General features: G+C 40.3%; 1 long non-coding RNA gene across 2 annotated transcripts; it reads left to right on the top strand.

Moving 5' to 3' along the window:
• The first annotated feature begins 17,094 nt into the window (after window positions 1-17,094).
• LOC134350671 (uncharacterized) lies at window positions 17,095-59,555 on the top strand. Of its 2 annotated transcripts, none has more exons than XR_010018959.1 (4): window positions 17,095-17,255; window positions 38,729-38,801; window positions 49,422-49,483; window positions 55,402-59,555. It is a non-coding gene; the product is annotated as an uncharacterized LOC134350671 (long non-coding RNA). The 2 variants fall into 2 exon arrangements; XR_010018960.1 differs by having other exon boundaries at window positions 17,095-17,271.
• The last annotated feature ends 12,534 nt before the right edge of the window (window positions 59,556-72,089 follow it).

Raw genomic sequence — 72,089 nt, 5'->3', positions numbered from 1 at the left:
GGCTGAATGGCAGGAGGCAAAGAGTGTGAATGAAAGGAACTTTTCTGGTTGGCTGCCGGTGACTAGTGGTGTTCTGTAATGGGTCCGATTCTTTTTCGATTATATGTTATTGATTTGGATGATGGAGTTGATGGCTTTGTTGCATCATTTGAAGACAATACAAAGATAGGTGGAGGGTCTGGTAGTTTTGAGGAAGTAGAGAGGCTACAGAAGGAGTTAGACAGATTAGGAGAATGGGCAAAGAAGTAGCAGATGGAATATAGTGTCAGGAAGTGTATGGTCATGCAAGAAATGAAAGGGTTGACTTTTTTTCAAATGGAAAGAAAATACAAAAAAACTGAGGCACAAAGGGATTTGGGAGTGCTTGTGCAGGATTCCCTAAAGGTTAATTTGCAGGTCGAGTCTATGGTATGCAAGGTAAATGTGATTTAGCATTCATTTCAAGAGGACTAGAATATAAAAGCAAAATGCTGAGTCTTTAACAAGCACTGGTGAGGCCTCAGTTGGAGGATTGTGTGCAGTTTTGGGCTTCTTATCCTAAAAAGGATGTGCTGAAACTGGAGAGGGTTCAAAGGAGGTTCATGAAAATGATTCCAGGATTAAAAAGCTTGTCATTTGAAGAGCGTTTGATGGCTCTGGGCCTATAATCACTGGAATTTAGAGGAATGAAGGGTGACCTAGTTGCAAACTACTGAATGGTGAAGACCCTGATAGAATGGGTGTCTAGAGGATGTTTCTTATGGTGGGAGAGTCTAAGACCAGAGGACACATCCTCAGAATAGAGAGTGTCCTTTTAGAACAGAAATGAGAAGGAATTTCTTTAATCAGTGGGAGGTGAATCAGTGGAAGTTGTTGCCACAGGCAGCTGTAGAGGCCAAATCTATATGTATATTTAAGGCAAAGGATGATACAGTGGATTCTTGTTTGGTCAGGGCATGATGCAATACGGGGAAAAGGCAGGAGACTGGGGCTGAGAGGAAAATTGGATCAGCAATGATGAAATGGCAGAGCAGACTCAATGGGCCAAAAGGCCTAATTCTGCTGCTATATCTTATGGTCTTATGGAAATGTAACATCATGTAGTATGAATCTTCAAGAAATATTTAATCCATCTCATAAATACAATAAACAAATGTATTTGATTTTCTTATAAATGTTCATAGTGGTTACACTTAGAAGATAATAATATTTAAAATGATTCTGAATTGTAAAAAAACACCACAAATCTGTGTATAACGCAAATTTGAGTTTGGATGAATATAATATGAAAAGAGTTTATATAACCATATAACCATATAATAATTATGGTTTGGTCCAAAGGAATTTGAAACAAGGTCTCCAACATTATTGGAGCACAATCCATGCATAGAATCATAAAGATAAACAGCACAGAAACAAGCCCTCCAGACAACTCATCCATGCTGACCGGAGGTAATCGTATTTACCTATACTTGGTCCATATCCCTCTAAAAATTCCTAACCATGATCCTGTCCAAATTATCCTTTTAATTATTGTAATGGTGCCTGTTATGTTTTGTAATTTCAAAATGTTGAGGAAGAGCCAGGAGTCATAGAAACATAGAAACAGAAAACATACAGCACAATACAGGCCCTTTGGCACTCAAAGCTGCACCGAACAAGTCCCTACCTGAGAACTACCTAGGCTTTACCCATAGCCCTCTATTTCTCTAAGCTCTATGTACCCATCCAGGAGTCTCTTAAAAGACCCTGTCATTTCCGCCTCCACCACCGCTGCCGGCAGCCCATTCCACGCACTCACCACTCCCTGCGTAAAAAACTTACCCCTGACATCTCCTCTGTACCTAAAATCTGCATCCAACTGTGGGTTTACTTTAAGTGAAGCACGCAAGTATCACATGGTAACGTGATGACATATGCAATTCATGTATTTATACAAGTAATGAATTATTTAAACAAACAAGAATGCTTAATCAAACAATTTATACAAAGATTACTCAAATATTCCTTAAATATTAAATACACAACTCTCCTCCCTGCTTAGCTATAAACTCCAACTCAACAGAGAATGCATCAACTATATACACAGAATACTACATAATGCAACTACTATATACAGACATCCAATGCATAGTAAATGTTTAAATTGTCCCATTCAGGCCTAAATATTTAATTGCTGTGGAGGATTTCTTTCTCTTGTGGGATAATGTCTTTCCTGACAAGGAAAATTATACTGCTTGGCAATGAAACTTCTGGCTGTGAAGTAATCTCAGGTTCTGGGGCCTCCTCCTTGGTGATTGCAGAAGTTGACTCTGATACTGCAAGAAGTGGTTCTGAAAGCGACTGCCAACTTTCTTCTCTAACAATTGACTGCTCTCCTCAACTGATCGATGTGTCACCTCCAGATGATATCAGACATTAACTCCACTGTGTAGGAGAATGGTCCAGTTCTGTTCTTAATATTTCCAAATACACACTTTTGACCACCTCTGTAGTCCCTTGCTAGGATTGCTAATCCAGCAATGAAACATCGAACCGCCTTCTTTGAGGGGCCTTCAATTTGTCTCAGCTATTGTCCTGCATATTCCTTCTGAGGCTGGGTTTGAGGGGATCCAGGCGTGAGCGCAGGGGACAGCCCAGGAACAGCATGGCTGTTGAGTTGTTGCTTGTGGAATGTGTTATGTTTTGATATGCAGGGAGGAAATTGGTCAACTTCTGCTTCAGCGTTACTGTAGTGTATTCTGTTAGCATTGATCACAGTGCTTTCTTTACAAAGTACAACCTAAAATGTATTATTAGAGTACATTCTTGTCATCACATACAACCCTGAAATTCTTCGTCTGTGGGCATAAAGGCAAATCTATAGAACAGTAACTGTAAACAGGATCAATGAACAACAAACTGTGCAAATGCAAATATAATTAAAAAGCAATAAAGAACGAGCAAGAGAAAGAGCCTTAAAGTGAGACCATCAGTTGTGGAAACACCAGAAGTAGAATGAGTGTAGTTATCCCCTTTTGTTCAAGAGCCTGATGGTTGAGGGGTAGTAAATGTTCTTGAACCTGGTGGTGCATGTCCTGAGGCACTTGTATCTTCTACCTGATGGCAGCAGTGAGAAAAGAGCATGGCCTGGGTGGTGAGGATCTTTGATAATGGATGCTGCTTTTCTACGCCAACGTTTCATGTAGATGCACTCAATGGTTGGGAGGGTTTTACCCGTGATGTACTGGGCCGAATCCACTATCTTTTGTAGGATTTTCCACTCAACGGCATTGCCGTTCCCATACCAGACCATAATGCAGCCAGTCAGCACACTTTCCACCTCACATCTACAGAAGTTTGACTCTGGAGAAAACTTTCCGCCAAGTCATTTGTAGCTGGGTGGTACAGTGCAGATGTAATATGTCTTATTCTGTCCATTCTTAGGAAAGACAGAAACTGTTCCCCCACAAACTGTGGTACATTGTCACTGGTGAAGCGTTCTGGAACACCAGTCCTTGCAAAGAGGCTTCTTAATACATCAACAGTGCGTGAAGTTGTAGTGGAGGCTATTGAGAAAACTTCTGGCCACTTAGTAGCTGCATCCACTACTACCAAGAAATTTGTGCCATGAACAATGTGACAAAATCCATATGAATCCTCTGCCAGGTTTTGAGAGGGGCTCCTCTTGGCATCTTCTGGGCATGTTGGCATCCTGTACTGTGCTTGGCAAGCTGCTCAATCTGCTGATCTATCTCAGGCCACTAGACAAAGCTTCGAGCCAACACCTAGATGACTGGCATGAAGTTTTTCCAGCACTGGCTCTCAGCTTGGATTGTCCAACAACTCTCAATCCCCCCATAAAGCAAGCTCTGGTAAAAATAGGGGAACTGGACTTTCTGCTGCACATACCAGCCATTTTGGGTGGCCACGTAGACCTGAGGCAGTGTGGCATTTTTTTTGTTTTCCGTTTGCTATAATATAGAGATATTCGACTTGCATTAGGTAGAATAGGTCAAGAGGATGTCCAATTTTTGTAAATGTTTCTGGTACTTCCTCCTTCAATGGTAAAGGGACATTCCATCAGCAATTCCATGATTTGCCAACCTCTTAACTTCAATCTTGTAATTGTGTCCTCCAAGAAACAGAGCCCATCTCTGCATTTATGCTGCTGCTATTAGTGGAACTCCCTCTGTGGATTGGAAGTTGACACTAGTCATTGATGATCAGTAATGAGGATAAACTTGCTCCCATACATTTTACACCCCAAACCAGACGCAAGGCCTCCCTGTCAATCTATGTGTAATTTTTATTTGCAGGTAAGGGAACATGATGTAGAGGCTGTAAGGTGTTCACTTCTATCACTCATAACATGTGACATGACATGTATGTGCCACATGATGTGTCAGTACAGTGTCTGACGTCACCACTTCCTTTACCTTTTTGAAAGCTACCTTTCAGTACTTTGTCCATTGCTATTTTTTCCCAATCTGTAGTAATGAGTTCAAGGGGTAGAGCACAGTAGCCAAGTTTGCCGGGAACCTGTTAGAGTAGTTAACAAATCCTAACAAGGACTGCAACTTTGACACATTCTTAGGGCATCTACCACTGCTTGAATTTTCTCAGCACACTTGTGTAAATCTTGTGAGTCAACAGTGTGACCACAATAAGAGATACTTGGTTTAAAGAATTTACACTTGTCACATCATGCTCTGAGCCCATAATCTCCTAATCTTTTTTAACACTGTGTTGAGGTTTTGGAGATGTTCCTTGTCATCCTTACTGGTAACAATGATGTCATCCAGGTAACACTGACTGCCCGGGCAGTCTTGTAGCACCTGGTTCATAGCTTTCTGCAAGGGTGCAGGTGTAGATGAAACCCCAAAAATAAGTGTATTATACAAATAAAGTCATTTGTGAGGAGTGTTTATGGTGAGAAACAATTTAGATTCTTCTTCCATTTCCATCTGCAAGTAGACTTCAGCTGTCCAATTTGCTGAAGTATTTTCCTCCAGAAAGGTTTGCAAATATATTGTCTATCCTGGGCAGAGGGTATTGATCTACTTCAGCACTGGTTTGATGGTGAACTTAAAATCACCACAGATCCTGACAGACTCACCCCGCATGGCTACTGGGACCACTGGCAACCTTGGAAAGAATTCCTTCAGCTTCCATGCGATCCAGCTCTCTGGCTACTTTATCATGGATAGTATAAGGAACCGGATAGATTTTGCAAAACTTAGGTGTGGCATTTTCATTTAACACTATATAAAATCTAGCTGTCAGTTGCGTAATCAAACGTGTTAATTTTTCCATCATAGCCAGCCATTTCAGCTTTTTTTATGGTTATAATCCAATATGGGTTGTTTGAGAACCCGTGAACTCTTCCATTTACTGCCTTTTCTTAACTCGACAGTTTCTGCACATGTTAGGCTGTGTTTTTTACTCGCAATCCTTGCTGCATTGTTTTTATTTAGTTCGAACGTCTTGCTGCACTTCGGCAAGTCAGTAGCCGCCTCAGGTTCATTTTAAAAATACCTCATCGTCAATGATATGCTTTGCAACTTCTAAATATTAAACTAATTTAAAGGAAGACAGAGCAGTCCAAAATGTGCATCTAATTTCGGGTTCACTTTAAGTGAGGTGCAAATATCACGTGGTAATGTGATGATATATGTAATTCATGTATTTATACATGTAACCTGTAAATTATTTATTTAAATGAGCAAGAATGCTTAATCAAACAATATATGTACAAGATTACTGAAATATTAAATACACAACAATCCCCACCTCTATCATTTCCTCTGGTAGCTGATTCCATATACCCACCTGCCACTGTGTGCAAAGACTTACCCCTCAGCTCCCCTTTGAGTCTTTCCCTTTAAACTTTAAACTTTGCTACTCTGGGAAAAGCCTGTGATCATCTACCTTTTCCATGTGTCTGATGATGTAAACCTCTATAAGCTCTCCTCTCAGCCTTCTTCACTCCAGGGAAAACAGTTCTAGCCTGTTCAGTCTCTCCTTATAATTTGAGCCCTCTGGTCTCAGCAATAATTTTGTGAAGCTTTTCTGCACCCTCTCTAGCTTAATCACTCTTTTTCCTATAGTGTGGCAACAGGAACTGCAGACAATACTTTGGGCGCGGTCCCACAAATGTCTTGTGCAGGTGTAATACGGTATCTCAACTCTTGCTCTGAATCTCCTGTCCAATGAATACAAGTATGATATACTGTATGTTTTCTTCACCATCTTGTCTACCTGTGTTGGCTGTGGGTGGGAAGGTGATTGTGATCAGAATGACCAGAGTTTTATTGATGTTTTGAAAAACAACTTGAGGAATATAAGAAATGCAAGTGAACATTAGAGAGGGAAGTCAGGCGGGCTAAAAATAGGTGTGAGGTTCCTCTGGCAAACAAATTGAAGGAGAATCTCAAGGGCTTCTCCTTAGAAATACTAAAAGCAAAAGGATAGCAAGGGACAGAATTGTTTCACTTGAAGATCAGTGTAGTCATTTATGTATGGAGCTGAAAGAGATCTTCAAAAGATCTTTTGCATCTTTATTTACTCTGGAGAAGGATAAAGAATCTGTAGAATGGAGGCAAAACAGCAGTGAGGTCATGGACCATATACAGATTATAGAGTAGGAAGCGTTTGTTGTCTTGAGGAAAACTAGTGTGGACAAATCTCCAGTGCCTGACAAGGTATTCCCTCGGCCTTGTGGGAGGTTAGTGCAGAAATTGCAGGGGCTCTAACAGAAGTATTTAAAACATCCGTAGCCACAGGTAAGGTGCCATGGGATTAGAAGATAGCTAATGTCGCCATTGTTTAAGAAAAGTTCTAAGAAGAAGCCAGGAAATTAAAATCTGGTGAGCCTGATGTCAGTGGTGGGTAAGTTATTGAAAGGTATTCTAAAGGACCAGATATAGACAGGGTCAGGTTAAAGATAGTTAGCATGACTTTGTATGTGGTAGATCATGTTTAGTCAATTTTTGAGGAGTTTACCAGGAAGGCTGATGAATGAAAGATAGTGAAGGTAATCAACATAGACTTCAGCAAGGCCTTTGAAGGTCCCACATTGGAGGTTTGTCATGAAGGTTCAGTCTCTTGGCATTCAGGACAAGGTAGGAAATTGGACTTGACATTGGCTTTGCGGAAGAAGCCAGAGGGTTGTAGTAGATGGTTGCCTCTTTGACTGGAAGTCTGTGACTAGTGTTGTGCTCCAAGGATTGGTGCTGGCTCTATTGTTGTTTGTCATCTGTATCAAGGATCTGGATAATAATATGGTAAACTGGATCTGCAAATTTGAAGATGACACTAAGATTGGGACCACAGTGGTCAGCGAGAGAAGCTATCAAGGCTTGCTGAGAGAGCTGGACCAGCTGTAAAAATGGGCTGATAAATGGTAGATGGGATACAATGCAGACAAGTGGGAAGTTTTGCACTGTGGGAGGATAAATGAGGGTAGTACTTAAATGCTGAGTGATAGGGCACTGAGAAGTGCAGAAGAACAGAGGAATCTGGGAGTACAAATCTATAATTGCTTGAAAATGGCATCACGGTTAAATAAGGTCATAAAAAGAGATTTTAGTACATTCGCCTTCATAAATCAATGTATTAAGTACAGGAGTTGGGATGTTATGTTGGAGTTGTATAAGTCACTGGTGAGGCTTAACTTGGAGTATTGTGTGCAGTTCTAGTCATCTACCCATCCACCCAGTTCTGTTCAACACCATCCGCCCTGCTCTGCTAGGGGAGAAGCTGACAGCGATGCAGGTGGATGCTTCTCTGGTATCATGGATTCTTGATTACCTGACTGGCAGACCACAGTACGTGTGCTTGCAACACTGTGTGTCCGACAGGGTGATCAGCAGCACTGGGGCTCCACAAGGGACTGTCTTGTCTCCCTTTCTCTTCACTATTTACACCTCGGACTTCAACTACTGCACAGAGTCTTGTCATCTTCAGAAGTTTTCGGATGACTCTGCAATAGTTGGATGCATCGGCAAGGGAGATGAGGTTGAGTACAGGGCTACGGTAGGAAACTTTGTCACGTGGTGTCAGCAGAATTATCTGCAGCTTAATGTGAAAAAGACTAAGGAGCTGGTGGTAGACCTGAGGAGAGCTAAGGTACTGGTGACCTCTGTTTCCATCCAGGGGGTCAGTGTGGACATGGTGGAGGATTACAAATACCTGGGGATACGAATTGACAATAAACTGGACTGGTCAAAGAGCACTGAGGCTGTCTACAAGAAGGGTCAGAGCCGTCTCTATTTCCTGAGGAGACTGAGGTCCTTTAACATCTGCCGGACGATGCTGAGGATGTTCTACGAGTCTGTGGTGGCCAGTGCTATCATGTTTGCTGTTGTGTGCTGGGGCAGCAGGCTGAGGGTAGCAGACACCAACAGAATCAACAAACTCATTCGTAAGGCCAGTGATGTTGTAGGGATGGAACCGGACTCTCTCACGGTGGTGTCTGAAAAGAGGATGCTGTCTAAGTTGCATACCATCTTGATCAATGTCTCCCATCCACTACATAGTGTATTGGGTGGGCACAGGAGTACATTCAGACAGAGACTCATTCCTCCAAGATGCAGCACAGAGCGTCATAGGAAGTCATTCCTGCCTGTGGCCATCAAACTTTACAACTCCTCCCTTGGAGGGTCAGACACCCTGAGCCAATAGGCTGGTCCTGGATTTATTTCATAATTTACTGGCATAATTTACATATTACTATTTAACTATTTATGGTTCTATTACTATTTATTATTTATGGTGCAACTGTAACGAAAACCAATTTCTCCCGAGATCAATAAAGTATGACTATGACTATGACTATGACCATGACTATGACCATCTACCTACAGGAGAGATATCAATAAGATTGAAAAACTACTGAGAAAATTTACAAGGATGTTGCTGAAACTTCAGGACCTGAGTTACATGGAAAAGTGGATCGGTTAGGACTTAGTGCAAGATAATGAGGGGAGATTTGATAGAGTTATATAAAGTTACGAGTGGTATAGGCAAGATAAGTACAAGGAGGCTTTTTCTAGTGAGGTTGAGTTCAACTAGAAGTTGGGTCATGGGTTAAGAGTGAAGGGTGAAATGTTTAAGGACAATATGAGAGGGAGCTTCTTCACTCAGTTGTGGTGAGCCTGTGGAATGAGCTGCCAGCAGAAGTGGTTGATGCGGGTTCAATTTAAACACTTAAGAGAAATTTGGACAAGAACATGAATGAAAGGGCTATGGTCCCGCTGCATGTCAATGAGTCTAGGGAGAATAGTAGTTCAGCATGGATTAGATGGGCCTGCTTCTCTGCTGTAGTACACTATGACTCAAGATCTTTTCAGTCAAATGATGTTGAACCAATGACTCTAAAACACAGAGCACTGCGGGGTCTAGATTAACTAACATATTTAAAAATAGAAACATCAATTGTGAATCACCAAGGGCAAAATAGAAGAATGGGAAGACCAGTGGAATATGACATTAAAATCAAATTTATTAAGTTTAAGGTCATTGTCACAGGTGTACATGCCCAAGGTATAAATGTAATTAAAACGAGCAGCAGCACAGAACATTAAAAACATGACAAACATAGATTAACATAAAGCAAAATTAATATAAATTATATATTCCTTATATGAAAAATAAATAAAATAAACATAATGACATTAATGCAAGTTGAGAGAGAAAAAAAGAATTAATGAATAAAGAATTCTATTAGCCATGATTGTGTTGTATAATAAGAAGACTCAAAAGGCCAAGTGGTCAAATTCTGCTCCTATGTTCCAACATATCTATTTCTCTATCTTTATGACAAGCTGATACTTTTTTGCCACTAATGTTAGGTTCTCATCTTCTTAAAATGCCAACTTAATTTGGTTCCTTGGCAAAAAAATTTTGTTGTCTTTTATTAAGCAATATCAATACAAACAATTAAAAGGAGAGCAGTTTTAATTATCCCCTCATCACAAGCTGTGCCTCTCAAATTCATCCTTGTGTGCTGGAGGTCACGATGTTATTTGGTGTTAGTGGCTCTTGTACATTATATAAAGAAGAAATTTTGGATGACAGATACTGCAGTAGAAGCTATTCAATGCCAAATATCTTCCTGAACTCTGAAGTGGATTATGATTATAAATTCTTCTGACATTGCTTAAGTGTCTAAAAGGATGTTGTCAGAGTGAAAAGTTAACACCAATTAATTCTGTTTGAGGCATTGGAGTCTGTCTGAAGCAGTACACTGTATTTTTGTTGCCTTTTTGGTGTCACCTGGTGGATTAGAAATCAAAGGATGTGCATTGGGGTGGTATTTTTGCATCTTGAGAAGAAACAGGAATTCATGCTTCTAAAAGGCATTGTCACAAGGGCAACGTCTCTGAAAATATAAAAAAAGATTTCCAACTACTTAGCCTCCGACTGTCACATCAGAGCAGTATTTGGTGTAATTATCTCCATGGAAGTTAGATAACACAGTGTAGGTTTTCAGATTGCAGCTCATGGACAGCAACCTCTTACTCAATGTCAGCAACACCAAGGAGCTGATTATTGACCTCAGGAGAAGAAAACCAGAGGCTCGTGAGTCAGGCCTCATCAGAAGATCAGAGGTGAGGAGGGTCAGCAACTTTAAATTCCTCTGTGTTATAATTTCGGAATTAGAATCAGGTTTATTATCACCAGCATGTGATGTGAAATTTGCTAACTTAGCATTTTGGAGGAACTGTCCTGGGCACAGCACATATGTGCAATTAGAAAGGATGCATGGCAGTGCCTCTGCTTCCTTATGAGTTTGTGGAGATTTGGCATCTAAAACATTGACAAAACTTCTATAGGTGTGTGGTGGAGAGTATATTGACTGGCTGCATTATAGCCTGTTATGGAGACTGCATTACACTTGAATGGAAAATCCTACAGTAAGCAGTGGATACGGCCCAATGCATCACAGGTAAAGCCCTCTCACCATTGAGCACTGTCGCAGGAAAGTATCATCCATCATCAGAGTACCCACCACCCAGGTTATGCTCTTTTCCCACTACTGCTAACAGGAAGGTGGTACAGAAGCCTCAGGACTCACACCACCAGGTTCAGAAACAGTTATTACCCCACAACCATCAGGCTCTTGAACCAAAGGGGATAACTTCACTCAAATTCACTTGCCCCATTACTGAAATGTTTCCACAACTTATGGATTCACTTTGAAGGAGTCTTCATTTCATGTTCTCAATAGTTATTGTTTATTTATTTATTTATATTATTTCTTTCTTTTTGTCTTTGCACAGATTGTTGCATTTTGCACATTACTTGAATGCCCAAGTTGGTGCAGTCGCTCATTGATTCTATTATGGTTATTATTCTATTATGGATTTATTGATTATGCCTGCAAGAAAATGAATCTCAGGATTGTATATGGCAACATATATGTACTTCAGAATAAATTTATTTTGAACTTTGAAGTTTGAAATTTACTTTGGAAAGTTGTGGGGAATATGTGGTGTCTGGTGATTGGAGGAGATATGGTACACTCAGGAATTCAGTCAGCACTCATATCATAAACATGTATTGCAGAATTGCTTACTATTAACCAATAAGTTCGAATCCATTTGGAGAGCCAGAACTAATCGTCCAATGTGCACTCTCAGTACCTGTTTCTGACAGACTGAACCAAAACATTTACTCCTTCCAGTCCATTTCTCTTGCTCCTTCATTTGCATCAATGAGTTCTGACTGTAAAGGGCTTTGGGACATCTCATATATGATATTATTAGAGAATTGTAATTCTCTTTTATAATTCCATTCGAAATAATATGAAAGAAATAAGTTTGAAAAGGTACTTGGACAGGTATGTGGATAGGAAAGGATTAGAGGGATATGGGGCAAATACAGACAATTGAAGAGTCTCAGGCCAAAACGCTGACTGTTTACTCTTTCTATAAGTACTGCCTGGCCTGCTGAGTTCCCCCAGCATTTTCTGTGTGTTGCTTGGACTTCCAGCATCCGCAGATTTTCTCTTGTTTGCAAATGAAATTAGATTAGATGGAATTTTAGTCAGTATGTTTCAGTTGGGCTAAAGGGCCCGTTTCTTTTCTGTGTGATGCTATAGCTCTGTGGTTCTAAGACTTGTTGATGAAGCTCATTTACCAGCTTCTACTATTTTCCCATGGAGCTGTAATAAGTGAGAGCTAATGCCTTTCAAATGATTTTTACTAAACAGGTAAATGTTGTTCTAAAAAAGAATGTGTTAAACTTACGTGAAGTTGGTTAATTGGATAGGATATTCTGTTGTGTTTTTTTCAGTGTTATAATCAAAATCTCTGACCACTGTTGTAATTTTATGGTTCACGCTTCAGAGAGGAACTACTTAAATAAAGAGTAAATATGATATGTAACAATGTATATCAAATGCTGTTTGGTCCATGAAGCTTATCTCATTCAGTCATTTTCTAATCCAGGGCTGCCCAGACTTTCAAGTATAGAAGTTAGTTTTTTGGGCAGGTTCAAAAACAGTGTGTCAAAAACGTGGCTAAGACATCCTTGTGGTAGGAGCGTTGGCACGGCAACATGAAATACCGCACAATGTCATATGCAATATTGAATGTCCTCATCAGCTCGTGCAGCAGGTCTTAATCAGAGAGCTGAGGAATAGTTTGACATTAGTTACTGGGCCTAATATTCACCAGGTTGCTGCTGGAGGGTCCAAAGTATCCATCTTCCTCCTGAGGAGTCTCCTTCAACATTCCTCCCCTGATTATTTCTCACAATTTCGCATTCCCTTCAGTGAAAGGACCCAGAAACCCCCATCCCCACAATCATGACCATCTTGCCAATTCATCTGCTTTCCCTCCCCTCACTCCATCATCTGTCCAATAGCCTCCCCATGTCCCAGTCCTTCTCCAATTCTCTCCCTAATTTTCAAATTCTTTTCCAAAAACAACTTCTGCTCACATAAATTCTCCATCCTTTCTCTGACTACCGTGATTTCCTTTTGCAACACCTCCTCCATAATCTTTGATCATTGGACAGTGAAAGGCATGAGGAAATGCTATTATAATAAATATGTATTATCGTCTGCACAGTTTGTAAAACCTGAAGATCTTTTCAATTCACTCTTTTTGTTCTTTTATTGCTTGGAAACAGTGCTCCTTGTAGAAGAGCACATATTATCTGATAATACAAGATTTCTAAATTTAACTGAGATGGCACTTACTCCTGAAGTTGATTCGAGTCAACCTTAACTATTACAGTAAATGGTGAAATCCAGCTCAACCCATTTATTTCATTCCTTTGTTTTTCATGTGCTGTATTTTAATGGCCTATTGCATGGTTAATGTGTAATTCCAAAAAAACTTTGGACTGGTTAGTCCGAGTATGGAACTGACGGATACTGCTGATGCAAACTATATTTATTAACTTCCTATAGTATATAAATTGGATATATAAAGAAGCCACACTGCCTGCTTTTGTTGTCATCAGCAGCATTTTCTTTAGAGGTAATATTTGTTGTGTAAAATAAGTCACAATGACCACTGGTTTTGTTTTATAACCTCCTAATGAAATTACAAGAGAACATGGTTCTAAACATATGCTTCCTGGGAACGTGGGTTTTGTTACCAATTAAAGAAGCCAATCAGTGACTGCCTGCCGTAAATTTGCCTTGATACTTATTAAAACACTGAATTAATGTTGTTAAAGAAGTTGTGGAAAAATTAGAGCTGCAGATTACCACAGATTACCCAGAACCACAGCATGAGTTGCAGCAGTAGGCTGGTCAATGAATCTGTTAACTACGTAATATTAGCATCAATGTATCACTGGAGGAGTGAAGCCTCTGCCGACTATTCAGTGGTTCCCTCTAACAGAGACCAAAGAAATGATGAATCTTAAAGCACACAGGTAAGGAACACAGGTGGTGTTGTAAAGACCTTGATATCATGGATTTATGCAGATTCACTATTCACAGAGAGAAATGTTTGCAGAAAAATAACCAAGTTACTGAAAATGGTGGGGTGAAAGTGAAACTGTGGCCAGCAGAAATCTCAATTAGTGAAATCAATTCATCCTTATCCTCACTAACTTTATGTGAAAGGCAAAATTAATGCACAACAAGAGGGAAGAGACTCCAACAGCCATTGTGCTCTATGGACAAAAATAATTCAATAAGGAAACAATGTCAGCTTCTAACAGAAATCCAGTTGGCATGAGAGGAGAAGACAGAGCGGATGCAAGTTGTACTCTTAATTGCGTTATGCAGAGAATCTCGGAATGATTCCATAGCTGAATGTACAACGCATACAGTATTTTTCGAGAATGAGTCCCTTCCAGATTCCAGTCCCCAGTGGGAGGAAGTAATTGCATAATGTCCAGGGCATGTTAAACACATACATCAGTGTATGGAGGGTGATTAGTTCTGTACTTAGGGCACCGGCAGCAGATATCATGAGACTGCCTTTCTTAAACTCATGACTTTTCTTGTACGATGGTCCAGTATATTGACCCTGCTATCTGTGCTGGAAAACATACAAGTTTCAGGAAGACCAAGTTGAAAGATCAGGTTGATGATCTTTCAGCAGCAGTGGATGTTTGTGTCAGTGTATTACCATGGAAGAGCCCATAGCGCAGGCAGAGGGTCATAGGATAATACAGCATGGAAATAGACTCTTTAGCCCAACTTGTCCATGCTGACCATGCTGCCTGCCAAGTTAGTCCTATTTACCCATGTATGGCCCATATCTGTCCGTCTCTCCTATCTGTGTACATATCCAAATGAGTGTATGTAATAAACCACCTCAACCACCTCTTCTAGCAGTTTATTCCACACACTCGCCAAGGTCTGCATGCAGAGGTTGCCCCTAAGGTCTCTTTTAAATCTTTTACCTTTCACTTTTAACCTATGCCCTTTAGGTTTTGGTCCCCCTTCCCTGAGAAGAACACTATATGCATTCACAGTCTCGATATCCTCCCCCCCCACCATGATTTTATACACCTCCCTAAGGTTAACCTTCAGACAACTGTGTTCAAAGCAATAAAGTGTTTGCTCACCCACCTCTCCCTCTAACTCATGCCTGTGAGTCCTGGCAGCTTCCTTGTTAATTTTCTGTACACTCTTTCCAGTTTAATTATGTCTTTCTTGTAAGAAATCCCAGTAGAGAGTCAAGGCTGACTTCTCTTCTCAAATGGTTAATTTTTTTCCTGAATAAAGAATCATAGGTTGATAGTGAGCGTGGAAGAGATGGTGTTGCCAATCCATACTAATTGAGGTGTGCTAGTGAGGAAACTGAAGATCCAGCTGTACAGGGAGATACCAAAGCCTAGGTCTTGGAACTTAGTGATGAGTTTTGAGGGGATGATTGTGTTGAATGCTGAACTATAGTCAATGAAGAACATCCTGATATGTGAGCTTCAATGTCCAGGTGTTCTACAGCTGAATGAAAAGCCAATGAAATGGTATCTGCTGTTGACTTGTTATGTCGGTAGGCAAATCGAAGTGGATCCAGGTCATGCCTCAGGTTGTAGTTGATGTTCAATGACCAACCTCTCAAAGCACTTTATCACAGTGGATGTAAGTGCTGCCGGATGATAATCTTTGAAGGAGGTTACCATATTCTTATTGAGTACCAATATGATTGTTGGCTGCTTGAAGCAGGTAGGTACCTCGGACATCTGAAGCGAGAGGTGGGAGATGTTCATAAACACTCAAGTCAGTTGATTAGCACAAGTTTTCAGTACTTGGCCAGCTACGTCATCTAAGCCAGTCACCTTCCATGGATTCACCCTCCTAAAGGACGTTCCTCACCTCGGCTTCAGAGACTGAGACCACGGGGTCAATGGGGGCTGTGGGTGTTTGTGAAGGTGCCTCCATATTCTGTCGGTCGAACTGAGCACAAAAGGCATTGAGCTCATCTAGAGCAAAATCACGAGTTAGTTTTTGAATGGATACTGACAGGAACACAAGAGATTGCACATGCCGGAATCTGGAGCAATACACAAAGCCTGAGAAACTCAATGGGTTAGTCAGCATCTGTGGAGGAAATGGACAATTGCATTTTGTGTTAAGGCCATTCATCTGCAGTTAGAATCCAGATGAAGGAACACTGATCAGTAGTGATTAATAATGTGATAATATTTCAGGTGTAATTGCAACACTTTTTCCATTGTTTATTTTCTTCAACAAAAGGAGTGAAGGTATAAACCATGGAACTATATAACCAGTCTATACTGTGCAGCCAGCCACCTTTGATTTTTGTTAGAGTGCTTGGATAAAGTGGAAAAAAATGCCATTTTCTTTGTAAAAAGATGTGAAAACAGCACAAAGTAAAACAGCTGTTCTGCTGAGCTGACATAGCTGTGGGAACTTTAATAGAAAGCAGAGAACATTGCGAGATCCCGCACTCTGCTGCAGGCCTGATCAGGGGCATTCAAGTCTGATGACCAAGTAAGTTACAAGAGGTCCAGGTACAATCTCCAGAAAGCCATCTCACAGGCAAAGTGGCAAATATGGACTAAACTTGAATCGACGAAGGATGCTCAACAGTTGTGGCAGGGCTTGAGTGCTATCACCTCTCATGAAGTTAAATCAAGCACCATAGGCTTCGCTTCCAGATGAACTCAGAGCCTTCTCTGCTCACTTTGACAGTCATTTTGGCTGCGGTATTTTGTTGTGTAGCAAGATATTTACTTGTATACTGGGGTCTGTGTTCTGCAGCTCTGTCATATTTTCCATGAAAGCAGCAGAGCCGTGGTTTTGTCCATGAGTGAGCAGTCAAAGACACAGAATCTAAACTGGTGGGCACCTCAGCCAGTTGTCCACAACTCCCCTGTGACTGTAGAAACAATTCTAAAAATACACTGGAAAAAATTCATCTAGTTTGCCATTTTAGTCATCATGATCCTCCTAAAGAAAACAAATTATTTATTTAGTTATAAGCAGTTCTAATTAATAATAGTCCTGTTTACATTTACTTGCAGAATGTTCTAATTAATTATGGTCCTGTTTTCCTATTTTACACAACACTCCAATTAATTACAGCACTGTTTTTTTTAAAAAGAGCTCTTTGGAATCTTGGTATAATCATTTATAAGGGTCAGATCAAATTACGCCTTCTTGACTGAAAGTGATTATGTGACATTGGCGTGAAGAGACATCAGCCAGACTTTTGATCAGTGTTGTAAGTTTGTTGCCCACCGTTGATGCTGAGGAATGATAAAGCCAGCTCCCTGACTTGGATTTCTCTTTACCTGATGCAACCTGAAATCAGGAGCCTTCTGCAAGAGTTCCTGGTGCCCAGCAACACGAGGTAAAAAAAACAGGAGGTAAAACACACTCTGCTTTTATTTTACCTTTTTAAAAATATTTATAGAAGATAAAACAATGAGAGGGTCTTTCTTGTTGGACGAAGGCAGAAGTGGAATGTTATTAAGTAAAACTGGCAAGCTATATTATATTTCAAATCATAGCATTTGAAAATGTCACATTGAGGACCTCGACATTTGCTTGTATCAAGATAGTTTTTGTAGTTTTTGAGAGGGCATTCTGCAGTAACGTCTCGTTGCATTGTTGAATATTCAATGCAGCTCATTCTGAGAGGAATACCATTTTCAATTAGTTTAATAGTGAGAATAGTTTATAACATTCTGTTAGATCACTGATTCTCAGTGGAATGATCAACAAAGATTTCAGAGATGAACCTAGAGAAGAGCAGTCAGCAACTTCTTGGTTTCAGTGTTTAGCCACACCAGAAGTTACTGTTAGCTTAACTGCAAATGTTAACAATGTCACCTTCATTAAATAAATTTGTATCCATTATTAGCTCTGAAGAAATCCCTAATCAGGAATAGGGTTGGAATGAAGAGCTAGGCTGGGGATCAATCTGCATTTCCAGGGTCAAAGTCAGAGGTCAGCGATCAAGATTAGGATGTAGGTCTGGGCCAGGGCTGCTGTTCCAGAATTAACTTAAGGAGTTGGAATGGTGGTCAATGACCGGCTTGGAGGGATTGAAGGAGACTGGAAATCATGTCAATTTAAGTATGAAGAAGTTGTGGAAAGAGGTCAGACAGAATGAATAGGAAACTGGGCACAAAGGGGTGGGGGTCGGGGTTAAGAAGAGACAGTGGTTTGGAGTGGTGTTGATGAGTGAGTGGAGGATCAAATATTTGTAGAGGCATCTGTGAATCAGCCGTGAAGGTCAGGGTTTGGCATTGACAGTGATCAGTGGTGTGAGAAGATCTGAAGTGACCTATTATGTTAGTGAAACGTAGGGTTTACATTCAGACAAGTTAATTTCAAAATCACACTTTGCAGGATACAAGTCATCCTAAGATTTTGTATTTGTGAGTGATCGGTAGACCACTAAGCAGCAAACCTCTGAGAGCTACCCAGTGTTAGAGAAATAAGCAGAAATTAGGCTCCTTATCTGCTCATGTTAAGGGTCTAGTTAATAATACCTTCAAGAAAGAGAGAAAACAGCTTAGTTATTTTTCTCCCCACATAATAAGCGATGAACATCCAAGCAGGAATGTGCTGCCCAGAACTTTGAGGGCTCATCAGACTTGTTAGAGCCCAAAACCAACATTGCAACCATAGTGACAGCCCTGATGAAGGGTCGCCGCCCAAAATGTCAACTGCTGACTGCCATGCCCGCTGAGTTCCTACAGCATCATCTGTGTGTTGCAACCATACTTCTGGGGTGAAATAAATGTTAAGTTTATCGCCTCTGTCACTGTTACTTGAGAAGATGACGGCTAGAAGGATGAATTAGCCAGCTGTATCTCACAAGACATCAAAGACTGAGCAAAATTTACAAGTGATTTCAGCAAAAATATAACAAGTCATTAGCGTGAATATTCATTCTCAATCTATCTTAAGTTCCTGTCTTATATAAAAGTAGGAGACAATGTTAACTCATTACTTGTGCGCCATTTCTCCTTCAATGCCAACATCTCAATGTTATATTCTTGTCCCCACAACCTTCATAGTTTATCTGCCCTCCCCCTCCCATAGCTGGAAACATCAACCTTTTATCTACCCTATCAAACTTTGAAAGAGTTCTGAAAGCACCACTGTCAGGCTCTCTCTGCCCTCTCTTTTGTGGAAAAAAAAATCAGTTTTTTTTCTGATGGTTATAGATTTGGTATTAACTGGTATCTCTAGAAAAGTCATTGGTGAGTATGGTTTTCTAGCTTCGGGGGCAATAAGGAAATAAGTGTTAAACACAAGAAATTTGGCAAATACTGGAAATGCAGAGCAATGAAGACGAAATGAAGTGGGGATTCAGCAGGTCAGGCAAGGCCTATGGAACGGAATTGATGTTTCGGGCTGAAATCTTTCATTAGGCAATAAATGTTACCTGGTGGTAGATGTGGAACTGCAGATATACAGATAAATGGTTTAATTATCCTTTAGACAGTGCAGCATTCACTTTGTATCGTGAAGCAGTCTGGTTCCATAGGATGGTGCTTTTCGAATCTTTGCTTATTTTTCTCACTGCTAATACAGAACATTTCAATGTTCATAAAAGTATAATTATCATCTTAAAATATTAAATCATTAACCAGAAAAAAATCTTTAAAAGAAGTATTTATTGTAGTAGTGGTTGCACTTTTGAGCAGATTAGATATGGGAAATTAAACGTTTTTTTTCCAAACTAAAGCTATTTATAGCTTGTTATATTTAATCCAAACATGGAAAGTTGAATAAAATTACATGTTTTTATTTAGATTTAATGTGCTGCAAACTTTACTTGATTAAAGGTAACAAACAGATAAATAAAAACAGTGATTTCAATAAGAACAGGGTGCCACACAGTGATAACAAAAGCAGGGCAGTGTTAACTCAACACCGTTACTAAAAATGCTGGAAGAGCTTAGCAAGCCAAGCAGCATCATTGAAGGGAGCAAACAGTCGACATTTCAAGTTGAGACCCTTCATCAGAATGAGAAAGGAAAGGGTCAGAAGCCAGAAAGCTTTAATAATTCATTAAGAAGATTTTGGCTTCTGCCTCTTACTTTCCAGTCCTGATGAAGGGTCTCAGCCAGAAAATTCAGCTGTTTCTCCCCCTCCACAGATGTTAATTGACTTGATGAGTTCCCCAGCATTTTGTACATGTTGTTCAAAATTTCCAGCACCTGCAGAATCTCTCATGTATACCTTTACTAAAAGAATCACCAACTTCACAGAAAGTTGGTTGAGATGTGAACCGTGCAAAAGATGAATCTTTATTTATCAAGCCAAATAAATGTTTAATAACCTTCATTTATTAGGGATATCACATGAATGAATTACCTCTACAGCTTAATTAGCCTGTAGTTCTGTAAATATTAAACCAGGAAGAGGTGCCTGCTGGGGGTACACTGTATTGTTGCTATAAATGAAAATTGCAAGTGATGTCCATTATGTAACATTGCTACCACTTTTCCCTTAAAAGCATGAGATTTGAAAATTATTTTCCGGTTAATCAATAAAGCCCCTTCCACTTCAGATCTACATAGAGTCATGGAAACATATAGCATAGGAACAGGCCCTTTGGCCCATCAAGTCCATGCTGACCATCAACCATACATTTATCTTAATCATACATTAATTCCATTTCATTCATTCTCCCCACATTCTCATCACCCCATCCCACCCCCAGATTCTATTGTTTGCCTAGACACAAGCAGAAATTGCAGTGGCCAATTAGCCGATGAAACCACACGTCTTTGGGATGTGGGAAGAAACCCACACAGTCACAGGGAGAAGGTATGAATTCCACACAGACATCATCCAAGGTTTAGATTGAACCTGGGTTTCTGGTGCTGTGAGGCAGCCGTTCTACCTGCTAAATCACAGTAATGCCGATTTTGTCCGTTTTCATCAAAAATAATTACTTTTGGCTGAGTAATGTGATTGTCTGAAGCTGCTTGGTCTGGCAATGAAACAGACTTCTTGAGTCCATGAGGACTGAATTAGCCCAGTTCGCACAACGCTAAGGAACTGCTGTCAGATTTCCTTCTCTGGCGGGGTGGTGGAAAAAGAAATGTTCTGTTACCAGGAAGGAAAGGACTGCCCTTCTCAGTAGGCCCTTGCTGCCCATTATAGATGGCCGTCAAATCTATGAGTGGCAGATGTTCCACTCTTCTGACTGATCCTATTGGTTAGCTAAGGCACACAGCGGATATAGGGAAACTGGAGGAGCTAATATTCTGGATGGATCTTGCCCAATTTTCCAGCCATTAGACAATTCAAAACTGGATAGACGAATAGTTAACTTTCCTGGTGGAGTACACCCATTTCCTGCAATTAATGGATGGAAACTCATATAAACTCTGTTGGGAATGTATACTTCTTCCTCCCAGGCTTTCCTGTATTCGCTACTCTCAAATGATCCAACAAGCATCGGGAGCAGAAACAGGAAAAAACACCCTTTAACTGTTTCACGTATACTCAACTCAGCTAGTGAAGGTGTGTGAAATTTACACTAGAGTTTCTATGGGAAAGGGGGAGAAGGAGCTGGTTATGGCTGTAGATCTTCATAAAGATGAAAAGAAATCCTAATCAGCACGAAAAGCAATCACAGTTTGAGTTATCACAGGCAGTTTCCACCATCAATAAAAACACTCAAGACTACCCGAACGATAGATGTCTATTCACCCTGCTTCCTACTTTATGTGGTAATGTAGTACTCAGTTGACTTTACTATGTTACTTCATAAAGTAGACATTGGCATTATTGTGTGCATCAAAGCCAACTCTTAAATGTAATCAGCCTAGCATTAACTAACCTCACTCATGCAGATTATCTAGTATTGTGAAACTTGGGTGTCATCTATTCGGTCTGTGATTACTACATCACAACTGCAGCTGCATTTCAATAGGTTCTTCCCTGGACTGTAGAGCGCCTTGGAACACACTGAGCGTAAGGCACAGCGGAAGTTCAAGCACTATCAGGTTTTTGTTTATCTTTCATAAATTCTACAAGGGGTAACATTTGACAAGCATTAGCACAAGGACTCAATCGATAATCTTCTGAGAGCAGCATACATCAGAAAAGTGTGCATAACAGAGCATGTATAACTTGACAACATACAAAATTCCTTCCTCTGGGGCCAGAAAACCAGCTGCCTGGAGCTAACTTTTCCTTTCCAGTATTGTGGAGTTGTTCAATTAAAGACAAGCATGGGAAGTACAAGCATGACTGAAGGGAGATTTATCGGAGGTTCACTAGCGAATATGGAGCAAGAGGATATCAAGGCACTATTGAAAGCATGCAGCAGAGAAAGATTGGCATAACTAATGGCTTCCTCTGTCTCACCCCACTCTTCCACCCTTCCTTGAAGAGAGCTCCGGAAAGCAATAATGCCCAAATTAATCTCCCTGCTGACAGCACCTCAAATAGTAACACTTAGTGAATCTGAAGTGTGCTATTTCCTGCAGTAGGAATAAAAAGCTAAGAAAAATGTAAGCACTGCAATTCCAATTTACAGGAGCCCATGTCCCACACCACCAGCTTCAGAAACGATAATTACTCTTCAACTATCAGGTACCTGAACCAGCATGGATAACTTCACTCACCTCAGTACCAAAGTGGTCACTGAATACAACCAATGGACTGACTTTCAAGGACTCGACAAGTCATGCTCTCAGTATCATTTATTTATTTATTATTTGGTTTATTTTGTATTTGCAGAGTTTGTTTTCTTTTGCACATTGGTTGCTTGTTAGTCTTTATCTATGTGTAGTAATGTCTACAAGAAAATGAATCTCTGGTTACTATATTGTGACATATAAATACTTTGATAATAAATTAATTTTGAACTTTGAATTGATTTTTAATATTGTATACCTATCATAATTTTATATACCTCTATCAAATTTCCTCTCTATCTTCTACATCTTAGGAAATAAACTCCTGACTCATCCAACCTTTCCCTAGAACTCAGGTCCTCAAGTCCCAGCAATATCCTTGTAAATTTTCTCTGCACTCTTTCATTTTACTTCTTTCCTGTAGGTAGGTGACCAAAACTGCACATAATACTCCAAATTAGGCCTTCCCAACATCTTATACAACTTCAACATAACATCCCAACTCCTGCCATCATTACTATGAAGGCCAATGTGCCAAAAGTTTAAAAGCTTTCTTTATGACCCTATCTACCTGTGTTGCCACTTCAATAAATTACAGCTCTCTATTCCCAGATCCCTCTGTCCTACCGCAGTCCTCCGATCCCTACGGTTCAAGGTGTAAGACCTACCCTGGTTGGTCCTCCCAAAGTGCAACACCTCACACTTGTCTGCATTATATTCCATCTGCCATTTTTCAGCCCATTTTTCCAGCTGGTCCAGCTATCACTGAAAGCTTTGTTAGCCTTCCTCGCTGTCCACTACACCCCCAATTTTGGTGTCATCTGCTAATTTGCTGATCCAATTCACCACATGCACAAGGCAATGTTGACTATCCCTATACAGTCCCTATCTATCCAAATACTTATATATGCAGACCCTTAGAATATCTTCCAATAACTTTCACACAACTGACAACAGGCTCTCAGGCCTACAATTTCCTGGCTTATTCTTAGAGACTTTCTTAAACAATGGAACATGATTAGCTATCCTCCAATCTTCCTGGCACCTCACCCATGGTTAAGGATATTTTAATTATCTCTGCTACAGCCTCTGCAATTTCTGTACTTTCATCCCACAGGATCTGACGGAATACCTTGTTAGGCTCCAGGGATTTATCCACCCCAATTTGCCTCAACACAGCAAACATCCCTTCCTCTGTAATCTGTATAGGGCTGATAACCACGCTGCTGCTTTGCCTCATTTTTATAGACTCTGAGTCCGTCTCCTGAGTAAACACAGATGCAAAATTTTTTTTAAGAACTCCCTCATCTCTTTGGCTCCACTTATAGATTACCAGTCTGATCTTCCAATGTTGTTCCTTGCTATCTTTTTAATCTTAATATATCTGTAGAAGCCATGATGATTCTTCTTTGCCTTGACTGCTAGAGCATTCTCCTGCCTTCTTTCAGCACTCCTGACTTCTTTCTTAAGTGTTTTCTAGCATTTCTTACACTCCTCAAGTACCTCATTTCTTTGTATCTGCCTGCTGTTCACCTCCTTCTTTTTCTTAACCAGGGCCTCAGTATCTCTCAAAAACTAAGGTTCCCTAAGCCTGTTCTCCTTTTATTCCAACAGACTTATACAAGCTTTGTTCTCTCAAAATTTCACTTTTGAAGGCATCCAAATTACCAAATACATCCTTGCCAGAAAACAACTTGTCCCAGTCCATTCTGCCAGTCCTTTCGGATACCATCAAAATAGGCCTTTCTCCAGTTTAGAACCTCAACACAAGGAGCAGACCTATCCTTTTCCATAATTGCATTGAAACTAATGGCATTATGTTCACTAGATGCAAAGTGTCTTTATGACCCTACCTTCTGTTACCTGCCCTAATAGGAGACTTAGTATCAAATTCTCTCTAGTTGGAATTTCTATGTACTGATTAAGGATATTTTCCTTTATACATTTGATGAACTCTTTCCCATCCAGCCCTTTTATAGAATGGGATTCCCAGTCAATATGTGGGAAGTTAAAATCACCTATTATGACAACTTCATGTTTCTTGCAATAGTCTGCAATCTCTCTACAAATTTGCTTTTCTAATCCCACTGATTTTTGGGTGATCAATCATTTAATCCCAATACAAGATCTTACCTTTCTTATTCCTCAGTTCTACCCATGAAGCCTGATTAGGTGAGCTCTCCAGTCTGTCCTGTCTGTCCTGACTTGTAATGCCACCCTCCCCCTTTAATTACTCCCACTCTATCATGTCTAAAATAACAGAAAGTAAATGTTCTTGAATTCCAGACATATTAAGTTACATTTTCAGGATAATTGTTGATCAAACATGATTATAATTAGTGCCCTGTTAAAAACTTAGTTGTAGCTTATTCTGCACGAGGTAACATCTGTGCCTTTTAATGCAGGAATAGCTTGTGATTTTGTGCAATTTTGCAGGTGTGATCTACATGAACTTTGGAGGAGCAGGATATATCCGACAATAGCCTCATATTTATAGTGTATGTATGAACATTGAAAGTTGCTATTGCAAGCCACTTTAGGGTTATCTGTGGGAGGATAATGTTAGGGGAAAATTCCTTTGGGCAAATAGGGAAACTTTTAAAGTGTACTAAGATGCATGCAGGGAAGACTGTGTTGCTGCTGTGGGGTATCTTGCACCATTTATTCAACATAACATCACAAACACTCAAATTCCATCAAGTAAAAGGAAAGGGGTGTTGGTGCACAAAATACAGTGGCATGCAAAAGGCTGGGCACCCCTGGTCAAAATTTCTGTTACTGTGAATGGCTAAGCAAGTAAAAGATGAACTGATTTCCATAAGGCATAAAGTTAAAGATGACACATTTCTTTAATATTTTAAGCAAGAAAACTTTTTTATTTCCATCTTTTACAGTTTCAAAATAACAAAAAAGGGAAAGCGCCCAAAGCAGAAGTTTGGGCACCCTGTATGGTCAGTACTTAGTAACACTCCCTTTGGAAAGTATCACAGCTTGTAGGCGCTTTTTGTGGCCAGCTAAGAGTCTTTCAATTCTTGTTTGGAGGATTTTCGCCCATTCTTCCTTGCAAAAGGCTTCTAGTTCTGTGAGATTCTTGGGCCATCTTGCATGCACTGCTCTTTTGAGGTCTATCCACAGATTCTCGATGATGTTTAGGTCGGGGGACTGTGAGGGCCATGGCAAAACCTTCAGCTTGCGCCTCTGTGGATTTTGAGGTGTGTTTAGGATCATTATCCTGCTGTAGAAGCCATCCTCTTTTCATCTTCGGCTTTTTTACAGATGGTGTGATGCTTGCTTCCAGAATTTGCTGGTATTTAATTGAATTCATTCTTCCCTCTACCAGTAAATGTTCCCTGTACCACTGGCTGCAACACAAGCCCAAAGCATGATCGATCCACCCCCGTGCTTAACAGTTGGAGAGGTGTTCTTTTCATGAAATTCTGCACCTTTTTTTCTCCAAACATACCTTTGCTCATTGCGGCCAAAAAGTTCTATTCAAAAGGTTCAAAGGAACGTCTAAACAAGCTTGATGCATTTTGGAAATAAGACCTCTGGGCTGATGAAGTTAAAAATAGAACACACCATCTGTAAAAAAGCCAAAGATGAACAGAGGATTGCTTCTACAACAGGATAATGAACCTAAACACACCTCAAAATCCACAATGGACTACTTCAAGAGGTGCAAGATGAAGGTTTTGCCATGGCCCTCACAGTCTCCTGACCTAAACATCATCAAGAATTTGTGGATAGACCTCAAAAGAGCAGTGCATGCAAGACGGCCCAAGAATCTCGCAGAACTAGAAGCCTTTTGCAAGGAAGAATGGGCAAAAATCCTCCAAACAAGAATTGAAAGACTCTTAGCTGGCTACAAAAAGCATTTACAAGCTGTGATACTTGCCAAAGGGGGTGTTACTAAGTACTGCCATGCAGGGTGCCCAAACTTTTGCTTTAGGCCCCTTTCCTTTTTTGTTATTTTGAAACTGTAGAAGATGGAAATAAAAAAGTTTTCTTGCTTAAAGTATTAAAGAAATGTGTCACCTTTATGCCTTTTGGAAATCAGTACATCTTTTACTCGCTTAGCTATTCACAGTAACAGATATTTTGACCGGGGTGCCCAAACTTTTGTATCCCACTGTAGACCATAAGACCATAAGACAAAGGAGCAGAAGTAGGCCATTCGGCCCATCGAGTCTGCTCCGCCATTTTATCATGAGCTGATCCATTTTATCCTATTTAGTCCCACTGCCCCGCCTTCTCACCATAACCTTTGATGCCCTGGCTACTCAGATACCTATCAATCTCTGCTTTAAATACACCCAATGACTTGGCCTCCACTGCTGCCCGTGGCAAAAAATTCCATAGATTCACCACCCACTGACTAAAAAAATTTTTTCGCATTTCTGTTCTGAAAGGGCGCCCTTCAATCCTGAAGTCATACCCTCTCGTACTAGACTCCCCCATCATGGGAAACAACTTTGCCACATCCACTCTGTCCATGCCTTTCAACATTCGAAATGTTTCTATGAGGTCTCCCCTCATTCTTCTAAGCTCTAAGGAATACAGTCCAAGAGCAGACAAACGTTCCTCATATGTTAACCCTCTCATTCCCGGAATCATTCTAGTGAATCTTCTCTGTACCCTCTCCAACGTCAGCACATCCTTTCTTAAATAAGGAGACCAAAACTGCCCACAGTATTCCAAGTGAGGTCTCACCAGTGCCTTATAGAGCCTCAACATCACATCCCTGCTCCTATACACTATTCTTCTAGAAACGAATGCCAACATTGCATTCGCCTTCTTCACTACTGACTCAACCTGGAGGTTAACTTTAAGGGAATCCTGTACGAGGACTCCCAAGTCCCATTGCATCTCAGAACTTTGAATTCTTTCCCCATTTAAATAATAGTCTGCCCGTTTGTTTTTCTGCCAAAGTGCATAACCATACACTTTCCAACATTGTACTTCATTTGCCACTTCTCTGCCCATTCTTCCAATCTATCCAAGTCTCTCTGCAGACTCTCTGTTTCCGCAGCACTACCGGCCCCTCCACCTATCTTTGTATCATCAGCAAACTTAGCCACAAAGCCATCTATTCCATAATCCAAATTGTTGATGTACAATGTAAAAAGAAGCGGCCCCAACACTGATCCCTGTGGAACACCACTGGTAACTGGCAGCCAACCAGAATAGGATCCCTTTATTCCCACTCTCTGTTTCCTGCCAGTCAGCCAACGCTCTATCCACGTATGTAACTTTCCTGTAATTCCATGGGCTCTTATCTTGTTTAGCCTCATGTGTGGCACCGTGTCAAAGGCCTTCTGAAAATCCAAATATACAACATCCACTGCATCTCCCTTGTCTAGCCTACTGGTAATTTCCTCAAAAAATTGTAATAGGTTTGTCAGGCAGGATTTTCCTTTAAAGAATCCATGCTGAGTTCTGCCTATCTTGTCATATGCCTCCAGGTACTTTGTAACCTCATCCTTGACAATCGACTCCAACAACTTCCCAACCACCGACGTCAAGCTAGCAGGTCTATAATTTCCTTTTTGCTTCCTTGCCCCCTTCTTAAATAGCGGAGTAACATTTGCAATCTTCCAGTCTTCCGGAACCATGCCAGAATCTATCGACTTTTGAAAGATCATCGCTAATGCCTCCGCAATCTCCACAGCTACTTCCTTCAGAACACGAGGGTGCATTCCATCTGGTCCAGGAGATTTATCGACCTTTAGCCTATTCAGCTTCCTGAGTACTTTCTCTGTCGTAATTGTGACTGCGCACACTTCTCTTCCCTGCCACCCTTGAGTGTCAGGTATCCTGCTGTCTTCCTCAGTGAAGACTGATGCAAAATACTTGTTCAGTTCCTCTACCATCTCCTCATCTCCCATTACAATTTCTCCAGCATCATTTTCTATCGGTCCTATATCTACTCTCACCTGTCTTTTACTCTTTATATACACTGTACTTCTAAGTTTCCTTCCATCTCAAACAATATGCTGACCTAGAAATATGTCATTATTTCATGGCTTCTTGTTTTAAATTCTGGAATTCCCTTTCCAACCATGTTATTGAAAGCAACTGCAGTGGTTTATCAAACTGGCTCACCATCATAGCCTTCCCAAGGGAATTTAGGGAAATAAATGCAAATCTTAACAGCCATGGCAACATTCTTGGATAATATACAAGATGATGACCCTAAATGGATGGAGAAATAAATTACATACCATGCCAAGAAAAAAATAAAATACTGGAACAAAGACCAGGACATCTAAACATTACAAAACAGATAGAACTAAGGTGGCTGAAGTCAATTGCAATTGTAAAACATCCCCTCAGTTTTACAAAGCAAAAAGGTTATCAGGAAAATATTGCTTCTGCGAACTAAGAATGCAATAAATGTCATTAATATATCGAACTAATACACCAGAACCTTGCCAAACGATGAAGTCTAGCACTAAATCTAAAACTGTGGAATGCCTGCACAGAACAAACATTTTAAGAGGTTTGCAGAACAGTTGGATTCCAGCTGCCTAAGATCTGATAGCAAAAAGGATCATGAAAAACCTTAAATTCCACATTGAAAAACTGCTCTCTTGCTAAGATAGAGAGGATCACGGATAAATGTTGGAAGATGATCAGGATGAGTAGAGAGAGACAAGGAAGGCAAGAATTAATTTGGTCTGCAGATATTCTGAGAAAAGTGCCTTTGGATCTTACTATATCCAATCTCTTGAAATGACAACTAAATGGATTTCAGGGATGAAGATCAGTTGCCCCTGTTATACAGTCCACACATAATCTTAGGGTAAATGCAAAACAGCAGGTTAGGATCTAGACTAACTGAGTTTCAACTTTAAATTGAAATTCCTATTTGGACTTGCTGTGGGAGCCTACAAACATGGAAGACAATGCAGGGAAGAAGATAGTGGGTAACAGACAAATGGAGAGGGTGGGGTAGGGGTAAAAAACAGGATGGTGGGGGCAAGCGAGTAGAGCAGGAAGAGAGACAAAAGGGACAGAGTAGGACCAGTTAGCAGGAGTTGGAGAGTTCAGTGCCCATCCTGCCAGGTTGTGGTGCTGTTCCTTGTGTTTGCATCTGGCCTCAACTTGGCAGTGGATGAGGCTGAGGATGGGCATGGCAGTGTGGGAATGTGGAGAAGAAGCAAAATGTTTGACAACCGGAATCGGTAAGGTATTTGTTCCTCTAGAAAGTATTGTCTGATGAAGTATTGTCTGATGGAGTATCGTCTCACAATATTTTACAAATATTTAAATGTGCCTTGGAGGTGTTTAGTGGGCTGAAAATTGGCACTGATGGAAATGGATACCTAATGGTCAGCATGAACACCATGGACTTCAAGGCATGCTTCCATGTTGTTCGGCTCATTAGGAAGAAATTCAGTGGTTAATATAGGAAGGGGGACAGATTCAACACACCCCATGAAGAGGCCTTTCGGTTTGGTTCATCAATTCTTCTTATTTTTACAGATATACATATAACAATCTCTCACTGAATCTATGTGGAAACACTATATTTCAGAATTAACCGTTGACAATAACATTTATACTAATGTTATTTGTGTATTTTTTCTTATTTTTAATAACAGTGAGGTTGGGATCTGTTTAATCTGATGTGCTTTGCCTCTTGTGGTACGTGCCTGAGTACACTGTGCCATTTCAGTTCTGCCTCTCCCAGCTGATGTTCTATTGGAAAGAATAAACATAGAGATAGCATGAGGGGTCTGCTTCAGACTGCTCGGAGTTAGCTGGCCACTTACCTCAATACGTGCCAGAGTTAAGACAGTCCTGTCTGTGTGCTAGGAATAGCCGGTGCTTTTTTTGGCTGCTGGGGGTTGCTTGATTTGAGGGGCTTTTCTTTTCATTTTCCTTAACAGGAAAAGATACACATACACTGAATGAACAAACATCTTGCACTGAGAGTTTCAGGCAGCATTGCAGTGGCATGATACTAAGCAAGGTGCTGTTGCATGGAAAACACCTTCACCATTGAATTAAAGGAATTTTCAGACCTAAGATACAGAGGGAGACAAAATTATTTAAGGGAGCTGAATGTAAGAATAAAAATCTGAAAGCCGTGGTAGATTAACTAGACCCAATGCAAGCTATATGGACAGCAGGTTTAAAGGAACCCTTGTTTATAAAGGGTGGATAATAGACAGCAGTGAACAGTCTGCTTCTATTTCACTGCTACTAACTCAGTGACAACTGAATTACCTGCGTTCTTTTCAACCTGCATCCCAGTTGTGCATCCCTTTCAGTGTCCCTTGACACACTCCATAGAGTGTGCACGACAGCCCTTCGTCTTATCTAGCCCATGCAAAACTACTATTCTGCCTCGTCCCATGACCTGCACCCAGACCAAGTCCCTCCATAACCCTCCCATCGGTTTACTTACCCAAACGTTCCTTAAAATGTTAAAATTGAACCCACATCCACCACTTCTGTTGGCAGTTCGTTCCACACTCTCATCATCCACTGAGTGAAGAAATTCCTCATCATGTTTCCTTTAAATATTTCACCTTTCACCCTTAACCCATGAACTCTAGATTTAGTCTCTCTCAAACACTGTAGAAAAAAGGCTCCTTGCATTTACCCTATCTATACTTCTCATAATTTTGTACACCTCTCCCCTCATTCTCCTACACTTCAGAAAATAATGTTCTAACCTATTCAACCTTTCCATATAACTCAAGTCCTCATTCCAGCAACATCCATGTAAATTTTCTCTGTTTAGACTAAGAAAGTGACACTAACTTGTATCTCCCATGTGGCACCCATTCAGTGCACTAAGGGCATCATACCTTTTTTTTATTTTGAAAGATTTTAGCTCAGAACAAAAATTCCAACATTTCCTTTGTGACTTCATAAACAACAGCATTTGTATCAACTTCTGTCACAAGTATGGAAAATAAATGTTGGGAAAGGGTAAATGGCAGACTGAATGTTCCAAAGGACATTCTGTCCTTTTGGACGCCAACTATTATTGAACCCAAATTGACCATGCTGGGATAACTCCTCGGTTTTGAACTCCTGTTTAGTGCTGTCCATGATCCTATCCTAATACTCAGTCCACAACCCAGACGTTAACTTTGAAGGAGGAAAATTTCAAGAGGAGTGATTCATAGGGGTTTCATTTGAGGGAATTACTGACATGGCCACAATCAAACCCAATGAAAATTAGTCAGATTTGAGAGTGAAAAAATGCACTAATTTGGTGTTAAGCAGAGAGCCCTGGTTCCAAACCAATTTATTGTCTATTGCATTAAATTGCACAGTGTAAGGCTCAGTGCTTATTATGTATTTATTCTTTGTGATTTGTATGAAGTTCTGACATATGCAGTATCATCATGTTCTGTCCAGAACTACTGCACATTTGAGCCAAAAACAGCACTAGTAAGTCCACTGTGAAAAGAACATAATTCTGCCTTATGCCAGATATGGCAACAGGATAAAACATAGCACATATAATATGTCTTAAAAATACTTAATAAATACAAATAGCCTATATATAACACAAATCCACAAAAGAAATTACCAACATGTTGAAAATTATGAGTATTCATGGAGATTACTTTTATAGCTCTCCCGAAAAATATTCCACAGTTGCTGTCTGCTGCACCTGAACTACTCCCTTTGCCCGGTATGGTCAAAGCACTATAAAGTTACAATGTAATCTGTACCCTAAATTCAATGTGGATATTCTTTCATTTGTTCGGTAATCTATTTTAGTGCGAAAGGAAAATGGATAGCATATGTATGTCAAACCAACAAGCATGACTCACTCCTAACCCTACTTGTAATTACTTGTCAAGAATGGAAATAGCCAAACAACCATCATGAGTCCTTAACAAAAAACAGGTTGCCACAATTTGTTGGTAACATCAGCTTGTGTGACCAATGTTATCTATGCTCTTGAAAATGCCTTCATAAATAATCTCAATGTGTCACTAAAGTTATCATTGCTTAATTGGATGATAGGCCTTTTGAGTATATACTGACAAAAAGGCTGGCAATCTTTATACTTGTTAAAATCTGATGCCTTCATGTATCTTTTCTCTCCTACCATCAAACTGCTGCCTGGTTACAGGACATGTCCCTTTCAGTTAATACTTTGAGAGGCCTGAACCTTGTTGCTGCTATCCCTGCCACTCAAAGGAGGCATTAAGAATAGTTTAATTCAAACACCACACCAATGACATCATTTTGTGATTAAGAAGCAGTTACATTTCACATCTCTCTGCTTTCATATTGATTGAAGTTAAATGAAGGTGAAATGGCTGGAGATATATACATTTGGAGGTCGAGTGTCTGCTTTCGCCAAGAATTATCCCAGTGTGTTTGTGTACTTTGAATGTTTGTGTGATTAAAAATACATCCAGATGTTCCAAAATGACACTCCTGCTGTTAATCTTTTTCGAACAGATTTGCTGGGAAAGCTCTCCAGATGACAAACTATCTTTCCACCCTATTTTGGTACAACAAATCCTATCAGCAAAATGCAATTGATTTAGCATTTCTTTTCCAGGGCACTGACTGAGGTATGAGCGGAAGACCACAGCCAACGTCATGCCCATCATAATCCCTATATTTTGCTTCAAAGTGCACCTTTTTTAAGCCAGAGTTTCATCGGTGGGATCGCCCTCCCTCATACCCTCCCTTGAAAAGGAAAGCCAATTGGCACAGCTTTTGTGGATCCTGCCAATGTCAACAGAGTTGACACCTGGGGGAAGCCCAGAGTAAACATCAACCAGACAAGAATGAGATTCAAAATCAGATCTTTCAGCCTAAGGCCCAGAACACTACCATATTGGACTCGACAGACGAAGGAAAATAAATTTCATAATATTTGTTGTCTGCAATCTTTCCTATGACGGTATTAAAAGTCCTAGTATTTCACCTGTAAAACCAACCAGGTAAAAAATAGCATGTAAAAATAATATTGACTGATATTTGATATGTCCATACTACCAAACTCTTTACAATTTTAATTCAGCATGAAGGGCACAGGTAAGCAAAAGTGACGAGGAAGAATATGACATGCTTGCGTTCATCAGATACTGTATTCCGTACAAGAGTTCAGAGTTCAGATGTCATGCTACAGCTGTGTTGGACTTTGGTGAAACCGCATGTGGAATATTGTGTGCACTGCTGTTCAGTGTGCTATAGGGAGGACAGAATGAAGCAAGAGAACGCACAGAAAAAAATCATGAAGTGGTTGCTTGGCTTGAGTTATAAGGAGAAACTGGTTACATTAAAACCCATTTGTCTGGAGCGAAAGAAGCTAAGCAGTGACCTCATATAATCATGAGGGGTAAATGGCCACAGTCATTCTCTCACGGTAGAGAAGTTTAAAACTATAGGACATAGATTAAAAGAAAAACAGTAAGAAATTAAAGGGGAACTGCGGGACAACTGTTTCACACACAGCAGTTAAAGCACAACATTGAATATCTATTTGGAGAGTTTCATGGATATGAAAGGTTCAGAGTGAAATGTGCCAAATGCAAACAAGTGGGACTAGTTCAGGAAAGGACTTTGGTTGGTATGGATAAGTCGGCCAAAGGGGCTGTTTCTGGGCAGTATAACACGATGACTTCAGGACATTGCATGGAGTGTAGATGTCAATTTTAAAAATGTTGTAAAATTTTGATGGCATCAGGATTAGCTGTGCAGCTACTTCCCAACATGTCAATCAAAGGACGAAGAAAAGAAAGAGTCTGGATTTATATAGCACCTTCCTCAGTCTTACAGAGTCCCAATATGTTTTCCACTCCATTGTTTTTGAAATGATGTCATTGTTGTAATGTGGGTAGCATGGGAAAAATATTGTTTGCATAGTCAAATACCATTGACTTGACCTTTTCTTTAAATATTGATTGAAGTATAAATATTGAAGATCCTCCCTGGATTTCTTTGAAGATTGTCATAGGGACTTCAGAGAGGAGAAGAGTCTATAGTTCAACATCTCATCCAAAAATGGTAATCCATGCCCACTATAGCAGCACACCAGGATCAGATGATGTGCTTACGTCATTGAAATAGGGCTTCAAACATTCTAGTGCACTCATTTGAGTCCCGATTGATATCATAGCTTAAAAAGTGCCCGACGTTAATCTTGTCATGTAGAAGATCATTGTACTTGATCATTTTCTGGGGAATAAGTCCCACTGAAAGCTGGTACAAAGATTTGACCCACTTTGCTGATGCCTTGAATTCATTGACACTTAAGTGGTCTTTGAAGGCGAGGATAGTCAGTTTAGTTCCTTTGCATATACTGTATGTGAAAAGGAATTTCCTTTTGCAGGGTCTGAATTTACAGAGCACTGGCCAACAATAACTGAGGAGCTAATATTTGGAATGGGAAACTTCTGCCCATAGGAAGTACTTAGAACAGGAAGTTATTGTCCACAATTACATCAGTGGTTTGCATGTGACATTGCCGACGCCAGCAGCTTTCCACAGTTAAGGCAGAGCTGAACGGAATGACAACTGATCGGCCTGTTCTTTCATCAGTTCAACGAAGCTGAGAAAAGACTGCTACCTATTCGCTATTGGACTTACTGCCTGCATTGTTCCTCTGTTTAAAAGGATACACATATGCATATATGCACACGCATACTGCATATAAATGTATATGTAAAGTGCCTATAAAAAGTATTAGATTATGAAGACACGTAGTCCTCTTTTATTGGCATTTAGTAATGCATGTATTAAGAAATGATACAATATTTCCTCCGGTGTGATATCACAAAACACAGGACAGACCAAGACTGAAAAACTAACAAAAACCATATAATTATAACATATAACATATAGTTACAACAATGCAACAATACCATTGCTTGATGAAGAAGTCCATGTGCACAGTAAAAGTTCAAAGTCTCTCAAATGTCCCACATCTCACGCAGACGGGAGAAGGAAGAAAAACTCTCCCTGCCATATCCAACCACAGTCCGACTCTGAGTTATCCGAAAACTTCGAGCTCTGATCAGTCCTCCGACACCGAGTACTGAGCGCCATCTCTATCCAAGCGATTCAACCTCCATCTTGGTCGCGAACAGTAGGCAAAGCTGGGGACTTTGAGGTCTACCCTCCGAAAGATTCCAGACCGAGCAGTAATGACAGCAGCGAACAGGCGTTTCAGAAATTTTTCCAGATGTTCCTCTGTGCTTTCACGTCCATCTCCATCAAATCAGAAATTGTCCATGGCCCCTATTTAACAAATACGATATCATTTTCACCGGAGGGCTGCGCACGCGCGACGCGCTGCTTCTCCTCTCCTCCCGTTATTCACCCCCCCTTGAAAGTTTTCATGTTTTATTGTTTTACAACATTGAATCCCAGTGGATTTAATTTATCTTTTTTTGACACTGATCAACAGAAAAGGACTCTTTTGTGTTCTCATACAATTCTTTGTGCTACTTGGCGGTAGAGGTCATGGTTTTGGGAGGTGCTGTCAGAGCAGCCTGGGTTATGTACTGCAGTGCACTTTGTAGATGGGATTCATAGTAGCCGCAGTGAATCTGTGGTAGAGTGCGTGACTGTGGTGATGGGATGCTATTCAAAGAAGCAGCTTTGTTGTAGGTTCATCCTATGGGTTTGTGTAATAATCCATCTGGATTGATTTCTGCTGGCAGGTTTATCACCATGGTTGGTGCTTTCAGTTACACCATTTCCCAGATGCTAACAATTATACAATCAGAGGTCCAACCAGCACGATAACTATAAATCACCCTGTGCCTAAGTTCTCTGGCCATGTTGATGATTATTGCCAGAGAAGAGATTTGTGATGCATCCCACCTCTAATTTTAGATTACTGTAAATTGTGGGATGCAACAAGATAGTCTCCACACTGTAATTAAAGGGGTGGTTTCTGCAATCCAGTATTCCAAGCGGGGGCACATCTGAGAAAATGCTGGCAGCACAAGGGGTTCTGGAGTCTCAAGCGTCAAAGTAAATTTAGAACAATTGCATACTTCTACTCCCTACTCGTCCGAGTGGATAAATTTGATCACTCCCTTAAATTAGTTCCTCAAAAAAAAAAAATCAGTTCTTGCAAAAAGGCATCAGTTCCCATTGATACAGTACACTTCTATTTTTGTTTTCCTTCTTATCATTGCAAAATGTAACTTTCTTCAACACTTACTGTAAGGGGCTAAGCCTCTCAGAGTTTCTCTGAAACCCTCCAATCCTACAGGCTGCACAATTGATGGCTGCCACCATAAGAGAAGAAGCAGAGATAGCTCCTGAAATGATTACTCTTTGACTCTATTTCTGCAAAGCAAGTTAAGCTTGCTCAATCAATTTGGTGTGTGAGTGCATCATGCGCCATGGTGTTAAATCACTCAGAGCAACTTTAATCCACAGTCTGAATTGAACTATCACATCTCAGGCAGGATAGTAATTAACCAGCCACAATTGTACTCAGAACCTCTAGGCTAGGGAGGGTAAGAAAAAATAATCAGAATGGGATCTTGCTTCTCATTGCTATCCAGTGACTCCCAAGAAGAAGACTTGCATTTTTTTAGGATCCTTCACAAGATTGATATTAAGCGCTTTTAGTGTAAAGCAGGAAATACAGCAACCATTTTCTGCATAGTATATTAGATTAGATTAGATTATGAGGATACGCAGTCCTCTTTTATTGTCATTTAGTAATGCATGCATTAAGAAATGATACAATATTCCTCCGGTGTGATATTACAGAAACACAGGACAGACCAAGACTGAAAAACTAACAAAAACCACATAATTATAACATATAGTTACAACAGTGCAACAATACCATAACTTGATGAAGAACAGGCCATGGCACAGTAAAAATGTTCAAAGTCCCACATCTCATGCAGACGGGAGAAAACTCTCCCTGCCATGCCCGACCACAGTCCGACTCTGAGTCATCCGAAAACTTCAAGCTCCGATCAGCCCTCTGACACCAAGTACCGAGCACCATCTCTGCCGAATGCTTCGACCCCAGCCTCGGTCGCCAGCAGCAGGCAAAGCTGGGGATTTTGGGGCCTTCCCTCCGGAGATTCTCAATCGCACAGTAGCAGCGGCAGCGAACCGGGTATTTCAGAAATTTATCTAGATGTTCCTCTGTGCCTTCTCACGTCTATCTCCATCAAATCAGAATTGTGCACAGCATCCTACTTACAAATACGATATCACTTCACCAGAGAGCTGCGCGCGCTGGGTCGCACCGCCATCTTCTCCTCCCGCCAATATTCTAACAATAAAAAAAAATCAAAAAAGAAAATGAGCAGGAAAACACTTTTAGTGATGTTGATTAAAGGATAGTTATTGGTCAGAATACTGGAGACATCCTCCTTGTTCTTCTCCAAGTTAACAGCAAGAGTTATTTTGCGTTCAGCAGAGAGAACAAACATAACATCAGTTTAATATGTTGGCTACAAAGCGTCATTTCCAGTATGTGTCCAGAATTTCTTTGATTCGTTGTCTTACTTGCACTCCTTCACTACTGTACTGCTGTTTCATCCTTGATGTTCACACTCAAGTCTCCAATGAGCTTGAGCCCACACCTACTAGCTCAAAGGTAGGCTTGCTTATTCTGATACCTCAACTAGAGAATGTATGCATGTGGGAAAGGACCAAATACAACTAGAGTGCTTACCAGCATCCTAAAATAGCCCAGCCGTGCTTGCATTTGTAGAATAACAACAGATGCCTCTGTGAAACCTTTCCCTTTATGATCAGAACCTCCAAGTTCAACCAAAAAATGTGCCGCTTGACAGTAAACAAGTTCCTTGTAAATCATTTCTAATTACTTTGAAAATTGCTATCACCTACTTGACAGTAGATAATACAGTTAATTAGTTTTTCATGTGCTCTATTGAGCATGATCTAAATGATTTATTAACTTTTTTTATTATTGATTAATAATCTTAATGTGATAGTGGAAATATGTCAAAGTCCTTTACCATATTTTGCCTGGAGACTAGACTATGTCATTGTTGTGTAACCACTCAGATTAGTCATAAGGGAACAATTTTTGAATATTTTTCAAATAATGCGTGACTCACCAACTTTATATTTGAAATGCCAGTACCTTTTCGTTTATAATTTTCGTACATACCTGCAGGTAAAGCGAGATAGCGTGAACAACAGTTCCACTTTGCCTATGACTCTGTTGTTTTTGATTTAAAAATAAATGATGTTTCTTCTTTGTATCCAGTTCATGAATGCTTGACCATCTCTCTGAAGAAGAATCTTCAGAACACTCCTTAAAATTGACCTCCTTGATAAAAGTTGAGTATTTACTATAAATTTTACTGTATTTGTTCAATTGTTTTGGTTAATACACCTCTAAAGGAAACTGAGATTGTTACTGTGCTACAGAAGATGCAGATAGTTTATTTTTTAGCATGTAGGCCACCCCCAGGTTATAAACATGTGATTTATGGACACCCAACATACAAACAAGCTCCCATAATATTATTAAATTCAAAAGTCCGACGTAAGTACAAATATTTGTTCCTATGAACTACAGAACTAGTTTCCCCTCTCTCTCCACTTTAGTATTTGTTATTTCTTATCAGTCTTATGTACTTTTAATGCCATCCATTACAACACTATAGCTGTACAGTTACCATATTAAGCAATTGTTTCTTTTTCGGCTTGCAAACAAAATTAACTCATGGCTGTCTGTAAAAATAGAACTCGCTTATTACCTGGGGTTGACCCGTACTGTTTCCCACTTGTAATAAATGGAACTTCTGAGTTACAGTAGCCGAGAGACATTGTAGTTTTGCAATTCATCCAGTTCAGTCCAATGTGTAGTGCATTCTTGCCAACTTGCAAGATTTATGATCCACAAGCAAACTATATGGTAAAAGGAGGCAGTACAATAGCATCACGGTTAGCATGACACTATTACAGCGCTTATGACCAGGGTCATTTCCACTGCAGTCTGTGAGAAGTTTGTACATTCACCCCGTGACTGTGTTGGTTTTCACCACGTGCTCTGGTTTCTTCTCACATTCCAAAGACATACAGGTTAGCAGGTTAATCAGTCACATCGGTGTAATCGGGTGGCAAAGACTCATTGAGCCAGAAGGCCCAGTTGCTGTCCTTAACCTATAAATAAAATAAGAAATAAATAAAGTAATTGTACCCAGCTAATCAAGCATTTTTGTGTATCTACATTATAACAGAGGAAAAATGTCACTGTCCAAATCTTCCAATAGGATTGCATCTTCTGAATCCTTGCTGAACCTGATATTGCTGATACATTGGCCTTACTCAATAATGTAAAATTGTTCATAGTGAGTCAAAGAAGATAATGGAAATAAAGATATGTATAAATGAGGAGCACACTGTCTACTCCTTCAAAAGCATCCTGCAGGAACCTTTCTCCCTATCTAAAACTCTGACAGCTTTTAAGAGGCTCTTAGATAGGCACATGAATACGCAGAGAATTTGTTTGGCACATGATTGTGTTGCGATGCTGTACTGTTCCAGGTTATGGATTCCATGTTCTAAAGCTGAAGCTAGAGCCAATAGAGAAGCTGGCCTCAGTCTATTGCTGGAATTGACAATGGATGACAATTGTGTTGATGATCAAGTGCTGAGTGTGTCAAGTTAGGTCACTGCCTGATGAAAAGTCACCAACTGAAATTTTAACTCTGTTTCTCTCTCCAAGGCTACAATCTGGCCGGTATTTATTTATTTGTTTGTTTACTGGTTCTGGATATTTGTCCACCCCTACTGCCTTTGAAGACTTGTAGCTTCTTGAATCTTTGTGGTCCTTCTGGGCAAAATATTTTCTGAATGAGGCTGAGTAGGGAGTTCCAGCATTTCGATCAACTAAAGTCATTGGTTCATACATTTGTAGTGTGAACATTCCTTTCTAAGTTGTTGAGGTCTCCCTGAAGGCAGGCACAATTGTTTCATTTGTTGTGAAGATGAAAGTGGAACTCTTGCATAGTAGGGGAATTAAGGGTTATGGGGAAAAGGCAGGTAGGTGGAGATGAGTCCATGGTCAGATCAGCCAAGATCTTATTGCATAGTGGAGCAAGTTCATCTCCTGCTCACATTTCTTATGTTCTTATTAACTGTACAATGTGCAATCACCAATGAATATTGCCTTTTCTAACTTTCTTATATAAAGAAGATCATTGATGTAAAAGCTGAGTCTTAAGATCATTGGGCCTAGGATGCTGTCCTGAGAATTTCCTGCAATTACATCCTGGGATGAGGCTGATTAACCTGCATCAACCCTGGTGCAAGGTATGACCGATGGAGTGCTTTCTCCTCGATGTCCGTTGACTTTGGTGAAATGGTACCAATCCGTTGGAGGGCAAATTTGACCAGAAGCAGCTGTCACAAGGAATAAAGGTGTTATGCTTTGTAAGTTTATAATTCAAAGGAAAACACGGGAGTCCGAAAATGAGAGTCTAGCTTCAGGTTTACTTTTAAGCGAGGCACCCACGTAACACAATGATGACGTATGCAATTCATGTGTTTATACATATCGTCATCGTTGTCGTCTAAACCCTTAGTGCCTAGGTGGCACATGGGGCCTCTGTTTATACATATAACCCATAAAGAATTATTTAAATGAATAAGCTCAAGGGCTTAGCCACTAAAGTTGCTGTCTCGCAGTGCCAGAGACCCAGGTTCACTCGTGATGTATGGAGTTCACACGTTCTCCCTCTAACCACACAAGTTCCTTCTCAGTGTTCTGGTTTTCCCCCCAAATTCCTAAATATGTGGGCTGGTAGGGGACCTCTGTATATTTCCCCTTGTGTGTACAGGTAGGTGAGTGGTACAACGTGGTGGGATTTGATGAGAGTAAAACATTGATGAATGTATGATTAATGCAAGTAGATGGGTTGATGGTCAGTGGTGGGATGAAGCACCCGTTTCCATGCTGCAGCTTTCTATCACTCTGAAAACTCAATGAGGATTGACTCCCTACCCTTTAATGGCCCCACAGCAGGCAATAAAAACTGTCTGTTGACTGCTTGCTATGAGCCAAGCCAGAGCTCAACATGATTGTTGTTCAGATCCACACCCAGAGTTTCACTTCTGAAACACAAGGTAGAGTGAAGTATGCAAGAATTGACATGTCAATACCTAGGGCGCCTCTCCGTCATGAGAAGATTAAAGCAGCTTTAGCCAATAATTTTTTAAAAAGCACCCAGCATATATGGCACTGCTCCAGAAGTCCCAAAAACATCATGTACATGTACAAATGTGGATATTTCTCACTGGTGCTGCCAAGATACTTTGAAAAAGAAATTTGTCTTTGGTTGATGATATTAAAAGAGTATTGGACAACACTGAATGTCATAGATGGATCAGTTTGGCACAGGGGAGTGGATCAAGCCAACTGACACAAAGTCCAGCAGAAAATAGCCCAACGGTGACTTAAAATTCTCAACACCAAATCGTGCAATGACTGAATCATTAGGATAGTCAGAATTTCTTTGCCTCTTCATAAACTGGTTCAATTGATGTCTGGCAAATCAACAGCACCTCTTTCACCTCAGACTGTTGAAGAAGTTTGGTATGGGCCCCCAAATCCTAAGAACTTTCTACAGGGGCACAATTGAGAACATCCTGACTGGCTGCATCACTGCCTGGTATGGGAACTGTACTTCCCTCAATCACAGGACTCTGCAGAGAGTGGTGCGGACAGCCCAGCGCATCTGTAGGTGTGAACTTCCCACTATTCAGGACATTTACAAAGACAGGTGTTTAAAAAGGGCCCGAAGGATCATTGAGGATCCGAGTCACCCCAACCACAAACTGTTCCAGCTGCTACCATCTGGGAAATGGTACCGCAGCATTAAAGCCAGGACCACCAGGCTCCGGGACAGCTTCTTCCACCAGGCCATCAGACTGTTTAATTCAAGCTGACACAACTGTATTTCTATGTTATATTGTTGTGCATACTATTTATTATAGATTACTATAAATTGCACATTGCACATTTAGTTGAAGACATAACGTAAAGATTTTTACTCCCTATGTATATGAAGGATGTAAGTAATAAAATCAATTCAATTCAATTCAATAAATGGTCGGACTGAGACTGGGATATTGTTGGCATTATGGAAACGTGACTAAGGGAAAAACAGGGCTGATAGTTTAATGTTCCAGAGCTCAGGTGCTTTCGGTAGGAAAGAGGAAGAAGAAAGAATGAGGGAGGAGTTGCATTTTTATTAAGGTGTTGTCACAGCAGTAGTCAGAGATTAAGTTACTAAAAGATCATCCAGTGAGGTTTTATAGGTGGTGAGAGATAAGCACAGGATTATCACATTTTTGGGGTTGTACTATAGGTCACCAAATAGTCAATGGCAATTAGAAGAACAAGTATGCAAGGGGATTGCGGATGTTTGTTAGAATCCAGGTAGGCCTTTCACAGTGAATTCAGTACCCTGGGAAATATTGTAAGACAGAGAGACCTTGGAGTTAAGTAACTGGTTCACTGGGAGTGGAGTCAGAGGGCAGGATATAAAGTATAAAAGTTCTGAGTTCATGGTGCAGTTGTACGAGATGTTGGTGAGACCATTCTTGCAGTATTGTGTTCAGCTTTGGCCCCCCTGCTATAAAAAAGATGCCAAAAAGTTGAATTGGAAAGAGTGCAGAGAAAAATTTACAGGGATAGTGCCGGGACTTAAGGGATTAAGTTATAGGGGAAGGTTGAACAGGGTAGGAATTTATACCTTAGAGCATAGACAACAGAGAGGTGATCATTTAGAGTTATATAAAATCATGAGGGCCTAGATAGGGTGAATGCAATCAGTGTTTTTCCCAGGGTTGGGGAATCAAGAACAAGAGACCATAGATTCAAGGTGGGAAGTGCAAGTTATAACAACGAGAGCTGCATCTTTTCTGTACAAATGGTGGTATCTACAGTATGTGGAATGAGCTGTTTGTGCAAGTGGTTGAGGTAGATACCATTACAACATTTAAAAGACAATTGGACAGGTATATGATTGGAAATGTTTAGAAGATTATGAGATAAATGCTGGCAAATGAGACTAGCATGGATGGGACATTTTGGTCAGCATGGAGCAGTTGGGTCAATGGGCCTGTTTCTTTGCTGTGTTGGGCTATAATCTATGGCTCCAACTTGCTGTATAATTTGGCTGCCTAGCAAATGTTTCCATCATGAAAGAGCTACCAATTTTGATTGTGAAACAAAGCACACACTATAGTACAACTTGTATGACTGCTCGTATTGAATATAACTTGGGCACATGTATTACAGACAAGTGTGCAGAGCACACTTCAGTAAGTCATCATCAAAGAATTAGATTATTTTATTATTAACAAACTGTTATTTGTGAGAGCTCGTTGGAACGCTTGACAATGTTCTCTCTTATAAAAGTAGATTCATATCTAAGTACTCCATTGGCTTGGGAGCTTGAGAAGGTTGTTGAAGTAGGTTTAATGGGTTGCTGTACTACATGGAGATTGAAGCTTCTACAACAGTGATGAAGGGAGTGGACAATGAATCTAATGAGATGTCACTGATATGGACAACTACTCTGTGTTGTGCAGTGTCAATATTCAAATCAAAGAACTGGCATTTCGTTGTGAATCTCTGTCAAGTGTGATAGACGAGGGACCTTGAGACAAAAGGGGAAGACGTATTTGACACAAGAGGTCTGCAGATGCTGGAAATCTTGAGCAACACACACAAAATACTGGAGAACTTCAGCCAGTCAGGCAACTTCTACAGATGGAAATTAACTGTTTTTAAACATATTTGGTAACATCCCACCTGGAAAAATCAGCCTCTTCAAAATAAGCAAGTTATACATCAATAGGATCAGTGTGGAATTTTCCACCAGGAATTGACAAGGGAGGCCACAGCTGCTAAGGAAAAACAGGCTTACAGACTTTAAGATGCCCTGGGAGAAAAATTTGAAACTTCACAGACCAGGAGGAGTAGGTCACATACGTACCCCATGATCGAGACCACCACTCCTTTAAGTGAGAATTCTTTCTACCTACTCTCCGACAAGTAGCCACTCGTTACATCATTCTTGGCATGAGATGGTTTAGTGCCATTTAAGTGAGGCCTGACCGTATCATTGTTTGCTGCTTTGGTTCCAAAAGAGAGATTGACACCGGAAACCCACACCAAATTAAAACCCACCCAAAGAATTCCCAATTTCTGCCACTCATTAAAATCACAGGGTCCCATAAGTGAGCTTCCTAAAAATGCAATTTTTTCAGTGCTAGTGAGAACCTGGCAGCAAAGCATGCTGTCTCGATACTTCACTGCTGATTAAGCAGCCAGTGAACCACGTCATCAGTACAAATGCTGAAGAGACCACCAAACCATCCCTAGAGTGTGCAATTGTCAAGAAGAATATCCCAGTGACACGAGAAAGAGGTGCAGGTTACTAATAACACCCTGAATTTGTTTTAGAATGCAGAGGCGAACTGATATGAGTCATTAAGAAGGTGAAAGGATTTAGTTGAGTTTACTTGGTGTTGTTTCCAAATATCAGGAAGTACGATCTGCCCCAAATAAACCTTAAAGGAGCAAAGAAAAAAACGCTGGAGGAACTTAATGGGTCAGGCAGCATCTGCATAGGGAAAAGGACAGCCGATATTTTAGAACCTGAAATGTTGACTGTCCATTTTCCACCATAGGTGCTGCCTGGCCCACACAGTTCCTCTTGTAGTCTGTTTATTCTTGTTCCAGCTTACAGTATCTGCAGTCTCCTGTGTCTCCAAACATGAAAGCAAATTCAAATGAGCATCTATACCCAGAGAAGTTAAAGTTTGGAATTCAGTCCCACAAAGAGCAACTGAGGTGAACAATTTACAGGAAGGAATAGAAAGATATGTTGATGAGATGAGTAGGTTAGGAAAGAATTGTGTTGAACAGTAGCATGGATCAAATGAACTAAGGGGCTTCTTTCTATGCTGCAGAATCTATGTAACGTCTATCGTAGCATCATAGCATCCCATTGACATATCGTTCAATTCCTCTTGTGTATTTATCCTCAAAAGCATCTAAACTAATCACCTTAGTTACTGCTTCAGATTCTGACTATTTTACTTTACCCAATGTGGTGATGGCAAAGGCTTCTGTTCCCAAAGTAAATTTTAGTGACATCACAAAGGCAAAGATGACTAATTGTAATGCCAGATGGTTCTTTAGAAATCCTCCAGCCACAATGATACAACACGAAACACACAAAGTCTGTAAGTCTGGCTGGTGTGAGCCCAGGACACCATCAATAAGGTGCCTACTTCATGCTGCATTGAGAACTGAAGAAGGCTCTGATCCACCTGTACTAGGACTAACTAGGAACACAGCAGCTCAGATAGCATCTCCAGAGAAGGTTAAACAGCCGATGTTTCAGGCTGGGACTCTTCATGAGCATCTGCTAGATGCTGCCTGACTTCCTCCAGCATTTTGTGTGTATTGCTCTGGATTTCCAGCATCTGCAAATTCTCTTGTGTTTATGATGCACCAGGACTAAACTGCCTACTGTAAGGACAGAAGTTGGGTGCACTCAACCAGTCCCTCCCCCACTTCTTTGCAAACATGTTGTGATGCTGACTCATGGATAGTACCATAACGTGATATGTATTCTGAAACATCACTGTCATTTCAGCCTTGGAGAGGACTCTGTCACTTTAATTTATATACTGTATATATATTTACAACATTGAATCACAGTGGATTTAATTTGGCTTTTTTTAACACTGATCAACAGAAAAAAACTTCCATGTCAAAGAGAATACAGATCTTTACAAAGTGATCTAAATTAATTACAAATATAAAACACAAAATAATTGATTGCACAAGTATTCACCCCCTTTAATATGACACACCAAATCATCACTGGTGCAGCCAATTGGCTTTGGAAGTCCCATAATTAGTTAAATGAAGATCTGTTTTTGGAGACCTGTGTGCAGTCAAAGTGTTTCAATTGACTGTAGTAAAACTACACCTGTATCTGGAAGGTCCAACTGCTGGTGAGTCAGTATCCTTGCAAAAACTACACCATGAAGACAAAAGAACATTCCAAGCAAATCTGCATAAAGGTTATTGAAAAGCACACCAGGAGATGGATACAAGAAAATCTCCAAGTCACTGAATACAGTTAAGTCAGTCATCAGGAAATGGAAAGAATATGGCACAGCTGTAAATCTGCCTAGAGCAGGCTGTCCTCAAAACCTGAGTGACCGTGCAAAAAGGGGAATTGTGAGGGAGGCCACCCAGAAACTTATGACAACTGTGCAGGAGTTACAGGCTTCAGTGGCTGAGATGAGAGAGACTGTGCATACAGCAACTGCTGTCCAGATGCTTCACCAGTCACAGCTTTATAGGAGAGGGGCAAAGGGAAAGCCACTGTTGAAAAAAAACTCGCATGAAATCTCAGCTAAAGTTTGACGGGAAGCATGTAAGAGATTCTGAAGTCAACTGGAAGAAGGTTCTATAGTCTGATGAAACCAGAATTGAGCTTTTTGGCCATCAGATTAAACGCTATGTTTGATGTAAGCCAAACACTGCACATCGTTAAAAATTCACAATCCCTACTGTGAAACATGATGGTGGCTGCATCATGCTGTGGGAATGTTTCACTGCAGCAGGCCCTGGAAGGCTTGTGAAGGTAGATGGTAAAATTAATGCAGCAAAATACAGGGAAATCCTGGAGGAAAACCAGTTTCAGTCTGCGAGAGAACTGCAACTTGGGAGATTTGTTTTCCAGCAAGACAACTACCATAAGCCAAAGCATAAAGCCAAAGCTACTCAGGAATGGCTTAAAAATAGCAAAGTTAATGTCCTGGAGTTGCCAGGTCAGAGTCCAGACCTCAATCCAATTGAGAATTTGTGGCTGGACTTGAAAAGAGCTGTTTCCTCACGATTCCCATGCAGTCTGACAGAGCTTGAGCAGTTTGTAAAGAAGAATGGGGAAAAATTGCAGTCTAGCTGTGCAAAGCTGATAGAGACCTATCCACACAGACTCAAAGCCGTAATTGCTGCCAATGGTGCATCTTCTAAATACTGACTTGAAGGGAGGTGAATACTTATGCAATCACTTATTTTGTGTTTTATATTTGTAATTAATTCAAAGGTTTCAGAGGTACGTTTAATGTCAGAGAAATGTATACAATATACATCCTGAAATGCTTTTTCTTCGCAACCATCCACGAAAACAGAGGAGTGCCCCAAATGAATGACAGTTAAATGTTAGAACCCCTAAGTTCCCCCCGATTCCCCTCCCTCCCATGTGTAAAATCACTTTGTAAAGACCTGTTTTCACGAAAGAGTCTTTTTCTGATAATCAGTGTCCAAAAAAGCCAAATTAAACCCATTGTGATTCAATGTAATAAAACAATAAAACATGAAAACTTCCAAGATGGTGAATACCTTTTGGAGGCACTGTATATATATTGTGTTATTGAACAGAGAGTTCCAGAAATATCTAGAAAAAATGAAACAGCAACAATATGAGCTGGATCTGTTGGTGTTTGTCACCTATATCAATGATCCGGATGATAATGTGGTAAACTAGATCAGCAGATTTGCAGATGACTGGGGGTATAGCGGACGGCAAGGAAGACTGTCAAAGCTTACTGTGGGATCTGGACCAGCAGGGAAAATGGCCTTCATAAGTCAAAGTATTCAGTACAAGAGTTGGGATGTTCTGTTGAAGTTGTATAAGATGTTCATGAGACCTATTTTAAAATATTTCTGTGCAGTTTTGGTCACCTACCCACAGAAAATGCATGGCGGGATAGAGATACATCGCTAAGAAAAGAAGGTGTAAAGTGCTCTTTCCCTCCACTAGCCTGCAGGTCACCCTTGGGCAGATGTAGTACCTGCTTAGTTCTCCCCACCCCACCCCCACTCCCGATCAGCAGTCATGTGAAGCCATCATGCACGTGGTTAATGGTCATATGAGAAACTGGTGCCTATCACAAATTTTGATTGTGTGACCACTGATGCCAGACTGAAGTGTATTGATAATGGCAGGGCTCTCCCATCTTGTAAAGACACTGCCCAGAAGAAGGCAATGGCAAACCACCTCTATAGAAAAATTTGGCAAGAACAATTGTGGTCAAGATCATGATCACTGACGTCATATGACACAGCACATAATGAATGATCTACAAGAAAGTTGTAGGTAAGATTGAAAGAGTGCAGAGAAAATTTGCAAGGATGTTGCCGGGAACAAAACTTATAAGGTAATCTGATGAGAGGATTCTGCAAAAGAATATACATGAAAATGGTATTCTATGTTCCCTTATAGAGAGGATTAATTTTTAAGGATAACAAAAATCATTGGAGGAAAAGGCAAATTCTATGGGATAAAGCACTCATTTAGTAATATTGTATGCATTTTAAAAATATACTTCCTTGCACAGGCAAATAACGATGGCCTTTGAAAGACTATTAGTGCAACCAAAGTTCCAAAACCATTGGATCATTGTACAAAGGACACAAATGAATCTTGGTGCACTGCCTCAAAGCTGCCCATGGGTTACTGGGTCTCAAATTCTATAGGTCCTCGATGTCCAAATTTAAGCCTTTACTAATTTGATGGGTGGGACACTTCAAATATGGAAGGAAACCAAAAAACATCCAAAATCACATAGGGAAAACATCTGTGCAACCCCAGCCCAGAACCTGAACCCTGACTCATCCATCTTCTCTTGTGTGTTTCTCAATGATGAAGTTTGCAGAGGAGGAAGCTCCCTCAGCACTGTAGGACTTGTTCAAGTACATCAGGAATTGAGAGTCATGGACAAAATGGTTAACTCCCTTAAACTCCTGTCATTTGCTTTCTAAGCCTGAATATTTTCAAATTCGCGAGATTCAATTACTTTCAACTAGTATTGAACAGTTGAAATAGGCTAACCCTTCTGCTCTGATCCAACAGCTTGGTCTGACTTCATAGCCAAATCATCAGTATTATAATAATGGGTGAAAAGAAATGTTAAGGTAAGACGAGCTTTATTTGTCACATGCACATCGGAACATTGAAATACAGTGAAATGCGTTGTTAATGTCAAAGACCAACACCGTCGCTAAACTTCTGGTTCCAATTTAACATGTGATGACACAGCATGCAATTTACTAGCCCTAACCCACATGTTTCGGAAGGTGGGAAGGAACTGGAGTATTTGGTGGAAACCCATGCAGTCATGGGGAGAACGTACAAACTCTTTTCAGGCGGCTGCAGGAATTGAACCGCAATCAGTGATCACTAGTGCTGTGAAGTGTTGCACTAAGCACTACGTTACCATACTTGGGATTTGATAAAATACAAAAAAAAAGGCTCAATTTATTTTCATTGCTCTGTTCCATATATCAATTATATACAGTTATATTTTCTTCAGCTCTGCTTGCCCTAAGTGGCCATGTGCTTCTTTCGCTCAATTGACCAACTGCTTTGCTCTGCTAACTAGTGTGCTTGGGATTATCACTTATTTCCAAGAGGCAGGTGATAATTTCCTGTATATGAACACAAGCACCCAGACGTCTGTGTGACATTAGATTACATCGCTTATCATAATGTGAGGAAGAAGCAGCTCTCATTTCTGAAGTATTTTTCACAAAAACAGTGCTGCACAAGAAAACTGAACTTTAACTCTTTAAAAGCACATTGAGGGAACACTCCTCCACTGGAATATTTCTGGCATCACAGCAAGCCCTGTTTGTCCTATCAGGTGGATATGAAACAGCTTGCAAGAAAAAAGAACAATCAAATGCTCCTCAGGCCATAGAGCAGTACAACATGTAAGCAGGCTCTTTGGCTCATTGAGTTCATGCTGATTCCGTGTCTTCAAGCGAAGGAAACGTGGTCAATTTATGCTCAGTAATGTTTTGCTAGGAACAATGAAATAGATGGCAAAAGTCAGAAAAATGGCAGAAAAGTATCACTAGTTAAGGTAATGCTTCACAGCTGCCGGCACCCAAGGCCAATTCTAACAATGAGTGCTATCTGTGCAAACTTTGCATGTTCTCCCTGTGAGAGTTTCGATCTTTCCTAGTTTCCTCCCACATCCCAAAGACGTGAAGATTGATGGGTTAATTGGCCACTGTAAATCACTTCTACTGTGTACTTGGTTGCAGTGGTGTTGTTGAGTTGATGGGAGTGAGGGTAGAATAAAATGAGATTAGCACTATCGGGGGCTTGATGGTCAGCATAAAATCTTTGACCATAGGGACAGTTTCCATGTGTTATGACTCTATGGCCTGAGGAGATATTGCTCGCTTCTCTTCAAGTTTTATATCCACTTGGTAGGACAAGTGGGACTTGATATGATGCACAAAGGTATTCCAGCAGAATAGTGTTCCTCCAATACAAGTTTAAAGAGTTAAAATTCAATCTGAGAATTGGGATTTAAACCCAAGATTCAATACTTCAGAGGTCAGAGTTACACCATTGAATCAAGATGGCATCCTGGAGGCCTCAAAATGAAAAGCCAAACCCCAAGGGTGGCAGACTTGAACTGTTAATCATTCATGCTCTAGCCTTTACCCTATGCCCTCATAAATTCCAACCTCCTTTCCTTTTTCATTAGCAATTACAGGTTATGTCCATTGCTTTGCTTGACCATACTACTTGGTGGAGGGGGTGGGGTTAATGTCTGTATTAATCTCCACGTGCACCAGTATTCATGGGGCTCTGCCAAGCACTGCTGACAAAATGCCTTACTTTTGTTATATTTTCTGCAGCACTACAAGGTAGGGTATACATTCCCAAATATGATACATAAGAACATAAGAAATAGGAACAAGAGTCGGCTATCTGACCCATCGAACTTGCCCTGCCATTCAATAAGATCTGACTATAGACTTATCTCCACTGACCTGCCTTTTCCCCTTAAGTCTTAATTCCCCTATTTTGCAAAAATCTATCCAATCTTGTCTTAAATATATTTACTGAGGTAGCCTCTACTGCTTTATTGGGCAGAGAATTCCACAGATTCACCGCTCTTTGGGAAAAGTAGTTCCTCCTCATCTCCATTCTAAATTTACTCCCCCAAATCTTGAGGCCATGTCCCCTAGTTCAAGTCTTAACTATCAGCGGAAACAACTTTCCTGCCTCTATCTTATTTATTCCTTTCATAATTTTATATGTTTTTATAAGAACTCCTCTCATCCTTCTGAATTCCAGCGAGTACAGTCCCAGGCGATTCAATCTCTCTTCATAGTCTGACCCCCTTATCTCTGGAATCAACCTGGTGTACATCTTCTGCACCGGCTCCAAAGCCAGTATATCCTTCCTCAAGCAAGGAGACCAGAACTGCATGCAATACTCCAGATGTGGCCTCACCTGTACCCAGTACAGTTGAGCATAACCCTCCTGCTCTAGCAATGAAGGTCAACATTCCATTTGCTTCCTTGATAGCCTGCTGCACCTGCAAACCAACCTTTTACGATTCATGCACAAGCACTCCCAAGTCCTTCTGCAAAGCAGCAAGCTACAATCTTTTACCTTTTAAATAATAATCTGATCTTCTATTTTTCCTTCCAAAGTAGATCACCTCTCATTTACCAACATTATATTCCATCTGCCAGACCATTACCCACTCACTTAGCCTATCTATATCTCTCTGCAGGCTCTACATATACTCTGAACAATTTGCTTTTCCGCTCAATTTAGTGTCATCAGCAAACTTAGGTGCACTCTTCCAGATTACTAATGTATATCATGAACAGTTGAGGGCCCAACACCGACTCCTATGGCACACTGCTCAACACTGATTGCCAATCAGAGAAACACCCATGTATCCCAACTCTCTGTTTTCTATTGGTTAACCAATATTCTATCCATGCTAATACATCACCCCCAACTCTATGCATCCTTATCTTATGAATAAATCTTTCATCCTTTTCGAATGCCTTCTGAAAATCCAAGTAAATAATATTCATCTGTTCCTCTCTATCCACTGCGATTGTTATATCCTCAAAGAACTCCAGTAAGTTTGTCAAACAGGACCTGCCTTTGCTAAATCCATGCTGCATCTGCATGATGGATCTATTTCTTTTCAGATGCTTCACTATTTCTTCTTTAATGATAGCTTCAAGTATTTTTCCAACTACAGATGTTAAATTAACTGGCCTACAGTTACCTGCCTTTTGCCTACATTCTATTTTGAACAGTAGCATGACATTCACGGTCTTCCAATCCGCTGGGACCTGCCCAGAATCCAGAGAATTTTGGTAAATTATCACCAAAACCTCAACTATAACTTCTGCCATTTCTTTCAGTACCCTGGGATGCATTCCATTAGGACCAGGGGACTTGTCTATCTTCAGGCCCACAAGTTTGCTTAGCACTAACTCTTTAGTGATAGCTATTGTATCGAAGTCCTCACCTCCCATTGCATCCATATCATTTTTCAGCATGTTAGATATGTCCTCCACCATAAAGATCGCCACAAAATGAGGATGAGAGGTGACCTGATAGGGGTGTATAAGATGATGAGAGGTATTGATCTTGTGGATAGTCAGAGGCTTTTTCCCAGGGCTGAAATAGCTAGCACAAGAAGGCACAGTTTAAGGTGCTTGGAAGTAGGTACAGAGGAGATGTCAGGGTAATTTTCTTATGCAGAGAGTGGTGAGTGCATGGAATGGGCTGCCGCGATGGTGGTGGAGGTGGATACGATAGGGTCTTTTAAGAGACTCCTGGACAGGTACATGGAGCTCAGAAAAATAGAGGGCTATGGGTAATGCTAGGTAATTTCTAAGGTAAGGATATGTTCGGCACAGCATTGTGAGCCAAAGGGCCTGATTTATGCTGTAGGTTTTCTATGTTTCTAAAATAGTCATTCAAAGCCTCGGCCATTTCCTCATTACCCAATATCAATTTCCCCTTCTGGTCCTCCAAGGGGTCTCCATTCACTTTAGCCACCTTTTTCCACTTTATATAATTATAAAAACTTTTACAATCTGTTTATTTTGTGCTAGCTTATTTTCATAATCTATCTTCCCTTTCTTTATTGCTTGCTTAGTGCTTCTTTGTTGATTTTTAAAGTTTTCCCAATCTTCCAGTTTCCCACTATTTTTGGCAACTTTATATGCACAAGCTTTTAGTTTGATGCCTTCCTTTATTTCCTTAATTATCCATGGCGGTCTCCCCCCACCCTTACTGTCCTTGCTTTCAACTGGAATATACTTTTGTTGAGCACCATGAAAAATCTCTTTGAAAGTCTTCCACAGTTCCTCAACAGTCTCACCATATAGCCTGTGTTCCCAGTCTACCCTATCCAATTCCTCCCTTATCCTGTTGTAGTCTCCCTTGTTTAGGCATAATACACTGGTTTTAGAACAGATTTTTGCATCCTCCATTTGTATGAGAAATTCAGTCATGCTGTGATCGTTCTTTCCAAGAGGATCCCTAGCTGGAATATTGCCAATTTTACCTGCTCTACTCTTTACACACTCATGACTATGTAGCCAGGCATGGCTCAAATACCATCTATAAATTTTCTGACAATACAACCGTTGTTGGTAGAATCTCAGGTTGTGATGAGAGAGGGTGTACAGGAGTGAGATATGCCAACTAGTGGAGTGGTGCCACAGCAACAACCTGGCACTCAACGTCAGTAAGACGAAAGAGCTGATTGTGGACTTCAGATGTGTAAGACGAAGGAACACATACCAATCCTCATAAAGGGATCAGAAGTGGAGAGAGTGAGCAGCTTCAAGTTCCCGGATGTCAAGATCTCTGAGGATCTAATCTGGTCCCAACATATCAAAGTAGTCATAAAGAAGGCAAGACAGTGGCTATACTTTACTAGGAGCTTGAAGGGATTTGGTATGTCAACAAATACACTCAAAAACTTCTATAGTTGTACCGTGGAGAGCATTCTGACAGGCTGCATCACTGTCTGGTACGGAGGGGCTACTGCACAGGACCGAAAGAAGCTGCAGAAGGTTGTAAATCTAGTCAGCTCCATCTTGGGTACTAGCCTACAAAGTACACAGGACATCTTTAGGGAGCAGTGTCTCAGAAAAGCAACGTCCATTATTAAGGACCACCAGCACCCAGGGCATGCCCTTTTCTCACTGTTACCATCAGGTAGGAGATATAGAAGCCTGAAGGCACACACTCGGCAATTCAGGAACAGCTTCTTCCCCTCTGCCATCTGATTTCTAAATGGACATTGTACCTTTGGACACTACCTCACATTTAAAAAAAAAATACAGTATTTCTGTTTTTGCACATTTTTGTAATCTATTCAATATACATAATTGATTTATTTGTGCATTTATTTATTTATTTATTATTTTATTTATTATTTTTTCCCCACTGCTAGATTATGTATTGCATTGAACTGCTGCTGCTAAGTTAACAAATTTCACATCACATCCTGATGATAATAAACCTGATTCTGATTCTGAAATTCTCTTCCAAATAATCCTGGAAAATGTATACAAGTAATAGGTAAAATTACAGGTAGCTTTGCTTAATCTAACTGAATTCTTGGGCATTACTTGGTAAGCTACATAGACAATTAAAACTGAAGTGTAAAGTTATAATTGTCCCACATTGCACCAGTGCACAAGCAGTTCTGAGGCTAATACAAAACTACTGTGCTTAAACATCAGAGAACATGTGAAGGGTAGTGGATAAACGTCAAAGGGCTGGTAGGTCATAATGTCAGACTGAGTGCGTACTGTCAATCATGGTCATGAATTCCTTATCTGAAGATCACTGAGGTGCATAAAGGGTTCAGCATAAAGGTCAGGCAGCTTCTGTGGTTCAGCATAAAGGTCAGGCAGCTTCTGTGGTTCAGCATAAAGGGAGAGGCGAATTCAAGATGGTGCTAAAAGGCGACTCCTTTGTTTGCATCTTCAGAAACAGCTCTATTTCCATCTTTAATATCTTTATTTTTCCCTTTCAGGATTCTTTTGATGACCCTGACCTGGATTTGGTCCTTTGCGGGAATGTTCGGACGCCAAGGGTTCGGCCCGAGAGTCCTGCTCCGATTTGGAAGACTAAGATCTCAGGGTCCTGGAGACGGGCCGATCGAGGGTCAGTGTCGCAGCAGGATACCGTCAGAGGAGTCGGAAAATCTTCTGCTGTGTGCCCAAAGACCCGGGATCTTTGAGATCTTTGGGAACAGAGCTCGGAGAAAGCGACGTAATGGACTTTTAACATCGTAAACCAACGAGTTGTTTGTTATGTCTCCCCACTCGCTGGGAAAACGGGTGAAACACGAAGTCTTTGGGGTAACTGCAAGTCTGTGTCTTTGCTATTGCTTTGTTCACGCTTGAGTGCTTGGTGGTGGGTGCTGATGCTTTTTTTTTGCTCGTGGGAGGAGGAGGGATCATTGCTCACTGCCGCTTATGCGTGGAAGGGAGGGGAGCTGGGGAGGACTTTGAGGTTCTTACGTTTTTCGGCACAGCCAAGAAGGGCCAAAAGGCCTGTTTCTGTGCTGTAGTTTTTCTATGGTTTCTATGGTTTCTATGTTTTAACTGTCATTCATTCTTTGGGGCACTCCTCTGTTTTTGTGGATGGTTGCAAAGAAAAAGCATTTCAGGATGTATATTGTATACATTTCTCTGACATTAAATTGGACCTTTGAATCTTTGAACCTTTGAGCTGTGTTGGCTCCCCAGCCTGAAAAGCAAGACAACATCCACCTGCTAGGATCATATCTGAGGGAATACTAGAGGGAAACACTGTGTTGGAAAAAAGACACCATTACAAGATATCATATTTTGAATCACAAACAATAGAAAATCTGCAGATGCTGTAAATCCGAACACCACACACAAAATGCTGGAGGAACTCGCAGGCCAGGCAGCATCTGTGGAAAAAAAGTACAGTCGACGTTTCGGGCCAATATCATATTTGAAGTTGGCTGAGCTGAGGTAAGAGGCATCAAGAGCTGCAAAATTAGAAGCAAAAAGATTTAGGTGAAATTAAATCTGCAGGCCAATTTACTGCTAATAAAATGTTTTTGCCCTGTTGAGTGGAGACGGTTTCTCACGTTTTCTTTAGGTATCATTGAGTGGAGGCACTTCTTTAAAGAGGAAGCACAGAACTGGCATTTGGCCGAGATTGTGGCTCTCAATGGCTGCTTTCAAGTTATTCTCAGTGTGCACGAAGCTAGTGGATCATTGTTTAAAAAAATACTTGTGCCAACAGCAGGATTAAAGTTCAGTTTTCTGCACCTGGGTTTTATTTTACCGCCTTGCACCTGTTCTCCCACTAATGGGTGGAATATTACATCCATTTCCTTCGACTTCTTTTCCCTCCTCACTGACAACTGTCACATTCTTTCTATAATTACCAATAATACAGCTCATTTTTTTTTTGCGCTACTCCATCACTGCCTTGTGATTTTATTCCTATTGTGTTTTGTTCTCTACACACACAGATGTTTTGAATAAGGTCTAGCAAAGCTCAAAGCTAGGCTGAAGACCTTGACCCTCATACACTCATCCAAATTATAGCACTTATACCCAGGAGGCTTTTTGTTTGGGTTGTAGCCAATCTTTCCCTTTCAAAAAAAATGGAATTTGAAGAGCTTTTCGACAGAGAAATTATTTTAAAACCAAACTAGTTACACATACCTCACACTTAACCACATTATACTGGGGCCAATAATTACCGTGTAATTATGTGTGACTAAGCAATTTTTTATTAAAGTAGGTGGCACAGTTCTTTCATGTTTCTATCTTTTCATTGAATCACTTCTGACTGAGCCTTTGGTCTGTGAATTGGAACATCTAAGTACAAACCATTTCATTACTGAACATAGCATGAAGGCCATTCTTTATAACTTCTTATTAAAACTGAGATATCACCAAAGTTCTTGAATTTTTTTTGGCACACAGTGTTCTTTCCTCGCTGAATGTTACAGTTTGTATCGGTGAATATCAGCTGGATTTGCTAAATATCAATAAATGATGCCGAATTGTACCACTTCTGTTCCCTCCTGTTTCTCCGGAGGCACCTTGTCTTCACCAAGGTCTCACTAAGGAAGAAAATGGAAACTTGTTGCCAGTTCTCCTGGCCGCCAGTGGTCTCAGCATTTAGACCCTAGAGCAAAGTTAAATAAGGAAACATGGAACAAACCAAAGTGGAGTACTAATGGCTGCAAAGACAAGTGGAAGTGTTCACTGTATTTTCCAAGAAGGTCTGTAAAGGAATATTTGTCAAGTTTCATCCTGAGTGGCTGCTCAACACTTTCTACACTGTTGGTGCTGAGATAACCACCAAATATTACTGAAAGATCATCAGCTCAGTGAAAGATGATTCGCCCAAAGCCTGCTGGTTCTTCCAGTGCAAGAAGTTGTCCACCATCAAATGCTACAGACCTGCGTATGCCAAGACTTGGTGCTGAGGGACGCAATCCAAGGTTAAGTTGAGATATGCCAGGCAGAAGGAAGAATACTGAAGGACACAGACAAATAGAACTATACAAGGCAAATAGAAAGACACCTGCTAAGCAATTTATAACTGGCCCAGCTTATATGGACTGCTTGTTGTACTTAAGAGCTTTAAAAATGTACGCATATTATGTTGTGGTTCACTACTTGTAATAGTAAGCCCAACAAGCTCTGCATGGGCTAATAATGATGTTCTTTGAAAGACTATTAGTGCAACCAAAGTTTCTATTGTATTGGATGGTTGTACAAAGGCTTTATAGGTTACTGGGTCTCAAATTCTACAGGTCTTGGATGTCCAAATTTAAGTCTTTAATAATTTGATGGTTGGCACACTTCAAATATGTAATACCTGCAGACATACCATCCACTGTGTTATATTTATAAGCCTTTATTTTATGCATGATAGGCAACAGGAGGTCAACAGATACTGACCCTTTTGCTTTTTGCTAGCGTTTCAGAATCAGATTCAGAATTAGAATCCGGTTTAATATTGCTGGCATAGTCATGAAATTTGTTGTTGCCGGCAGCAGTACATTGCAATACATAATAAAAAACTGTAAATTACAGTAAGAAGTGTATATATATAATAAAAAAAAGTTAAATTAAATTAGTCGTGCAATAAGAGAGCTAAAAAAAGTCATGAGGTAGTGTTCATGGGTTCAATGATCATTCAGAAATCTGATGACAGAGGGGAAGAAGCTGTTCCTGAATCATTGAGTGTGTGCCTTCAGACTTCTGTACCTCCTTCTTGATGGTTACAATGAGAAGAGGTTGTGTCCTAGGTGATGGGGATTCTTAATGATGGATGCCGTGTTTTTGAGGCATCACCCTTGAAGGTGTCCTGGATGGCGGTGAAGCTAGTGCCCATGATGGAGATGACTGAATTTGTAACTTTCTGCAGCTTATCTTGGTCCTGTACAGTGGCACGAGCATCACCACACCCACCCCCCCACCCCACCAGACAGTGATGCAGGCATTAAGACTGCTCTTCACAGTACTTCTATATAAATTTGCAAGAGTCTCTGGTGACATACCAATTCTCCTCAAACTCCTAATGAAATATTGCCGCTGTCATGTTTTCTTTGTAACTGCATCAATATGTTGGGCCCAGGATAGAACCTCAGAGATGTTAACACACAGCAACTTGAAAATGCTCACTCTTTCCACACCCGATCCCTCTATGAGGACTAGTATGTGTTCCCTCGTCCTACACTTTCTGGAGTCCAGCATCAGTTCTTTGGTCTTAGTGACGTTGAGTGCAAGTTTGTTGCTGCGACAACACTCAACTAGCTGATAAATCTCACTCCTGTACGCCTTCTTGTCACCATCTGAAATAATTTTAATATTTCTTGTAAGATTATTAATTATTTTTTATTCTTTTCCCTCTATTTCTATGTTTGTGTGTTCCTTTATCTCACCTAATTGCACATTCTTTAACTTTCTTACTATCCTTCTCTCCAGCCTATTCAATTGATGAGTTTTCAGAACATGTATCCACTCGACTTTCTTGATGTAGCTGTTGCTCTGTCTGTCCCTGAATGTTGCCACCTCCATTCTTTCTTTGCTCTTGTTCTTGTTCTCTTCAATTCTAGCCTTCAGTGCTTGCATACCTTTAGGTTTCATCTCTGAAGAAGGGTTTACACCCTCTCTCACTGCTCTCTCAACACTGTGCCTATTTGTTTTAGTTGCATAGCCTTCTATTAACTGAAACATAATCGGATTAAACATAAGCATTAATTATATTTATATTAGTATGTGTACTCTGCAAATCAATAATGATTAAAACTGTATCCAGTTTCTAAGTAAATGGTCCAAGTTCATACAAGCTGACGACCCAATGTGAAATTCAATTGCTTTTGTTGTCTATGTCTGCAGAATATGTAAATAGGTATAATGTTACTGCATGATAGAACATAGATCGGTACTGCACAGGAACAGGCCCTTTGTCACACCATATTCGTGCTGAACATGATGCAGAATAAGAAAACATTTTTTCTGCCTGTACATGATCCATATCCCATCATTCCCTGTGTATTCATGTGTCTATCTCACAACCTCTTAAACGCCGCTATCGTATCTACTTCCACCACTATCTCAGGGTAGCCCATTCAAAACACTTTCCACTTGGTGGTTAATTTCAAAACTTCCTTCACACATCTCTTTTAATCTTTTTGCTTTTCACTTTAAATGCATGTGGTTTAATACTTGATATTCCTACGCTGGGAAAAAAATTCTGACTCTCATAATTTTATAAATTTCTCATTCCTTCGATCGAGTGTCCCCTCAGCCTCTGGCGTTCCAGGACACTTTGATCCAATGTGCATCTTTATGTGCACATGTGCAGGCGGAGAAGAACAAATCAAATACACTGTCTGGAGTTCCCTGTAATTCCCTGGCATGTTTCTCTACTAGATATTAAGAATTCACAAGTACATATGCATGCCAGTGCCTTCTTCCTACTGGATCAGTACACTTTCTGTCTTTCGGCTGAGATGTGAAGTTTGCTTTCTCATTTGGAAGCAGCTATCTCCCAACGGTACTCACTGGAGGAAGAGGTGAGGAGAGGCATCCTACCTGGTGACTGTCATCATCTGTTATCTCCAAAAATGTCTGGAATTTGACTCTATCTCTTTCCATTAAAACATAAATTTATTGACACTGATGCCAAGATTTCCTCAAAAAGTCAGAATAAAACAAATTTGAAAGAGTTTCAGGGGTTTTGCCTCCCAAAATGAAGACTTAGTTTGAGGCCACACCTATACAGTGTCACTGCTGATATCCTACTGTGCAGCCACACAGTGCATGCTGGATCTACAGGAGACAGACTCCTCTGGAATGGAAGAGAGCTCCCAGATTCAGTGTGATGTACAGGAACGTCCTTGTCAGTGAGATATATCACTCAAGTTATCTCCTCTAAGAGTGGAAATTACTACTTAATGGAACAATGTTGGCAAAGGTTTCATGATCTCTTACAATATATTAAGGTAATGTGGCAGAGCAGTGGAAAACCTGCTCTCTCATACTCAGAAGCATATTCTGACACACAAATGCAATCAATCCATTAAACGTCTAAATAATTATTCTATGCACACCCCCCATGTGTACTATCCTTTCATACACCACATCCAACCTCACATTACAAATGAACCTCAACCTGCTCCATTCCCCACACAGAGGTCAAACCTCTAAAAGACTGAACAACAGGAAAAGTCACTCTATGTCTTTGAAATGCACATAGGCTAAAACATTAATAAATGGGGGGCAACCACCAACAAAGGAAGGGATCCCAGTGCATGAAGTACCTCTCCAGGCTGGAGATCGCTCTCCTCCTCCTGTGCACAGTAACCAACAAAGTGGAAAACACTTTTCAAGCACAGACTATCCAGAATCTTCCAGGAGTTCTCACTAATAATGCTTTGTTCTGATTACCACATCCCCTTGGATTTGATCTGTCGAAGACACCTTCATTACCATGTCTGCTCCTGTATCACCATGAAGAAATTTTGACTGCAGTCTACAAATGCAACTATCGCCATGGTTCTTACATTTCAATGGAGATTATATCTCAAAATACTTCACTGGCTTTAAGTAGTGGGTCTGCGGCAGGCACCATATAAATGTAAATCTTTCTTTCTTACCACTTGTTCGACATTTAGACAGGCACCAGTTTAATTTCATGCTCTGAAAAAGTAATACTTCTGTTCATATGGAAACAATTCTATTCATCATAGTTAACCTTTATTACTTTGGACAAGGTGGTTTGAAATACAAATGGCTTATCATGTATTTGATAGATTTTATTTCAAGCAGATTGGCACAAAGGAATAAACTGGAATTAAGAAGGGCTTTGGTAAGACCATTTTTTTTTGTCTCCATAATTAAGAAAGCGTATCCTTACCTTAGAGAGAATGAAACAAAGAACAGATTGGTTCCTCTGAGAGAGGGGTTTCCTATGAGGAGATGTTGAGTAGAACAAGCCTAAATTTTCTGGAATTGAGATGAATAAGAGATGATTACATTATAACATATAAAATTCTTCAGAAACTTGACAGGATAGACTTGAGAAGTCAATTTCTCAGGTGAAAGTATCTATAATTAGGTGCTGTAGATTCTGGATAAAGATTCTCATTTAAGCCTGATACAAGGATGTATTTGTTGAGTCAAAGGATTGGAAATATTAGAAAGTCTCCATTACAATCACAAATACTTACTGGGTTTGGGAATGTAATAGGGAGGTTGGGAAATCCATAGATTTCCTTCACATTCTACAGATCGTCTATAAACATTCTTCCATGCGTTTCCTCCCTAGGATTCAGCTGTTCTGCTGACTTTCACTTTCTGAGGCCATTATTGAAATTAGAAAGACTGTTGCCTCATTAAAACATTTAAATATTGTTAAATTCTGATAGGCTGTTGCACTACAGTCAATTTCTGTTAAAACTTTTTTTTAAAATTAAAGTTCTTGCCTTGAGGGATCGAGGAATAAGATTGTTTTCCAAACAGCTGAAATGCTAATAGTCTGGTCTCATTTTTCAAACTTGTTTAATTCAGCAAGAACTTTTTTTTATTGGAGGCTTGAGGCTAACTAAAGATAACCACTATCTTAAACCAAGGAAACTTGATGCAAATTTCTATTTGCTGTTAAAATACAAAGAATTTGCTTAAGTATTTGATTAAAATCAAATTCTAATTACTGATAGTTATTACACACACATATTTGACATATCCATAAATCGGAAGATTCTTGAAATGAGGCCACATGACCTACTTCTGCTTCAATTTCTTGTATAGTTATGTTATTAAATACTTAGCCAGTGGCATTATTCTGAATTATTGTTTTTTATTATCTCTTTGGTTCATTTCCAAGAGTCAAAATGTGTCTTGTTTTAAAAATAAGAAAACCTTAATTACGTTTAAGACTTATAATCCTGATTTCTTTTCTGTGCTTTTAATTACTTGCCAATTTAGTTAGTCATTAGATTAATGTAGAAAAGCATATTGCAGTAGGACGTCCATAAGACCATAAGATATAGGATCAGAATTAGACCATTTGGCCCATCGAGACTGCTCCACCATTTCCTCACAGCTGATCCAGTTTTCCACTCAGCCCCAATCTCATGCCTTCCCCCCATATGCCTTCATCCTCTGACTGATCAAGAATCTATCAACCTCTGCCTTAAATATACATAAAAACTTGGCCTTCGCAGTTGCCTGTGGCAATAAATTCCAGTGTAAGGTAACGTAATTGGGAGAAATGTACATAATTCACAAGTACTGACATTGATTTGGAGTTTCACTTTAAGAGGCCAATCTGACATGATGATGTTATTATGTAAAAGGCTTTTAGCGCACCTCACTTCACTTTATTTGCCTCCTAGCTAAAGAAGTTCCTTCTCAATTCCATTCTAAAAAGACACCGCTCTATTCTGAGGCTGTGTCCTCTAGTCTTAGACTCTCCCACCATAAGAAACATCCTCTCCACGTTCACTCTATCAAAGCCTTTCACCATTTGAAAGATTTAAATTAGGTTACCACTGCTTTATCCATGCTAGAATCTTTCCTGTAATACTGTGGGCTTGTAACTAGTTTAGCAACCTCATGTGTGGCACCTTGTTAAAGGTCTTCTGAAAATCCAAGTACACAACATCAACCGATTCTCCTTTGTCTACCCAGCTTATTATTTCTTCAAATAAGTCTAACAGATTTGTCAGGCAAGATTTTTCTCTTGAGGAAACCATGCTGACTACGGCCTGTTTTACCATGTGCCTCCAAGTACCCCAAGACCTCATCCTCGGTAATCGACTCCAACAGCTTCCCAACCACTGAGGTCAGACTAACCGGCCTGTAGTTTTCTTTCTTCTGCCTCTCTCCCTTCTTGAAGAGTGGAGTGAAATTTGCAACTTCCCAGTCTTCTGGAACCATTCCAGAATCTAGTGACCCTTGAAAGCCACAGGAAACAGTTGAAGCCAGTTCATTGGCTATATTTAAGAGGGAGTTAGATGTGGCCCTTGTGGCTAAGGAATCAGGGGGTATGGAGGGAAGGCTGGTACAGGGTTCTGAGTTGGATGATCAGCCATGATCATACTGAATGGCGGTGCAGGCTCGAAGAACTGAATGGCCTACTCCTGCACCTTTTTTCTATGTTTCTATGTTTCTATGAAAGATCATTACTAATACCTCCACAATCTCTTCAGCTACCTCTTTCAGAACCCTGGTGGTGTACACCATCTGGTCCAGGTGACTTATCTGCCTTCAGACCTTTCAGTTTCTTAAGAACCTTCTCCATAGTAATGGTAACTTCACACACTTCATGACCCCTGACACCTGGAACTTCCAGCATACTGCTAGTATCTTCCACAGTGAAGACTGATGCAAAATATTCAGTTTGTCTACTATTTCCTTGTCTCCCATTGCTACCTCTCCAGCATCATTTTCCAGGGCTCCAATATCCATCCTCTCCTTTACATTTTATGTATCTGAAGAAACTTTTGGCAACCACTTTAATATTTTTGACTAGCTTACTTATGTATTCCATCTTTACCTTTTTAGTTGCCTTCTGTTGGTTTTTAAAAGCTTCCCAATCCTCTAACTTACCACTAATTTTTGCTCTATTATATGCCTTCTCTTTGGCTTTTATGTTGGCTTTGATTTCTCATTAGCCATGATTATGTCAACTTTCCTTGATGTATATTATCCTGTGCCTTCGGAATTGCTTCCAAAAATTCCAGTGATTACTGCTGTGCCAAATATTCCTGCCAATGTTATTTTCCTATCAATTCTGGCCAACTCCTCTCTCTACAATTCCCTTTACACCACTGTAATACTGATACATCTGACTTTAGCTTCTCCTTCTCAAATTTCAGGGTGAATTCAATCATACTATGATCACTTACCCCTCTGGGTTCTATTACCTTAAGCTCTCTAAACAATATACAACACTAATCCAGAATAGCTGATCCCCTAGTGAACTCCACTTACAAGATATTCTAAAAACCATGTCGTAGGCATTCTATGAATTCCTCCTGTTGGAATCCAGCATCAACCTGATTTTTCCAATCTACTTGCATATTGAAATTCTTTGTGCTACAAGTTAGACCATAAGACCATAAGACAAAAGAGCAGAAGTCAGCCATTCGGCCCATCGAGTCTGCTCCGCCATTTTATCATGAGCTGATCCATTCTCCCATTTAGTCCCACTCCCCCACCTTCTCACCATAACCTTTGATGCCCTGGCTACTCAGATACCTATCAATCTCTGCCTTAAATACACCCAATGACTTGGCCTCCACTGCTGCCTGTGGCAACAAATTCCATAGACTCACCACCCTCTGACTAAAAAAATTTCTTCGCATTTCTGTTCTGAATGGGCGCCCTTCAATCCTTAAGTCATGCCTCTCGTATTAGACTGCCCCATCATGGGAAACAACTTTGCCACATCCACTCTGTCCATGCCTTTCAACATTCGAAATGTTTCTATGAGGTTTCCCCTCATTCTTCTAAACTCCAGGGAATACAGTCCAAGAGTGGACAAACGTTGCTCATATGTTAACCCGCTCATTCCCGGGATCATTCTAGTGAATCTTCTCTGTACCCTCTCCAACGTCAGCACATCCTTTCTTAAACAAGGAGACTGAAACTGCCCATAGTACTCCAAGTGAGGTCTCACCAGCGCCTTATAGGGCCTCAACATCACATCCCTGCTCCTATACTCTATTCCTCTAGAAATGAATGCCAACACTGCATTCACCTTCTTCACCACCGACTCAACCTGGAGGTTAACCTTAAGGGTATCCTGTACGAGGACTCCCAAGTCCCGTTGCATCTCAGAACTTTGAATTCTTTCCCCATTTAAATAATAGTCTGCCCGTTTACTTCTTCTGCCAAAGTGCATAACCATACACTTTCCAACATCGTATTTCATTTGCTACTTTGCCCATTCTTCCAAATTATCCAAGTCTCCCTACAGACTCTCCTTTTCCTCAGCACTACCGGCCCCTCCACCTATCTTCGTATCGTCAGCAAACTTAGCCACAAAGCCATCTATTCCATAATCCAAATCGTTGATGTACAATGTAAAAAGAAGTGGCCCCAACACGGACCCCTGTGGAACACCACTGGTAACCGGCAGCCAACCAGAATAGGATCCTTTTATTCCCACTCTCTGTTTCCTGCCAATCAGCCAACGACCTATCCACGTATGTACCTTCCCCGTAATTCCATGGGCTCTTATCTTGTTAAGTAGCCTCATGTGTGGCACCTTGTCAAAGGCCTTCTGAAAATCCAAATATACAACATCCACTGCATCTCCCTTGTCTAGCCTACTGGTAATTTCCTCAAAAAATTGTAATAGATTTGTCAGGCAGGATTTTCCTTTAAGGAATCCATGCTGAGTTCTGCCTATCTTGTCATATGCCTCCAGGTACTCTGTAACCTCATCCTTGACAATCGACTCCAGCAACTTCCTAACCACCGATGTCAAGCTAACAGGTCTGTAATTTCCTTTTTGCTTCCTTGTCCCCTTCTTAAATAGCGGAGTGACATTTGCAATCTTCCAGTCCTCCGGAACCATGCCAGACTTTTGAAAGATCATCGCTAATGCCTCCGCAATCTCCACAGCTACTTCCTTCAGAACACGCAGGTTCATTCCATCTGGTCCGGGAGATTTATCTACCTTTAGACTATTCAGCTTCCTGAGTACCTTCTCTATCATAATTGTGACTGCGCACACTTCTCTTCCCTGCCACCCTTGAGTGTCCGGTATACTGCTGATGTCTTCCTCAGTGAAGACTGATGCAAAATACTCATTCAGTTCCTCTGCCATCTCCTTATCTCCCATTACAATTTCTCCAGCATCATTTTCTATCGGTCCTATATCTACTCTCACCTGTCTTTCACTCTTTATCTACTTGAAAAAGCTTTTAGTACCCTCTTTGATATTATTTGCTAGCTTTCTTTCATAGTTAATCTTTTCCGTCTTAATGACCTTCTTAGTTTCCTTTTGTAAGGTTTTAAAAACTTCCCAATCCTCTGTCTTTCCACTAATTTTTGCTTCCTTGTATGCCCTCTCCTTTGCTTTAACTTTGGCTTTGACTTCTCTTGTCAACCACGGTTGCATCCTTTTTCCAGTCGAAAATTTCTTCTTTTTTGGAATATACCTGTCTTGCACCTTCCTCACTTCTCACATAAACTCCAGCCACTGCTGCTCTGCCGTCTTTCCCGCCAGTGTACCTTTCCAGTCAACTTTGGCCAGTTCCTCTCTCATGCCACTGTAATTTCCTTTACTCCACTGAAATACCGACACATCAGATTTCGGCTTCTCTTTTTCAACTATCACAGTGACCTCAATCATGTTATGATCACTGCCTCCTAAGGGTTCCTTCACCTCAATCTCTCTAAACACCTCCGGTTCTTTATACAATAGTTCATCTACCTTATTCTCTATAGTGCATGTATTCAAATATAACACATTCAGTCCTATATTCACCAGTTTCGATTTTGTCCACCTTTTAAGTTGCAACTTATCCTGTTGACTGCAATTCAAAAGTCGTGCTTGGCTAGTTATTAAATGAATAATGCAATAGCAGCTTCAATCTGTAGTCTATTAAATATATTGCAATTGTTTTTTGCAGGATGAGTACAAGGGCAGCTATCACCATTCAGAAGAAGTAACCAATATGGAGCTAAATGACAGATTTCCAGTTTAATTTTAGTTCCTGCATCCTCAGTTCAAAACTGAAGTACATATACCAAAGCACTCACACTTTCACATATTGGGTGATCTCCCAAGCTTTGCACATGGCAAATTCAAAAACAATATTCAAATAAAGTGAGATGAAAGGGAAGTGTAATTGAACCAGTTAAAATTCCTACAACTTCTTGTCACTGGATATGTAGCTACCAATGGAATATTTTAAAACTTCATAATTTCATAAACTTTCTGGCAGTTAGTTACGTCATGAATTCCTGTTTCATCACTTAGAATGGAAACTGTCTGTGTAAACTTGCCAAACTAGGTTTGAGGTAATGACATCAATTCACATAAACAGTGCACATGGGAATAAGAATGACTAAGATACAGGTACACATTAGATTTGAGATTAAAACCATTGGTTCCAGAAAAAAAAATTCCTCATGGTCTGTGATCCCCACATCGAAGGTAATTTAATGTTTAATATTGCTATTTCTTCCCTGATCCTTCTCCATCACCTTAGACCCACAGCCAAGAGACTAGATTTGAGGTCTGGTCTGGCATGTTATACATTAGAAAATTTAGTTCAATTATTTTTAATCTTACCTTAGTGCCATTTCCACAGCTCTTACTGAGTATACTAAAATGATCCTAAAGAGCTTTACTCTATAATAACATTCCATTCATATTTTCTTAAGCATCTAGAGGCCCATTTAACTACAAACGTTTGTAGTATAAATAACAAAATTATTACTTCCTCCAACTTTTAGATATATAAGCCTAGAAAGCAAAGGTCTTGACAAAATTTGGGACTAAGACATGTTCTAGTGGACAGCGTTTTTGAAAAGATGCTGCATCTTTTTGCATCAGGAGCTGAGAGGAATGAGACAGCACAGAGGTGCCACCAGCTCTGGGGCTGTCTGTGCAGAGTCTGCCCACTGTTTCTGTGACTGCATGGGTCTCCCCCAGATTTCAAAGATGCTGGTCGATGGGAAGATGGAGAAAACAAAATACGTTAGAGTTTTATTACCCACACTCAATAATTTAGGAACAGCTTCTTCCCATCTGCCATCAGATTTCTGAATGGTCTAATAATCCATGAACTTCGTTATTCCTTAATTTTATACTATTTATTTTTATAATTTGTAATACTTTATGCCTTTGTACTTGTGTATTTAATATTTCAATAATATTTGAGTAATTTTGTATATACTGTATATATTGTTTGATTAAGCATTCCTGTTCATGTAAATAATTAATTACAGGTTATATGTAAAAATATGTCAATTGCATGCATCATCACAGTACCACGTGATACATGAGCGCCTTGCTTAAAGTAAACTCGAAGTTGCACCCACATTTTTTGGGCTCCGGTGAAGTTACAAAACACAGTGCACTGCACTGCTGCAGCAAAACAACAGATTTCATGTCATACGTCTGCATTAATAAATCTGATTCTGATTCAGATTGAATCTAATAAATCTGATTCTGATTCTGATTGGAACCTTACTTTATTTCTTTAGTTTAAAAGAAAGTCATAAAAGCACCTGCACAACATGAAGCATGAGTTTCCATGTAAAGTAGCTGTGAAGTCATGCTTACCCAAAACCATGGGTATTGCTCGTGTGTTACTTTTCCTCTATTGCTCCATTGTTTTGATTTTAGTGGAAGTTAGTACAATCTAAATGGTTATGAAAACAGTGATGCAAAAATGGCTCAATAATCTGTTTTAATAATGTTGATTGAAATTTAAATAGTTGGCCAGAACACCAGGATAAGACAGTGACAGAGGATCTTTATGTCCATTTAATCTTCACTTTGAGATCCAGTAAAAATGCTTACACCACCCCCCCCCACCCCGGGAATGTAATACTTCCTGAGTACCGTGTTGAAGTACAGGTGCACATCCCTTTATCCAAAATTCTGAAATCCAAAAAGCTCCGAAAACCGAAGTTTTTTTCGCCGATAGCTGACGTCACTCAGGTGCGACGTGGCAGCACTAGCAGAGGCTGCCAGACGTCAGTTGTGGCTCAGCGCTCGTACTAGTTACACGTGCATTTGCTGTTCACTGATATTTTGTATTCACTGTTGACTTTGTGTTTAATTTCACTGTGAAAATGTCAGAAAGAGCTGCAGATACCCCTATGGGTAACAATGAGAAAAAGAGAAGGAAGCATCTATCATTATCAATAACGCAGAAAGTGGAGTTATTACAGAAGCTTGATCGAGGTGTGTCTGTGAGGCATCTTACTGAAGAAAATAGTGTCGGAACTACCGCTCTATATGATCTAAATAAACAGAAAGACAAGTTTCTGAAGTTTTATAGTGACGGTGACAGTGACGTTCTACATTTATTCCAATAAGTCATTTACCATGTGTTTGATTCAGTTCATTTGAAGCTGTATATTTTTATGTTTTATTGAATGTTTTTGTTGGAAATAAAATTTCTTCTTGTCATTATTCCTTAAACAATACAGGATAACAATTATTTACATAACATTTACATTGTATTAGGTATTATAAGTAATTTAGAGATGATTTGAAGTATATGGGAGGATGTGCGTAGGTTTGGTGCGCCACCGGGTCCTAAAGTCCACCGCACTGAGTCTGGTTAAATAAGGGACTTGAGCATACGTGTTTTTTGATATCGGGGGTGGGGGGGGGTCTGAAATCCGAAAAATACTGAATTCCAAAATGCATCTGGCCCCAAGGATCTCGGATAAGGGATTGTGGACCTGTATCAACCTGTATTTTGTACATCACCTCTCAAGTGCAATCAAAACCTTTAACATTCCGCCAACCAAGGTTTTCAAAAGAAAATGCAGGTATTAGAAGGAATTTTATTTCATACCAGGCGCCCTCAACCACATCTAAAACCCTAGTCAATGAACATAGTGCACAAAAAGCAAATTTATCCCAAACACTTTCAAGCCTCTACTAACTTCTCACCACACGCCAATTAGACAGAGCAAACAAAGATATCTTGCATTATGAACTCAGCTTAGAGTTTTGGGGTCGTCCAGAGTCCATTGCTCTGATTTTACAAGGAGGGTATCAGACTATTAAACTACCATGGAAAACAACTAGAATTTGCCAAACCACCATGGAAAATGAGGACACGTTGCAAAAGCACTGGTTCCACAGTGAAGCTTGTTTTAATATTTCAGAGGTAACCTCTGCTCGTAGAAATCAAGGCTCCTGTCCAAAAGCTGGCAATGCACTTCACTGACTGGAATGCTTCCAGTCTGTGCTGGATTATTCAGGCTTAGACAACAATGCTTTAACAGATCAGATCAGATAGGTAAACGTTGGTGAAGCTTTATTACTAAAACAGGCTAGATTGTAGCATAAGTACATCTTCTCATGGATTAAAATCATGTTATAGAACGTGATTTCATTTTCAAAGATTAGGGTAAGAATTGACAGGCAGACTTATGTCTATAATTACCTGCATTGCCAATTACTTATATGTTTTGTCATAATTTATCTTTTTCATTGCAATTTGGTACAGTATTGAGCTTTCTGTGATTTGGAGATCAGTCTGGGCCCAGGTGCTCTGGATTCAAAATGGCTGTTGGGAATTGTGAAATGGAGTAGTCGTTGTTGTTGACTGTATGCCCAGAAGAGTTACGAGAATAGGTGTGTCAGATCTGGTGTTTGTGAGCTGGGACATAGAGGAGGATAGTGAGTTGTGATCCAGGTCTTAGGACTACCAATCTTGTCCAGAGGAAGATTTGGCCTTGTGCTGTCCTACACAGAAACAAACTCTTTAACTCACCACACTCATGCCATCTGTTGTACTTATCTTGCATAAGATCTCATAAGCTTCTATGTCTTAGCAATTCAAGTGCTTATCTTGATGGCTATTAAATGCCATGAGAACACCTGCCTCCATCATCTTCTCAGACAGAATGTGAAAAGCGTTGCTTTCACGTCCCATTTCACATGAGTTGGGGTGTGGGCAAGAGGTGTTGGACCTGGTAAGGGGGAAGTGAGGACTGCAGTTGAAGTTTCTTTACCAAGGTTTGGGAGGATGTGAGCAGAAGGCGGAGAAGACATCTCAGCAGTTTGATGCGGCACGGTGATTGGAAATTGGGGGAGGGGATCAGGAGAACTGGGATCAGCGTGATATCAGGAGCCAAGTGGAGGGTGTTAGTTGTTGGCGACCACAGACCTGCTGATGCAGAAGTATTGAACTTCTGGGTGTGTACCAGTAAAACTCAAGCTGAATATAAGTAGAAATACTCACCTCAGGTGGGATTGTCTTCAAGCATAGCATTTTAACAACTTCAGTTGTCCCAGGACTGACACAATACAGCAGTCCCAAGGCTCCAAAAGGAACGTTATCTGGAAATCGATGTCTCTGAAGCATGAGAATTGTAAGAACGCCATAAAGGAGAAGCAATTGGTCGAGGTTACAGCACAAAATGACAAAAATAATCACAGCTTCCATTACAACACACACAAAATGCTTGAGGAACTCAGCAGGTCAGGCAACGTCTA

Source organism: Mobula hypostoma, chromosome 8 (assembly GCF_963921235.1).
Source record: "Mobula hypostoma chromosome 8, sMobHyp1.1, whole genome shotgun sequence".
Lineage (NCBI taxonomy): Eukaryota > Metazoa > Chordata > Chondrichthyes > Myliobatiformes > Myliobatidae > Mobula > Mobula hypostoma.
The sequence above is the reverse complement of the archived record's forward strand: the minus strand, read 5'-3'. Positions and strand labels throughout refer to the sequence as shown.